At 32.9% G+C, this 72,089-nt stretch overlaps 2 protein-coding genes across 2 annotated transcripts in view; both read left to right on the forward strand.

Moving 5' to 3' along the window:
- Positions 1-988: 988 nt before the first annotated feature.
- Positions 989-41,872, forward strand: LOC145307081 (octopamine receptor beta-2R-like). Its single transcript, XM_080149418.1, has 17 exons — positions 989-1,036; positions 4,419-4,496; positions 6,449-6,519; positions 8,178-8,236; positions 9,641-9,713; positions 10,989-11,075; positions 16,107-16,199; positions 23,653-23,701; positions 24,957-25,009; positions 25,781-25,850; positions 26,605-26,660; positions 28,010-28,076; positions 28,695-28,755; positions 29,631-29,709; positions 31,421-31,532; positions 33,942-34,037; positions 41,691-41,872. Exons 1-17 carry the CDS (start codon positions 995-997, stop codon positions 41,760-41,762), a joined length of 1,218 nt encoding a protein of 405 aa, XP_080005544.1. The 5' UTR covers positions 989-994; the 3' UTR covers positions 41,763-41,872.
- Positions 41,873-64,420: 22,548 nt separating this feature from the next.
- The window catches only part of Asator (tau-tubulin kinase asator), a 36,480-nt gene continuing 28,811 nt past the window's right edge, over positions 64,421-72,089 (forward strand). Inside the window, exons 1-7 of the mRNA XM_080150051.1 lie at positions 64,421-64,514; positions 65,824-65,887; positions 66,959-67,058; positions 67,621-67,681; positions 69,163-69,238; positions 70,410-70,499; positions 71,053-71,145. Coding sequence (XP_080006177.1) covers positions 65,834-65,887; positions 66,959-67,058; positions 67,621-67,681; positions 69,163-69,238; positions 70,410-70,499; positions 71,053-71,145 — 474 coding nt within the window. The 5' untranslated portion in view covers positions 64,421-64,514; positions 65,824-65,833. The remainder of the gene's footprint in view (positions 64,515-65,823; positions 65,888-66,958; positions 67,059-67,620; positions 67,682-69,162; positions 69,239-70,409; positions 70,500-71,052; positions 71,146-72,089) is intronic.

Raw genomic sequence — 72,089 nt, forward strand, 5'->3', positions numbered from 1 at the left:
GGAATGTACGGAAGGACGGATCTAACCTAAATATAGAAAAGCTGAGCTTTTAAAAAATAATTAAAGAACAACTAACTTTAAATGAGGACAAAGCGCCCAAATTGTGTCAAAAAACATCCCTGTGACGTCATAAAAATGAGGGATTATTTAGGTGTTTTCTTTCCCACTTCTCCTCTCATCTCCCTCATTTTTATGGCGTCACATGGATCATTTTTGACAAAATTTGTGTTGAAAAAGTTAAAAATCAACATGTTTAAAATGGACGCACGGACATTCTGGTTGCTACGTTTTCTAAATCGTACCTAACTACTACAGGAATCACCATGCAAAGTTTGAAATCGATAGGACATTCCTAAATTAACAAAAAAGCTAAGTAGCAGACGAAAAAGATCATTGGAAAAGGGGGAAGGTACTTACTAACACATATACTATAGAACTGTTAGAATTTTTTGTATGGATGTTGTCATCTTTGTTTTTTAACAAAATAAACAAAACTCTTGAATTTGAACTACTGGGATATTGTATTTCCTCAGAGAGAGAGAGAGAGAGAGAGAGAGAGAGAGAGAGAGAGAGAGGACAATAGACTGATTTTTGCACTAGTCCCCAAAGTTTTACAATAACGTTTTCTTATTCGCTGGCTTAACAGCTTTGGGACTTTTGGGACTGAATTTTCATTGGTTGATGAGTAAGTTGAGTGTGTTCAAGCGTTTGAACCACTAATACTAATCTACAGAATGGGTAGTTTTGTGCATCATCTTTGGGGATGTTCATCAATTTATCGGCCATTGTCTTATCCCTTTAGATCCCTGCCTTAAAATTTTGATTGGATGGTTTATTTTGTTGAGTGTCCAAATGTTTCAACCACTTATTGTAATATATATAAGGATTAATTTGGTGTTTCTTCAATGGGGGTGTACATCAATTTATCGGCCATTGTCCTATCCTTTAAGATCTGTGATGTTTTCATCTTGTCTATTGTTTCAGATTTTATAAAATGTTGGAAATCGAGAAAAATAAATCTTCAATAATGCCAGAGGTTAGAAGAAAAAACAAGGATGACAACATCCATAAAAGCGAAGCTCTTAAAATTAACAAACGAACATTAACACTTATGTAGTGTCAGAACTGAATAAACTTAATATTAATGCATATGTCTATACAAAATTGTAAGTAAATTTGTTGCAAAACTGATTAAATACTGACGTTTTTAGGACTTGGTTATAGTGATGCTTCGCTTATAACACTTTACCTTGTTGTAATAGGAATCAGTATTAAAAAAATCAGATGAATAGGATAATTTTAACATTAAAAGATATGTTGTCAAGAAAGTAAAAAATCGGCAAGTTTTAAATGTACTTACGGACATTCTGGTAACGATTATATAGTTGTTGCGCTTTCTAAGTCGACCTAACTGTTATAGGAATCAGCATACAAAGTTTGAAATCGATAGGACAATTTTAATCTGTTTAAATTAGAAGAGCTAACTGTAACGGACGTACGTACGGACGGACCGACCGTAATTATAGAAATGCTTCGCTTTTTAAAAAGTACGTGAAAAAAGTCGTTCAACAAGTCAGCCATGTGACGTCATTAAAATGAGGGACTATACATCTCTTTTTTGGGGATTTCTTTTTCCACTCCTCCTCTTCTCATTCCTCATTTTTATGACGACAGACTTTTTTGAGCGACTTTCTTACAGTACGGGGAAAAAAAAACAAGGATGACAACATCCATAAAAGCGATGCTCAACCGTTTAGAAAGTCTTAAAAAACGACATACGTAGGATAACGGCAATAGTTTTATATTAAAGTAACAGGATGTTTACGAGTCTGTCTGTTTGTATCAAAGGATCTCGGTAATCGCTGAACCGATTTGATTCTACTCTTCAGGGAATAAACATACTTTGGTGGTTTTATAATATTTTCTTGGGAGATGGGACATCCCCAACCCCAACCCCCCCAAAAATAATCTATTTTCTTGGTAGGTAACAATTTTTTTTCCTGTACCATTTTTAAAAAATTTCCCTCTTGGGCAAAGCAACTAGAGGCAAGGGGCGAAGCCGCTAGTAATCTTATATAAAAGTAACAGTCTGTCTGTCCCAAAGGATCTTACTAACAGCTGAATTAATATGGCTTCCTTTACAGTGCAGTGTAGCTTATTATAGGAGCACGACCACTAGTTAATTAGAGTCCCAAACGTCGGAGTGGACAAACCATAGAGTTTTAAATATTAATTTAATTAAGTATTTCTATACGGGTAAGGTTAGGTTAAGGTATGATTATTCAAATAAACCCCCACATGGGTGAACCATTAAAAAACCCATAAGATAGTTTGAAATAGGTTAGGTTAGGTTAAGTTTCCACTTCGACGTTTGGGACTCCTGCGTTTGTCCTAGGACCTATATGATTATATATTTCAAAAATTAAATTAAATAATGATTTATAAAAGATATAAATTTAACTTTTTAATAGCAGTGATTCTACTTCAGGATTCAATTTGTCTGTCTGTCTGTGCTTCCGTCCATATGTCATCATTGGGGATGTACATCAATTTATCGGCCATTGTCTTATCCCTTTATGTTCCTGAATATATAGCATAGATTAATTTTTCTTTCATTGCAGTATGTTATAACTCTAGAAAAAAAGTTCTTAAAAACTTTTTTGAAACACTTAAATGTATTGCTTTTTAAATCAGGATAATCATTTCCATTATGAGCGTTGATGGGATATTAAATATTACGCCCCTAGAGGCTCTTATAAAAACTTGAAGAGGGGGGAGTTGATTCCCAAAACCCATTTTTTTAATTTAGACTTTTAGAAAAATTACTTTTTTTGAGAGGGATGGGGGGTAATTTTTTTCTTGAAGAGATTGGGTTAGTGGTTGTACCCACTCAAAAATAGTTAAAAAACATTGATGGACCTATAAGAAGCTTCACTGTAAAGGAGAAACACATCAATACAGCGGTTAGCGAAATCTTTCGCTACAGACAAAAAAAGCATACTACTTTATATAATAGGATACTAGCGGCTTCGCCTCGAGGGGCTATGCCCATCGAGGTAATTTAAAATTTTTTAAAGCCGAAGGCTCCACAAAAAAATTAGGGGGATATTTTTTTAGGGGGGTTGGGGGTTTCCCAACCCCCAATAAAATAGCCTAAAACCACCACAGGACCAGTAGGTATATTCCCTGAAGAGTAGAATCTGATCAGTTCAGTGGTACCGAGATCTTAAGGGACAGACGGACGGACAGACATAATTCTACTTTGTATTATGGATAAGATACAATACATTGAACATACAAAATATCATAATTCTAGAGTAGCGGTATTATAAGTAACTCAGTTTCTTTAAAACATATTTTTAAAGTTTTACTTGAACATTTAAAAAAATTGTGCAGCACAAAAATCTATTAAACAGTATATATTTAATGGAGAATCAATCTATTAATCTATTAATGTATTAATCTATCTATATATCTATCTATCTATCTATCTATCTATCTATCAATCTATCTATCAATCTATTTATCAATCTATCAATCTTTTAATCTAACAATTTATCTATCAATCTATCTATCAATCTATCAATCTATCTATCAATCTATCTATCAATCTATCTATCAATCTATCTATCAATCTATCTATCAATCTATCTATCAATCTTTCTATCAAGCTATCTATCAAGCTATCTATCAATCTATCTATCAATCTATCTATAAATCTATCTATCAATCTATCTATCAATTTATCTATCAATTTATCTATCAATCTATCTATCAATCTATCTATCAATCTATCTATCAATATATCTATCAATCTATCTATCAATCTATATATCAATCTATCTATCAATCTATCTATCAATCTATCAATCTATCAATCTATCAATCTATCAATCTATCAATCTATCAATCTATCAATCTATCAATCTATCAATCTATCTATCTATCTATCTATCTATAAATCTATCTATCTATCTATCTATCTATCTATCTATCTATCTATCTATCTATCTATCTATCTATCTAACAATCTATCTATCTATCAATCTGTCTATCAATCTATCTATCAATCTATCTATCAATCTATCTATCAATCTATCTATCAATCTATCTATCAATCTATCTATCAATCTATCTATCAATCTATCTATCAATCTATCTATCAATCTATCTATCAATCTATCTATCAATCTATCTATCAATCTATCTATCAATCTATCTATCAATCTATCTATCAATCTATCTATCAATCTATCTATCAATCTATCTATCAATCTATCTATCAATCTATCTATCAATCTATCTATCAATCTATCTATCAATCTATCTATCAATCTATCTATCAATCTATCTATCAATCTATCTATTAATCTATCTATCAATCTAAATATATTTATCAATCTATTTAACTTGTTTAGAATGTGAGTGAAGAGATAATGAATTGTAACAAGAGTTTAACTTCCTTGGATCATGTTTCTACGTCAAGTGTTATTCAGGTTGGTAAACTTACAGACCTCCTTAAGGACAAACATCCTAATGCGACTGCTATGAACTCTACTTTCTGGGAATGTAAGAACGGTTCCTGTGCTATGTATAGTTAAGGAGCTAGGTGGTAAAATGTCACAACTGACTTAAAACTTGATATAAATCGAGATTTTAGATTAATATGGGTACACCGACAAAGCGCCTAATGCAACAAACGTCCTAATGCGATAAACCTCCTAAAGGACAAACTTCCTAAAGGACAAACCTCCTAAAAGACAAACCTCCTTAAGGACAAACATCCCAATGCAACAAACGTCCTAAAGGACAAACCTCCTAAAGGACAAACATCCTAAAGGACAAACCTCCTAAAGGACAAACCTCCTAAAGGACAAATATCCTAATGCAACAAGCGTCCTAATACGACATCTCTTAAGTAAACGTGAAGTCACATTTATTAAATGTGAGGTAAGGGTCGATTTTTTTATTGCAAGGTTGTATCGGGTTCGAAACCATGCCGTTGGGTAGCCAACACAGACTTTGGACAAACTGTCGGACGGATTTTTAAATTTCACCCTGTGGACAAAGTTATACAAGAAACAAATTTCGGTTTTGAATTCTGTTCCTGTGTGTTTTATCGCCATATTGGATTGGATTTTACATTGTTTCGCTGTTAGTACATAAATTTTTGAAGATTTAAATAAAGTTTGGAAGATATTTAAAATTTTTTGGAAGATTTTAAAAATTTTTTTTGGAAGATTTAAAAATTAGATTTTTTAGGAGGTTGTATTAGGACGTTTGTTCTTTAGTAGGTTTGTCTATTAATCTAAAATCTCTATTTATATTCAAGTTTTAAGTCAGATGGGACATTTTACCACGTAGCTCCCTAACTGTAAGTAGCACAGGAACCGTTCTTATATTTACAAAAAGTAGAGTTCAAAGCGGTTCTAACGGTATGCGTAATATTTTTTTTACTATTAATATAAGCCGCGCAATATGAATTTTAAAAATGTCCGCATTTTTTTGCACACCCTTTAGCTATCAATTTTTTTATTTTGATAAATCCAGCCTTCTTAGAAATAATATGATAACATATTTACCAGAGAGAAAGAGAGAGGGGACAATGGGCTGTTTATTACACTAATCCCCAAAGTTTTATAATAACGCTTTTGTGTTTGGTGAATTTTGATTGATTGAGCGTCCAAACGTTTCAACCACCAATTTTAATCCATAGAAAGGGTAATTTTATGTATTATCATTGGGGATGTAATTTATCTGCCATTGTCTTATCCCTTTAGATCCCTGCATATTTGCTTACTTGAAAAAAGAAAATTATTTCCTTGAATAATCAACTTAAAGTAATTGATAAAAATTCAACAAAATCATATTTTCTATCTATCTATCTATCTATCTATCTATCTATCTATCTATCTATCTATCTATCTATCTATCTATCTATCTATCTATCTATCTGTCTATCTATCTATCTATCTATCTATCTATCTATCTATCTATCTATCTATCTATCTATCTATCTATCTGTCTATCTATCTATCTATCTATCTATCTATCTATCTATCTCTCTATCTATCTCTCTATCTCTCTATCTATCTATCTATCTATCTATCTATCTATCTATCTATCTATCTATCTATCTATCTATCTATCTATCTATCTATCTATCTATCTATCTATCTATCTATCTATCTATCTATCTATCTATCTATCTATCTATCTATCTATCTATCTATCTATCTATCTATCTATCTATCTATCTATCTATCTATCTATCTATCTATCTATCTATCTATCTATCTATATATCTATCTATCTATCTATCTATCTATCTATCTATCTATCTATCTTCTATCTATCTATCTATCTATCTATCTATCTATCTATCTATCTATCTATCTATCTATCTATCTATCTATCTATCTATCTATCTAACTATCTATCTATCTAGGGAGCTATATTTGGCTGTATAATAATGTTTGCCTTCCTGGGAAACCTGCTCGTTATTGTGTCAGTTGTCAGGTTAGTTAGTTATTTTTACCACAGAAGACGACTTATGACTCTTTATAATTGTACGCGGCAATTATGAACACATAACACATTTTTCAATCAGCTGATCTTACATCATTACCATTGCCTCGTTAGGGCGGCATTTTCCTTCGATTTAATTGATCATCTAGAGAATTCAGAGCATCATCCGCATATAATGGGATGCGATACTCAAACTTCCAAGGATATTAGGTTAAGTAACATCCATCAGTCAACCAACCCTTTGATTGCACGACCTTTGTCTGGGAAGTCCTAACTGTGCATAGTAATGAGTTGTGCCTGTTTATTGGCCAAAGCATTCCCCCAACTCTTACTATTTATGTTGCACAACTGACACAGCAGCAGTAGGAACCAATTTTAACGTCTTTAGTTTCGATATTCGAACCCGGCGACGTGTTGACCCACAGTCGTGGGTTGGTTAGGTAGTTATACACATTTGGACGTTAATCCCTAATGACTAATTTCGTAGAGAAGCTTCGCTTCGAACCAATAACAAAGTAGTACTTTAATCTAGGTATATCCCCTTTCGTGGCAACGCCTCTTAAGGGGCGATTTGTCATATTTTCACATTACCCTTTGATAGTTTATTTGAGGTTAGGTTAGGTGATTGCCCTGCAGGGTTAGAGCCCCCCGCATGGGCTAGAAATAGGAGAAAAGCTACTGTTAACACACGACGAAACGCTTAATAAGATGCGTTGCCACGAAAGGGACTATACCCCTTTATTTTATTCAAACACAAATAATACCATAAACATTAATATGCATAATGCAAGAGTTAGGTTAGGTTAAAAGGGGTAAACACTGGTTTTAATCTTATGATTGTACATTTTTATTTTCATAGAAAACTGGATATAATACGATTTTTATTTATTTTTTTATGCGATTTTGGAGGATTTTTCACAAATTTTTTGAGCGAGCCTCACTAATTTTAGTGAGGCAGTGAGCCAAAAAGTTTTTTTTAAGAATCCACCTTAGCATTGATAAAAAAAACAGACTATAGCTTCAGAAAGGTGTCGGGTTCGAGTCTGTACTATTTTGTGTCATAATAGAGAGGTTACAATGTTATCTATTATCTATTAGATACGTAATGGGAATGCATTGGCCCATAAACAGGCGCAACTCATTATAATGTACAGTTAAAACTTCTAGTCAAAGGTCGGACAATCAAAGGGTTGGTTTTACAAAAGGGATAATTGACAATTGACGATAAATTGATGTACTTCCCCAATTATAATAAACAAAATTATCCCTAATTATGTAAAAATTGAACAATCCAATCGCAATTTAATGAAAGTACCCCAAGTTTTTAGACTATTAAATGAGAAATCATGATTTTAAAACTTTGGGTACCAGTATAATTTACATTCCAATGTCCCCTCCATCCCTGCTTGGTCATTATCTCAGGCAGGGAAAGGACAATTGGCTGTTTATTACACTAGTCAGTCCCCAAAGTTTTATAATAACGTTGGCTTAAAAACTTTGGGTACTTAATTTTTTTTTTGATTGGTTTAGTAACTACTAATTTAACTACAGAAGGGATTGTATTGTGTATCATCATTGGGGAAGAATATAAATTTATCATCCATTGTCTTATCCCTTTAGATCCCTGACATGTTTGTTATTATTTTTAGGACCAAGACTTTGAGAAGAAAATATGCTTACTACTTTGTTGTCAGTCTTGCGTTAGCAGGTAAAACTTTGGGTACCAATTTTTAAAACATTGGGTACCATTTTATAAAACTTTGGGTACCAGTTTAAAACTTTGAGTTCCAATTTATAATATTTTGGGCACCAATTTATAAAACTGTGTTAACCAAGAGAAATTGCCCCTAGAACAAAATCAACCCTTTAAAAATTTTTTTTCTTTTAAAATCTAAATATTTTTTTTCTTTTAAATCTAAAATAAAAATTGGTTAGTCGAAATTCCCACCCACAAGAGCCCCTATATGGATATATTGTTAAAAAAATATTTTAATTTGATTCTTTTATTAAAAAAATCCTCAAAAGTTTTTTTGTAAAAATCTTTGAAACTTGTAATTTTATTGTTATCATCGAAATGTAATCTGAAGAGTTAACTGGAGGGGAGGGGATGGAGTAAAGGTGAATTGTATCGTTGTTTTAGCCAGCTGCAAGTATCAATTTATCAGAGTATATGAAAATCCTCATAATAAAGTAACAGGATGTATTCTGTTTGTCTGTGTGTTTGTTTGTTTGTACCGAAGGATCTCGCTAACCGCTGAACCTATCGGGTTTTCCTTAACAGGGTAGCTTCTCATAGGTCCTGGTGAGGTTTATAACTATTTCGGGGGAGAGTACCACCACCCTCTCAAGAGAAATTGCCCCTAGAAAAAAATTAATCCCCCCCCCCAAAAAAAAAATAAATTATTTTTTACTTTTTCTTTTAAAACCTAAAATAATAAATTGGGTTATCAAATTCGACTCTCCCCTCCTCAAGTGCCCCTAGAGGCTTCTAGGGGGCGTAGCCGCTAGTTACATATAGATTGTACTGAAGATCCATTAGTCTCAATAAAGTTCTATTCATGTAGTTTCTTTTGCATGTAGAATCTTAATTTTCATTCATCTTTTTAGTAGCGAAGCTACTCTATAATTAGGATCGGTCCGTCCGTCCGTACGTCCGTAACGGATCGTTTTTTGCGTTAATTTAGACATGTTATAAATGTCCTATTGTTTTCAAATTTTGCATACTGATTCCTATAACAGTTGGGTACGACTTAGAAGGCGTAGCAGCTCTATAATCGTTACAAGAAAGTCCGTACGTTAATTTTAAACAAGTTGATTTTTTACTTTTTTATGTGATATAATTATAATCTTATTTTTGGAGTATTGATTCCTATTACAATAAGGTACAATATTATAAGCGAAGCATCTCTATAATAAAGTCCTAAAAGTGCCAGTATGTCCTTAAACAGTATTCTGTATTTAAGCAGTTTAGCAACAAATTTACGTATAGATTGATAGATAGATTGATATAAAAATAGATAGATAGATTGATATAAAAATAGATAGATTGATTGATTGCTCGACTGACACTTTTTGGGAAAGAACCAATATATATATATCTTTATTTTTACAGATTTGTTGGTTTCTGTGGGGGCAATGGTTTTCAGCGCTATCAAACAAATATACGATGGATACTGGTTCTTTGGGTAAGATTTTCTTCCCTCAAAATCAGCTGGTTCAGTGGGTCACATGATCATGTCAGCTGATTTATTTTTTGGCGCCAAATCCTTATAATAAAGTAATGTCTGTTTGCCTGTCTGTACCGAAGGATCTAGCTAACTGCTTAACAGGTTAGCTTCTCATAGTTCCCAGAAAGGTTTATAACTATTTTGGGGGAAGGTACCAACACTCTCCCAAGAGAAATCACAAAAAATATATAAAAAAATTTCAAATTTTGCTTCTGCCTAGAGACTTCAACGCAACATAGACATAAGTATCTGAAATAACTGAAATAAAAAAAGCAAAAACATTTGAAGTGTCAGTAGAGCACAAACAGACATTGCTATCTTAAGGGATAAGACAACGGCAATTAATTGATGCACATCCCCAATGATCATATACAAACTTAACCCTTCTGTAAATTACGATTAGTGGGAAAACGTTTAATGAATGAAGCGTTATTATAAAACTTTGGGACGAGGGTAAAAAACTACAAAATTGGTGAAACGTGATTTTTTCGGCTCCTTTTCAAGATAGACAGCTGAAATGTTTAGTGAAGATTCCTATGACATATGCCCATCTAATCTATATACTTTGAATTGTCCATCTGTCTTGTTTTTTGGGGTGCTAGATCGATTCCAAGATTTTCGTGTTTTTCTCAACTTCTTTTTAAGATAGAGGGCTGAAATTTTCAGGGATTAATTAATAGTTTTGATAAGATTTGTTTATTAATTGGGGTGCTAGATCAAATCCTAGATCTTTAGGTTTTCCTGATTTTCTATATTCCTATATAGGATTGACGACTGAAATTATCAGGGATTAAATAAGCTCATATTCTACATATTTCCATCATTTTCATTAAGATTTTTCTATTAATTGGGGTGCTAGATCAATTCCTAGAGTTTAAAGGTTGCGTGATTTTACATGTTTCGTTATTTCTCAATTTTCTAAAGTTTAATGTTTATTGTATCTAATCTAATTAATTTTTTTCCTGATATCGATTCATAATTATTATCTCTCTCTCTCTCTCTCTCTCTCTCTCTCTCTCTCTCTCTCTCTCCTCTCTCTCTCTCTCTCTCTCTCTCTCTCTCTCTCTCTCTTTCTCTCTCTCTCCTCTCTTTCTCTCTCTCTCTCTCTCTCTCTCTCTCTCCTCTCTCTCTCTCTCCTCTCTCTCTCTCTCTTTCTCTCTCTCTCTCTCTCTCTCTCTCTCTCTCTCATTCTTCGCTACTTACTGATGTTTTCATTTTTGTTTTTTTGTTTAGAATTGTTGTTTGCGATATTTTTAACGCGATGGATGTCGTCTTTTCTACTTCATCTATTCTACATCTATTCTGTATCTCTCTTTATAGGTAAATAGATAGATATATAGATAGATAGATAGATAGATAGATAGATAGATAGATAGATAGATAAAAAGATAGATAGATAGATAGATAGATAGATAGATAGATAGATAGATAGATAGATAGATAGATAGATAGATAGATAGATAGATAGATAGATAGATAGATAGATAGATAGATAGATAGATAGATAGATAGATAGATAGATAGATAGATAGATAGATAGATAGATAGATAGATAGATAGATAGATAGATAGATAGATAGATAGATAGATAGATAGATAGATAGATAGATAGATAGATAGATAGATAGATAGATAGATAGATAGATAGATAGATAGATAGATAGATAGATAGATAGATAGATAGATAGATAGATAGATAGATAGATAGATAGATAGATAGATAGATAGATAGATAGATAGATAGATAGATAGATAGATAGATAGATAGATAGATAGATAGATAGATAGATAGATAGATATAGATAGATAGATATATAGATAAAATGATGTATGAACAAGCTAAGAAAACAACAAAGAGTTAAAAGTTACTAAAATGTTGTTCATTCAAAAAAACAAAAATATTTTTTTCAGCCATCTAGAGGCCTTCTATAATATAAAGTAATAAGGTTTTCTTTATCTGAAGCTAAAAATCTCGGAAATTGCTGGTCCAACTGGATTAAGGTTTTTAAGGAAGCTTTTTTGATGACTTGGGGAGGTTTTAAGCTATTTTCTTTACATCCACTTTCCTACCCTTGAGGCTAGGGTTAAAGCAACCAGTATTACTTAAGTATTTAATTTTTTTTTGTCTGAAGCTAAAGAACTAAACTTGAGTTCTCCTTTTAGGGAAGGTTCATATAGGTCCCTTGATTATATTAGGCTAATTTATTTGTAGATTTATGTACAGGAATAGTTTTAGGCTATTTTTTTTCAACCACAGAGTCCCTTAATAATAGTTCTATTATAGAGAAATACTAAAGTAACAGGATGTTGTTTGTCTGTTTGTTTTGTGTCTGTACCGAAGGATCTTGCTAACCGCTGAACCGATCGGGTTCTCCTTAACAGGGTAGCTTCTTATAGGTCCCGGGAAGGTTTATAACTATTTTCTTGGGGGTGGGACACCCCCAACCCCCCCCAAAAATGAAAAAAAACAAGAATTATTTTTTATAATTTTTTAAACTAAAATTAAAAATCTAAAATAAGAAATTGGGTTATCAAATTTGCCACCCCCCTCCTGAAGTGCCCCTAGAGGCCTCTATGGGACGAAGCCGCTAGTAGAGAAATAAAGTAGATAGGTTTTCTTGTCTGAAGCTTAAGATTTCAATAACCACTGAACTGGTTGAGTTCTTCATTTTATGAAAGCTTCACATAGGTCCCTAGATGGCTTTAGGCTATTTTAGATTTCAACTGAAACCTTGGGAAGGTTTAAGGCTGTTTTTCTAGTTTTTGTTTGTTTGTTTACCATGATAGAGAAAATAGATACAGGTCTTGGGATGGTTTTGTGCTATTTTGCTTTAGAATTTTTAGCTTTTGGGATGTTTTAGGCAATTTTGTAAAGCTACAGAGGGCGTAATTTTGTGTAGCATATTTGGGTAAATGTATCACTTAATCAGCCATTGTCCTATCCCTTTATAAAAAACTTTTTTTTTTTGGGGGGGGGGGTTGGAGGTGTTCTAACCCCCAAGAAAATAGTTATAAACCTTCCCGGACCTATGAGAAGCTACCCTGTAAAGGAGAACCCGATCGGTTCAGCGGTTAGCGAGATCCTTCGGTACAAATAAACGCACAAACACACAAACAGACATCCTGTTACTTTAGTATAAGGAAAAAACCTTTACTTTGTTGTGAGAACGCTTATAAAGTTAGACAATAGACTTTTTTTTACTTGAGTAGCTTCTCTATAGTTGTGTAGCCCTTACTGTACAGGGATCTAAAGGAAAAGACAATGGCCGATATATTGATGTACATCCACAATGATGAAACACAAAATAACCCCTTCTGTAGATTAAAATTAGTGGTTAAAACGTTTAAATGAACCAACCAAGAAAAAATTCAATAATAGTTATTTCTCGCATCGTATTATAAAGATTTCCGCGGTTATAGAATGTACAATTATGAGATTAAAACTATGTTTTTAGCCCCGAGGTGCCGAAGTCACGGGCTAAAAAAACTGGTTTTAATCTTTTGATTGTACATTTTTATATTCGTAGAAAGCTGGATATAATATGATGCTAGACTTAGTTTTTTCGCATGGATGAGAACCGGCTTCTATCCACCGGATTCGAATGAATGCAAGAAAGATTTTAACAAACGAATAAGTAAAAATTACTGTAAAACTTTGGGGACTAGTGTAATAAACAGGAAATTGATCGTCAAACGGACAATCATTATATAAGCAACAGGATGTTTGTCTGTCTTGTTTATCCTTATATAAAAGTAACAGGATATGTGTTTGTCTGTTTTGATTTACTGAAGGTTCTTGCTTACCGCTGAACCGATATTGTTCTCCTTTACAATGTAGCTTCTCATAGGACCCGGGAGGATTTATAGCTAGATTGGGGGAGAGTACACCCACCCAAGAGGAAAAATTAAAGTTTTGGATGGGGTGTTGGGTACGATTCCCTTCACCCCAAGTGCCCCTATATGCTAATAGAGCCACTTGAGTGTCATATATGTAGTACCAGACATAGCAGCAGTAGATACCATTCTTGTCTTTAGTATAACGCGGTGTGGACCAAACTCGAACTTGACACCACCCTGACAGTAAGCAGGCACGTTATCATTTTCGCTTATATGAACATAGTACTTGTACTTGTTAAGAGCGAAGCTTTTCTATATTTAGGGTAGGTCCGTCCATACGTCCGGAACGGATAGATTTTTTGTGTGTTAATTTTGGCATTTCAACCTTTGCATGTAGTTAGCTACGATTTAAAAAAGCATAGCAATTCTATAATCGTTACCAGAATGTCCGAACGTCCATTTTAAACTTTTAGCAACAAACTTTTATGTGATATAATTATCCCATTGATCGGATTTTTAGATAAATCATTCCTAGAACAACAAAATATGTACAATTTTATAAGCAAGGCATGTTTATAATTAAGTCCTAAAAATGTAAGCATGTCCTTAAACATTATCCTGTATTTAAGCAGTTTTTCAACAAATTTACCCACAATTTTGTTTTGACTTTTATACATTAATATTCTGACAATAAAGTTCTGGCACTCGTGCTAATGTTCGTTTGTCCTACCGTTTTTGCAGAGCTTTGATTTTATGGATGTTGTCATCCTTGTTTTTTATATAAAGTTAGACAAAAGACTTCTTTATATATATTATTAACTACTAAAAGTATTATCATCTGTAAGGGAGGGAACATTGGCCTGTTTATTACACTAGTCCCCAAAGTTTTATAATAACGCTTTTTATTTGTTGGCTTCACAACTTTGGGGACATTTTATTGGTTGGATCATTACCAAACGTTTCAAACACTAAATTTAATCTACAGAAGGGGTAATTTTGTGTATTGTCATTTTGGATGTACACTAACTTATTGACCATTGTCAAATCATTCTATTTAACTATCTACTGTATTGTTCGCCCCTAAGAGGGCAAGGGAAGTCAGTAAAATAGCATAAAAACACCTCAAGACATATTTGCTTTAGACAAAAAATAATTAAAAACTTTATTTAAATGCTAGCGGCTGTGCACCTAGCATCTTTGGGCTCTGTATTCAAAGGGGCTAGTAGTAAAATAGCTTAAAACAATCCAAAGACTTTATTCTGATTATGAAATTCTGTGTAGATTAACTAAAATGGAGAACTGAATCAGTTTTGTAGATCTTTGACTACAGCTAAAATAACCTTACTACTTTATATAATAGGATAGGATTTTTGCTATTAGATATATGTATATACTAGCGGCTTCGCCCCTAGCCTCTAGGGGCTTTGCCCCAAGAGGTATAATTACATCTTCTATTACTTACCCAGCAGAGCGGATCGCAAATTTTCGCACCTTCCCAGCAGGAAAACATTTTCTCGATTAAATAACGAATTTGCAAAATTCGTAAAAAAATAGTCTAATGTGTTCTCAAGAAAATTACTACTGGTGCTGCTCATAGTCTAATGTGTTCTGCAGAAAATAATTTTTTTTTTTTGGGGGGGGTAAATTTTCATTTTTGGGGGGGTTGGGGGTGTCCCACCCCCCAAGAAAATAGCTAAAAACCACCACAGGACCGATAGGTATATACCCTGAAGAGTAGAATCCAATTGGTTCAGTGGTTACTGAGATCTTAAGCTTCAGACGGACGGACAGACAGACATCATTCTACTTTGTATTATAGATAAATATGTATTAGGGCGGGTTCATATCGGAATTAGATGGTTCCAGATAGTTAGATGCCCAGAGAATTATCATCTGTACTTCACCAAGATAGCTGTCATATGTATCTATCAATCTATCTAACTACCTATCAATCTATTAATCTACTAATTAATCAATGAATTCTTTAGATGGTTCCAGATAGTTAGATGCCCTGAGAATTATCATCTGTATACTTCACCAAGATGACCGTCATATGTATCTATCAATCTATCTATCTAGCAATCAATCAATCAATCAATCAATCAATCTATCTATCTATCAATCAATCAATCTATCTATTAATATATTTATCAATCAATTAATCAATCAATTAATCAATAAATCTTTCAATCTATCAATAAAAATATCTATCAATCAATCTATCAATCTATCGTTCACACAATTAATGAATTAATTAATTGTCTAGATGGTTCCAGATAGTTAGATGTCCTGAGAATTATCATCTGTACTTCACCAAGATGGCTGTCATATGTATCTATCAATCTATCAATCAATCTATCAATCTATTTATCAATCAATGAATACTCTAGATGGTTCCAGATAGTTAGATGCCCTGAGAATTATCATCTGTACTTCACCAAGATGGCCGTCATATGTATCTATCAATCTATCAATCAATCTATCAATCTATTTATCAATCAATGAATACTCTAGATGGTTCCAGATAGTTAGATGCCCTGAGAATTACCATCTGTACTTCACCAAGATGGCTGTCATATGTATCATCCTTAGCTGCTGGATTATCAGGTAACTAGCGGTCATTCTTCTTTCCTAGGGGCAATTTCTCATAGGGAGGGGGGGGGGTGGGGGGGTTGGGGGGAGTTTACCCCAAGACTTTAAATTGTAGTTTTAACAAGTAAACGTTTTGTACAAAGGAAAGTCCAGTAAGTCATACAGTAGCGGACCTTTTTATCTAGGGGCGATTTCTCGGGAGGGTGGGGGGGGGGGGAGTTGTGATGGGCGAAGTCGACTCCCCCACTTAAAATTGTAGTTTTAAAAAGGAAAAGTTTTGGCATACTTGTATGAAGGGAAGTCCAGTAAGTCATATAGTCTAGGGGCTATTTCTTTTGGGAGGTTGGTGGTACCTGCCCTCCCCCAAAATATTTATAAACTTCCTTTGAACTGTAAAAAGCTACATTGTAAAGGGGGGCCATATCGGTTTAGAGGTTGGTGAGATTCTTTAGTACAGACAGACAAACACACAAGCAGAAAAACTTCCTGTAACTTCCACCTTCCACATTGATTGTACGACCTTTGTCTTGATGTCTAAACTAAGAATAGCTGTTTTTGGTCAATAAAAATGTTCTATCCCTCCCCGGTTAAATTTATAAGCCAAGAGTATTCATTATTAACTGCGCAAATATTCAGGGAGGGAGGGGACATTGAGCTGTTTATTACACTAGTCCCCAAAGTTTTATATCGTTTTCATATTTGTTGGCTTAACAACTTCGGCGACTTTTCATTGAATTTTCATCGGTTGGATCATTTAGTTGAGTGTGCAAAAGTTTCCACCACCAAATGTAATCTACAGAAGGCATAATTTTGTGTATCATCACTGGGAATGTACATCAAATTATCGGCCATTGTCTTATCCCTTTAGATCCCTGGCCAATAACAAGTTGGAGAAGCTTTTTATAGTGCCTATACAAAATGACATCATATTAGAATAGTCCATTATTCTAATATGACGTCATTCGGAACTTTTTGGGCAAAAGTTTTAATTTTAGTGCTTAAAAATGAGGGTATACATTAATAATCCCGAATTACATCATATTAGAAAAATAGACTATTCTAATATGACGTCATTTTTTATAGGCATTATAAAGAGCTTTCTAGATTACATCACTAAGAAAAATTTGTTTTAATTTTATGTTTATTATTAATTATGTTTTATAAAAAAGTATAATAAGCAGGGATCTAAAGGGATACGACAATGGCCAACAAATAGATGTATGTCCCTAATCAGGCAATTCTACAAAAAATCACGAAACCTTTGGAAGTAAGGTGAGGGGGGTATATCTTGTTTTTTTTTTAATGTAACAGAAGAGGGGTGGGTAACAAAGGGGGAGGAAAAGGGGAAGGGGGTTGTGGGGAAATTTTCCTTTAGAGTTGTTTGTCAGAATATCATTCCCTTTTCTTAATGATTATACAAAATTTACAATTAGTGGTCGAAACCTTTGAACACTCAATTTAATAAGAGAATAAGAAAATGTTATTATAAAATGTTGGGGACTAGTGTAATTTTTAATATTATTTTGTTTAGCTGTAAGTGACAGTTTTTATGGTTATAGGGTCTGCTCTCGACTTTTTATATCTAGAAACACATCGTTAGACTATGAACTTTATACAATTAGAAGGCCATAGTGTAATTGAGGGCACATTGAATTTTGATTAGTTGTTACATTAAATTGAGTGTCCAAACGTTTTTACCACTAATTATAATCTACAGAAGGGGTATTTATGTGAATCATCATTAGGGATATACATAATTTATTTATCAGCCAATGTCTTATACCTCTAGATCCATGCCTGTGTTTTAATTAAATTTATTTTTCTTGAGTTTTAAACCTTATAATTTATAATCTCAAATAAACTTTGGATACCAAATGACCATAGTGTAATTGATTTAAATTTGTTTTCCTTGAGTTTTATAACCTTATATAAATAAATTATTTACAACTCTGCAGTATCTTATAAAGCAGGAATATAAAGGGATAGAATGTTGATTTCCTTATCCATATGTCGCGGGTTCGAGGCTCTCCGAGAGGGGCAGGGATTTTGTTGTTGTTCAAAATTAGGAGTTTTTGTGTAGTAAAAATGTCACAAATATAGGTATTAAATAAGACAATGGTCGATAGATTGATATACATCCCTAATGATGATACACAAAACTACCCTTTTTTTAGATTACAATTTGGGGTTGACACGTTTAGACGCTTAAATTAATGACCCAACCAATTAAAATTCAATAAAAGTATCGAAAGTTTTTATGCTACGAAAAGGATGACACAGTTATAAAACTTTGAGTACTTTGGTGTAATAAACAGTCCAATATCCTATTCCTCCCTGCTTAAGAGTCACACGGACTAAAAATGAACCCTGTAAACAAACAATGGTTTCGGAATTTTGAGCACTGACCCAATTGTGCACAAAAAAAAGTTTTGCGTTTGTTTATATATTACTTTAGATAGTGTTAGGTTAGGTTGAATTGTGTGCCGGGTGACCCTGAGGGGTTTGGAATAGGGAATAAATACTAATACACACCATCTCATTTAAAGATTTTATTGAAATATAAAAAGAGGTAGTTCAATTCAGGGGGGGGAGGTTACAATGTTAGTCAAAATATTATAAGATTAATATTATATCAATAACCGTTGCTGAACAGGCAGCGCATCCGCTCGCCGTTGAGGAGTTGGTAGTTTCGAATCTCACCGCAAATGGTTCCAACTGCTGCTATGTTAGATGCATGACATAAATAGTTAGAGTAGGGGAAATGGCTTGGCTCATAAACAGGCGCAACTCACTACCATGCAAAGTTAGAACATCTCAGATAAATCAATGGTGTAATCAAAGGGTTTTTGTGGGGTTTTTAGATATTTTTGGTGTAAAAATTGCCTAATGAGGGGGCCGGGAAGGGGATACTCTTTATCAAACAGAGTTAGAACTTTCAGACAAAGGTCTTAAAATCAACATGTTTGTTGTCTTTAGAGGGTTATTTATCCCTAGACACCTGTGGAACTAAATTTATTTCCTATTAACAAATCCCTTAATACATGAGTATAACTTTTTAGCACTGCAGATACTATATAATTATGTCTGTCTGTATGTCTGTCTGTTTGTCAATATGTCTGTATGTCTGTATGTCTGAATGTATATTTGTTTGTACTTCTACTTATCGCTTTGTCGGCCTGTCTGTATGTTGGTCTTTTTGTCTGTTTGTTTGTCTGTAAGAATGTCTATTTTGTTACAATGTCTGTCTGTCTGTCTGTTTGTTTTTCTGTATGTCTGTTTGTTTGTCTGTCTGTCTGTTTTTTTTTCATATCTGATGGTTTGTCTGAATGTTTGTTCATCTGTATGTCTGTTTATATGCCTGTTTGTTTATCTGTTTGTTTGTCTGTCTGTATGTCTGTCTGTATGTCTGTTAGTTTATTTGTATGTCTGTTTTTTATATCTGATGGTTTGTCTAAATGTTTGTTCATTTATATGTCTGTATGTCTATTTGTATGTCTCTATGTCTGTCTGTTTGTTTGTATGTCTGTTAGTTTATTTGTATGTCTGTTTTTTTCATATCTGATGGTTTGTCTGAATGTTTGTTCATCTGTATGTCTGTTTATATGCCTGTTTGTTTATCTGTTTGTTTGTTTGTATGTCTGTCTGTTTGTATGTTTGTTAGTTTATTTGTATGTCTGTTTTTTCATATCTGATGGTTTGTCTGAATGTTTGTTCATCTGTATGTCTGTTTATATGCCTGTTTGTTTATCTGTTTGTTTGATGTCTGTCTGTCTGTCTGTATGTCTGTTAGTTTATTTGTATGTCTGGTTTTTCATGTCTGATGGTTTTTCTGTATGTTTGTTCATCTGTCTGCATGTTTGTATGTCTCTATGTTTGTCTATTTTTATGTTTTTTTGTCTGTTAGAATGTCTATTTTGTTACAATGTCTGTCTGTATGTCTGTTTGTTTGTCTGTCTGTTTGTTTGTATGTCTGTTAGTTTATTTGGTTGTCTGTTTTTTCTTATGTCTGATGGTTTGTCTGAATGTTTGTTCATCTATATGTCTGTTTGTCAGCCTGTCTGTATGTTTGTATGTCTCTATGTTTGTCTATTTGTATGTTTATTGTCTGTAAGAATGTCTATTTTGTTACAATGTCTGTCTATATGTATGTTTGTTTGTTTGTTTTATGTCTGTTTGTTTGTCTGTATGTCTGTTTGTTTGTTTTATGCCTGTCTGTTTGTCTGTCTGTCTGTTAGTTTATAAGTATGTCTGTTTTTTTCATGTCTGATGGATTGTCTGTATGTTTGTTTATCTGTATGTTTGTTTGTCTGTCTGCTTGTCTGTTTGTTTGTCTGCCTTTTTGTTTGTATGTCTGTTTTTTTATTTGTTTGTTTGTCTTTATGTCTATTTTGTTACAATGTCTGTCTGTCTGTCTGTTAGTTTATTCATATGTCTGTTTTTATGTCTGATGGTTTGTCTGTATGTTTGTTCATCTGTTTGTAGGTCTCTATGTCTGTCTGTTTGTATGCTTTTATGTCTGTTAGAATATCTACATATTTATATGTATATGAATTTATAAATTTAAGTAATAAAAATAATAAAAAAAACGTGGACTGCGGATATTTTGGTAATTAGCTAAAAACATAACTAACCTTATCTAGCGGCGAAAAAAATATTTTTAATAAACAGCTGATTTTAAACATTTCACGTGCCCCTAGATGCCTCTAGGGGCTTGTGCAATATAATTTTTTTGTATAGTCTCTATCGTGGCAACGCCTTTTAAGGGGCGTTTCGTCGTATTTTCACAGTAACTTTTCTCTTATTTCTAGCACCTCTTATAGGGGGGCTCTAACCCTGCGAGGCAATCACCTAACTTAACCTAACCCAACCTAGAATAACCTATTAAAAGCTACTGTAAAAATACGACGAAGATTGCCACGGAAATTCCCTAATTTTTTTTATCATCAATGACGCCATGGTTATAGTTTGCCACATTAAAACATGTTTATTAAGATATATAAGTTGGTGGAATTTAAATATTAGAGGGAGATTTCAAATCTGCATCAAATTTTAAGGATTTTTTTTTATAAAATTCGTTTTTTGTATAATTCTTTATCTAAAAGCGGAAATACAATTTAAGTTCATAAATTTTGACCAATATGATAGGTCGATTGGAAACTACCTGCGCTCTAATTGGTTGAATGATGTGCGACACTTAAGCTTCTCCAATCAGAGCGCAGATAATTTTCAATCCACCAATCACAGATGTCAAAATTAATTAACTTAAATTGTATTTTCGCTTAAATCATACAAAAAACGAATTATTTAAAAAATCCTTAAAATTTGATGCAGATTTCAAATCTCCCTCTAACATTTAAATTCTTTCCAACTTAGATATCTTAATGTTTATCCTTGTTTAACTCAGGGATCTAAAGGGATAAGACAATGGCCGATAAAATAAAGCACATGACCCATGATGATACAAAAAATTACCCCTTCTGTAGATTTTAATTAATTGTTTTGATGTTTGGACACTCACATAATGAACCAATAACAGTACCCAAAGTTTTATATGCTAACGAATAGGATGGCGTAGTTAAAAACTTTGGGGACTAGTGTAATAAACAGTCCAATGTCCCCTCCCTCCCTGCTATAACTATTTCCCCGAAGGTTTAACTTAGAATTCGAAACTTCTTTAGAACTTAAAAACTTTCTAGAGATTAAAAAGACAACATAATTCATTTTTTATCTATCTATCTATATATCTATCTATCTATCTATCTATCTATCTATCTATCTATCTATCTATCTATCTATCTATCTATCTATCTATCTAACTATCTATCTATCTATCTATCTATCTATCTATCTATCTATCTATCTATCTATCTATCTATCTATCTATCTATCTATCTATCTATCTATCTATCTATCTATCTATCTATCTATCTATCTATCTATCTATCTATCTATCTATCTATCTATCTATCTATCTATCTATCTATCTATCTATCTATCTATCTAACTATCTATCTATCTATCTATCTATCTATCTATCTATCTATCTATCTATCTATCTATCTATCTATCTATCTATCTATCTATCTATCTATCTATCTATCTATCTATCTATCTATCTATCTATCTATCTATCTATCTATCTATCTATCTATCTATCTATCTAACTATCTATCTATCTATCTATCTATCTATCTATCTATCTATCTATCTATCTATCTATCTAACTATGTATCTATCTATCTATCTATCTATCTATCTCTCTATCTATCTATCTATCTATCTATCTATCTATCTATCTATCTATCTATCTATCTATCTATCTATCTATCTATCTATCTATCTATCTATCTATCTATCTATCTATCTATCTATCTATCTATCTATCTATCTATCTATCTATCTATCTATCTATCTATCTATCTATCTATCTATCTATCTATCTATCTATCTATCTATCTATCTATCTATCTATCTATCTATCTATCTATCTATCTATCTATCTATCTATCTATCTATCTATCTATCTATCTATCTATCTATCTATCTATCTATCTATAGAGACATCTACCTCATTTTCAAACCTATCCATTTCCATTTATCTATCTGTAAATGATTATCTAAAATTCTAATTTTCCAATCGTAGCGAAGCTACTTTATAATTCACATTGTCTGTCCGTCAGTCCATCTTTCCGCAATGCTAGAGGGGGGGGGGGGTGCGATTTTCTTGGCTGCTGTTAAAGATTAATCAGTTGAAATTTTGGGTATTGATTTCTGAAAATATTTATTATAAAGTTCTGACAATCTACAACATGTTCGTTTGTTCTACCGTTTGTTTTTAGAACTTTGCTTTTATGGATGTTGTTTTATAAATAAAAGAAGTATACAAAAATTGCCATTGTAACATTTTTTTAAAGATATGTATTTTAAAAGGATGACAACATCCATAAAAGCGAAGCTCTGAAACGGTAGGACAAACGGACATTAATACTTGTAGAGTGTTAAAACTGAATTATCAGTATATAAATGTATACAAGTCGAAACAAAATTGTAAGTAAATTTATTGAAAAACTGCTTAAATAGAGGACAATGTTGAAGGACATGCTTACAGTGTCAGGACTTGATTATAGAGATGCTTCGCTTAAAACCTTTTACCTTGTTGTCCTAGGAATTATTATTTCAAAAATCAGATGAATATGATAATTAAAAAAAATTGTTGTTAAAAAAGATAAAATCGACATGTTTAAAATGGACGTTCTGGTAACAATTATAGAGTTGCTACGCTTCCTTAATCGTACCTAATTGTTAGAGGAATCATCATGCAAAGTTTTAAATCCATATTACAATTCTAACCTATTTAAATCAACGAAAAGAGCTAACATTCCCTGACAGACGGACGGACGGACGGAACGACCCTAACAAAAAAACAATTCTTGTTATAAACTGGAATTTAAACTAAACTTTATTTCAGTATGATAATCGCTGTGGTACCGATATATACAAATATCTACACAACACAGGTGAATGCCGTTTAATATCTGCTGGATTAGAACCGGTTCTCAACCATACTATCTGCTTAATGGCCGCGGATAGCTGTCTATTAAACGATGCATAAATATACAACCAAGGGATCTAAAGAGATAAGACAATGGCCGATAAATTGATGTAAATCTCCGATGATGATACACAAAATTACCCTTTCAGTAAATTAAAATTAGTGGTTGAAACGTTTAAACACTCAACTTAATGATCGAATTAATCAAAATTCTCAAAAGTCCCCATAGTTGTTAGGCCAACGAATAGGATGATGTTACTATAAAACTTTGGGGATTAGTTTAATCAACAGCCCATTGTCCCTTCTCTCTCTGAGTTTTAAATAGTTAAAAACCTTCTCTATCTATAATACAAAGTAGAACGATGTCTGTCCGTCTGAAGCTTAAGATCTCGGTAACCGCTGAACCAAATGGGCTCTACTCTTCAGGGAATATACCTACTGGTCCTGTGGTGGTTTTAAGATATTTTCTTGGGGGGTGGGACACCCCCAACCCCCCCAAAAACAAAAAAATCCCCCCCATTTTTTTTTTTTTTTTGCAGGAGATTTTCTTGGATCTTTTACGAATTTCACCTTAATTTTTTTTGATAACCTCTTGGGGCAAAGCCCCTAGAGGCTAGGGGCGAAGCCGCTAGTATATATATAAAGCCTCACTGTTAAAGAAAACCATATCGGTTCAGCGGTTAGTAGGATCCTAATGTAGAGACAAACATCCTGTTACTTTTATATAAGGATTGTACAATTACATCCTATTATATAAAGTAGTAAGGTTTTTTGTCTGAAGCTTAAGATTTCAGTAACTACAGAACTATTTTAGTTTTTCACTTTAGAGAAGCTTTAAATAGGTCCCAGGGTGGTTTTAGGCTATAGATTGAGCCTTAAGATGGTTTTAGGCTATTTTTCTGAACCTTTTCAAGCCAGAGTCCCTATGCTAGGGGCGCATTTACTTGTTTATATTAAAGTAAAGCGTAGCAACTCTATATTCATTACCAGAAAATCAGTACGTCCTTTTAAAACATGCTTTGTGTGTTTCTCGACTGCTATTGAAGATAGACAGCTGAAATTTTTAGTGAAGATTCCTATTATATATATACATATACTCTATACATTATTTTGTCCGTCTGTCTGTCTGTCTGTCTGTCAGTAATGCTTAAAAAGGAAAAAACCTTATAATTTCATTTTAAAAAGTCGTCAATTTTCATGAAAACTATTATTCTTTTTAGGAGTTTTTGGAAACGCGATTAAGTTGTCAATGCGACTTTATAGTCAATAGGAGGTATACTTTTTTTCAGGGATCTAAAGGGATAAGACTGTAGCCTATAAATTGATGTACATACCCAATGATGATACACTAAATCACCTCTTCTGTAATTAAAAATTAGTAGTTGAAATGGATTGAACTTAACTTAATGATTCAACTAATCAAACTTCACTAAAGTCCCCAAAGTTGTTTAGCCAACAAATAAGAAAACATTATTATAAAACTTTGGGAACTAGTGTAATAAAAAGCCCATTGTCCCCTCTCTCTCTACTTTTTTAAAGTATCAAAGCTACTCTACTGGTTTTTCTGTCTGTCTGTCTTTTAGAAAAATTTTTTAGTATGGCTTTAAAACCTATCAATATCTGGTGGATTAGAAGTGTATTGTAATATATCCAGTGTTTTACGAATGTAAAAATGTACAATCATAATATTAAAACCAGTTTTATTAGCCCGTGCCTTCGGCATCTCGGGGCTAACTCTTAATCTCTTAATTATACATTTTTACATCCGCAGAAAGCTGTTTATAATACATAACGATCTTAAGGGATCTTAAGGGATGAGACAATGGCCTATATATGGATGTACATCCCCAATGATAATAAGTAATCTTACCCCTATTGTTTTGAAACAATCAAAATTTAATATTTAGTACCCAAAGTTTTAAAGCAAACAAATAAGATAACCTGCTTTGAAATTTTTAGGTGTTTGTTTGATAAAGTAGCCTTGGGTAAAAGATGGATCAATAGCTTTTAAAAATAAAAAAGATTTACTTTTAAAATATTTTAGTTATGCCGTTGTTTCAAGCAGTATTTCATTTTGGATTCCAACCGCTGGGATTATCTATTTTTATTACCAGGTATCTATCTATCTATCTATCTACCTTTGTCTATTAATCATTTTTAGTAGCGGCGCTACTCTATAATTCGAAATGTCCGTCCGTCTGTCCGTCCGTCATATGCTCATATTCTACATTTTTTTATCAAGTTTCATTAAGATTTGTCTCTAAATTGATTAGATCGATTCCTAGATTTTTATCTTTTCATGATTTTTAAGATAGCGTGATTTTAAAAGTTTAAAATTTTTTCTAAGAAATCAGTTGTATATCCTTTATCCGGTATCTGGCCAAATATGTACCATGCCCAACAAACAATGCACTGGGTGTGTTAAATAATGTATACTCTAAGACAATAGTAAGTGATATTGTCCCAAGATTTTCAAATTTTTTCTAAGAAATCAGCCATATATAAGCTTTATCTGGTATCTGGCCAAATATGTACCATGCCCAAAAAACAATGCACTGGGTGTGTCAAACAATTTCTATTCTAAGACAATAGGAAGTGATATTGTTCCAAGATTTTCAAATTTTTTCTATATACCGGGATCAACAAACAATGCACTGGGTGTGTCAAACAATTTCTATTCTAAGACAATAGGAAGTGATACTGTCCCTAGAATTTTTATTTTTTTCTAAGAAATCAGCCATGTATCCACTATACAGTATCTGGCCAGTACCGGGCCCAACAAACAATGCACTGGGTGTGTCAAACAATGTCTATTCTAAGACAATACAAAGTGATATTGTCCCAAGATTTTCTATAATTTTTGTTTAGATTACAATGTGTGCCATAGAGAAGCACAGAGCAGATATTAAGCATAATATTAGAAGGTAAGGATAATCATTATTACAGACAACCAACCCTTTGATTGTCTAAACTTTGTTTGGAAGTTCTATTATGTTTAACAAAGGCCATTGCATTGCATTTTCTATAATACGATATGATACATAAATTTCCATATGGCAAAGAACCAGTTCTAATCCAGCGTATATTAAGCTGATTCAAAACCATACTGGGAGAAAGACTAAACTACATAACTTTTGTGTCACTTTTGAGGAAGACGATTCCTATATGACGTCATTTAAAGGGAAAAGAAAAGGGAAGGGGAAAAAATCTCTTCAAAAGAGATGGGAGAAAAGGGAATCGTCTTCCTCAAAAGTGACACAAAAGTTATGTAGTTTAGTCTTTCTCCCATACTGGTATAGTTATTTATCGCATCGTATTAAAGACAGCTTACCACAGATATTGAAATAAACAATTATAATATTAAAACCAGTTATGTTAGCCCGAGGAGCAGAATGCCCGGGCTAACATAACTGGTGTAAATTTTATGATAATATTTCAATATTTAATCTATCAAGGGGATGGGTATTTAAAATACATTTCATCTGAGTGTGTAACTCTTTTTAAAAAGTAAACTTGTCACACCCCACCCGAAGTCATGTTAGGTTAGAAAAAAACCCCGCAGAAACGGTTTACACAGGATGTACTGGGACCTTATGGTGAGTTCAGAACATGCTTTCCCTAAATTGAGTTAGTACCTTCCCATAGTAGAAAATTTTAAAATTACTTTTGGTGATCAAATTTTACTTTTATTTTTAGACCACCTTCACCTAACCTGCTTTATTGTCTTATTTTGACTTTCATGTTTATCATGCAAATTCGCTCACATTACAGTTGAAATGACAGATATTGGAGCTTTCTAAAAAGGTCTCTAACATTTTTCTAGCTTTAATACTTTTTGAGATATCTTATTTCAAAGTATTGTTGTTAAAACATCTTTTACACAGCAAAAAGTTGAAATAAAAAATTAGTTATTTTAGAGAAAATTTCAAGTATCTTCATGTAAATCTCTCTAATATTGCTCCAAATTGACCAAATTGGACAGTTAAGGTGCCTAAAACTATCTACATTCAATGGACAATCCAAATCCACTTTTTAAGACTATGTATAGTTAGGGAGCTAAGTGGTAAAATGTTCCAACTGACTTAAAACTTGACTTGCCAGTAAATTTTTTGGACATTTTACCACCTTGATCCTAAATTTTTTGTAACACAGGAACAGTATATGCTATAAACTATTCTCCGTACTATACTCTGTTTCTCTGTCAGTCATGCTTAAAAAGACAAAAAGTCCTCAGTTTTCATGAAAACTGTTCTTGTTTATATTTGTATTGAAGGTTGACCTTCTCAGCTGGAAGCGTGGCCACCCAGATATCTGCTGGAAATTATTCTAGCGGCTCTCAGGTATTCCTTTTAATTTGCTATGTGAAGGATGAAAAAGCTAGATATAGCAAGATTTTGCTAGGTAAAGGACAGAAAATCTAGATTTTGCTATGTGAAGGACAGAAAAGCTACATTAGCAAGATTTTGCTAGGTAAAGGACAGAAAATCTAGATTTTGCTATGTGAAGGACATAAAAGCTAGATTTAACAAGATTTTGCTAGTTAAAGGACAGAAAAGTTAGATTTAGCAAGATTTTGCTAGGTAAAGGACAAAAAAGCTAAATTTTGCTATGTGAAGGACAGAAAAGCTAGATTTAGCAAGATTTTGCAAGATTAAGAACAGAAAAGCTGGATTTTGCTATGTTTACTTTTTTAATGAACATTTTTTATGTGATATAATCATCTGATTGCTCAGATTTTTGTAGTATTGATTCCAATTACAATAAGGTACAATATATTAAGCGAAGAATCAAGTTCTAAAAATGCCAATATTCTCTATTTAAGAAGTTTTGCAACAAATTACGTATAATTTTGTCTAAACTTGTATATTTATATTTTGTATATTCAGTTCTGACACTCTACAAGAGTTAATGTTCGTCTGTCATACCGTTTCAGGGCTTCTTCCTTGTTTTTCTTTTAGTTGATGGTTGAGAGTTTAGCTGCAGAGGAGAATAGTCTTCAGTTAAAGGAATCACCTTCAGGTTTAGATAGATAGATAGATAGTTGGATAGGTATATAAAAGTAACTGTATGCTGTCTGTTTGTACAAAAGGATCTCGCTAACAGCTGAACCGATATGGTTCTCCCTTACAATTTAGCTTCTTGTAGAAGATTTATGACCTTTTTGGTGGAAGGTGGGATTGGGGGTGGGGGGGGGGGAGGTCTTATTCACCCAAAAAAAATTTTCTACATTTAATAAAAACTAAAATTTAAAATGTTGGGGGTGGGAGGCCTTGTATATAATGTATGAACGATAAGATAAATCAAGAATCTTAACCTTAAAAAATCGAGGGAGGGGGAGGGAGGGATGAAAACGCCTACCCCTTCTATATCAAATCCTATGATTTCCAGGGGACAAAAATAGCTTTGTGGTATCTTTTCATTGTTCCATGAATATATTCTTATTATAAGACAAAGTAATTATTTATCCAAAGTATCCCAAATGATGTCATATTAGAATAGTCCTTTATTCTAATATGACGTCATTTGGGATTTTTCGGCCAAAAGTTATTAGATTTATCCCCTTTTTTATGGGCAATACCAAACGTTTTTTTTTTTTGGGGGGGGGGGGGGAGTTTAATACCCCCTATGGACGTTCTAGTCCTGAGGTGGATTTAAAAAAATTATGGTCACTCCCAAAAGTAATTTTCATGAAAAATCCTCCAAAATCACACAAAAAAATCTATTAAAATTAAATAGAGTCATAGAAGGGTTATTTTTATAAGATTTTATTTAATTTTTTTGATTTTTCACAAAAAAACCATTTTGGGAGAGGTGGCGATGCTGCGACCCAATTTTTCAAAAGAATCCAAAGAAACTACCTCTGAATACCTTTATTTAGCAACCTTTGTTTGTAGGTCTCTCCGACACATCAAACAACCGGCAGACCAACATCATCAGAGATAATAGAGAGGGGCAGAGAGCGAATACTATGAGGTAATACTTTGGGTACCAGTATAAAACTTTGGTTACCAGTATAAAACTTTGGGTACCAGAATAAAACTTTGGGTGCCAGTATATAACTCTGGGTACCAGTAAAAAACTTAAGTACTAGTATAAAACTTTGGGTACTAGTATAAAAGTTTGGGTACCAGTATAAAACTTTGGGTACCAGTATAAAACTTTGGTTACCAGTATAAAACTTTGGGTACCAGTATAAAACTTTGAGTACCAGTATAAAACTTTGGGTACCAGTATAAAACTTTGGGTGCCAGTATAAAACTTTGGGAAGCAGTGTATAAAACTTTGGGTACCAGTAAAAAACTTAAGTACTAGTATAAAACTTTGGGTACTAGTATAAAAGTTTGGGTACCAGTATAAAACTTTGGGTACCAGTATAAAACTTTAAGTAACAGTATAAAACTTTGGGTACCAGTATAAAACTTTGGGTAACAGTATAAAACTTTGGATACCAGTATAAAACTTTGGGAACAACTATAAATTTTTTGGTAAATACCATCTACAGGTAAAGATCCGATGGATTAGAACCGGTTCTCAACCATATATAATGTCCGCGGAAAGCTGTCTATTATACAATGGCCGATAAATTGATGTATACACAAAATTATCCCTTTTGTAGATAAAAATTTGTGGTTGAACCATTCAAAAGGTCCCCAAAGTTGTAAAGTCAAAGAATAAGAAAATGTTATTTTAAAACTTTGGGGACTAGTGTAATAAAAAATCCCCCATTTTCTCTGGTGGTTAGTAGTCCATTCGCTTCAAAAAGGAATTTACCGTTTTATTAGCTTTATAAATCCAGGGAGGGAGGGAACATTGGGCTGTTTATTACACTAGTTCCCAAAGTTTTCTTATGTGTTGGCTTAAAAACTTTGGGGAATTTTATTGAATTTTGATTTACACCATTTTAAGGCCTACAAATAATATGGAATAGCCAAGATCCAATGATGCACAGGAAAAGCTTCACTGAAGAAAAAACGCGTAAAATAGGTCTTATTTGCGCATTTCTCTGCACTGCAAGATAATTGTGGATAATAGATTTATGGCTATTTCAGATTATTTGTAAGCCTTCTTATGCCGCTTAAAACAATGTGCGGGCATGATCTGTACGTTCATCCGTTTGGCAGCTAGCAGCATTTAAAATTTATAGATTTTTATAAATATTCGTTACCAGGAATATTTTACCGTGAACTGCAGTTGATCCCTATACTTTTGTGTATCGTTATTGGTGGTGTACTTAAATTTTATCGACCATTGTCTTATCCCTGTAGATCCCTGAGAATTTGCAAGTGACAAGCTGACAGTTTTATTTAATAAAAGAAAACAAATAACAATCTGGAATAGAGATAAAAGTACCCAAATTTTTTGATTTGAAGTTTTGAAGCGGAAATACAATTTAAGTTAATTAATTTTGACCCATGGGATAGGTAGATTGGAAACTACTGGCGCTCTAATTGGTTGAATGATGTACGGCACTTAAGCTTCTTTAATCAGAGCAAAGATAGTTTTCCATCCACCAATCACAGATGTCAAAATAAATTAACTTAAATTGTATTTCCGCTTTTAGATAAAGAATTATACAAAAAACAAATTTTATAAAAATCCTTAAAATTTGATGCAGATTTCAAATCTCCATCTAACATTAAAATTCCTTCCAACTTATATATCTTAATATATATACAATTTCCAGAAATGATTTGAGAGAGAATATCAACGCTGCCAAGACTATGTTGGTTATTCTCATTGTCTACATTGTCTGCTGGGCACCATTCTTTATCACATACCTCTGCGATGTTTTCATGGTATGTTGAAACATGGATAGATAGATAGATTGATAAACCAATAAATACAATGATAGATACATCGATACAAACATTAATATATACATTGATAGATACATTGATAAATACATTGATAGATACATTGATAGATACATCGATAGATACATCGATAGATACATTGATAGATACATTGATAGATACATTGATAGATACATCAATAGATACATTGATAGATACATCGATACAAACATTAATATATACTTTGATGGATACATCAATAAATACATTGATGGATACATTGATAGATACATCGATAGATACATCAATAGATACATTGATAGTTACATCAATAGTTACATCAATAGATACATCGATTGATAGATTGATTGATAGATTGCTAGATACATCAATAATACATCGATAGATACATTGATACAAACATTGATAGATACATTGATAAATACTTTAATGGATACATCAATTGATACATCGATTGATAGATTGATTGATAGACCATGTTGGTTATTCTCATTGTCTGCTGGGCACCATTCTTTATCACATACCTCTGCGATGTTTTCATGGTATGTTGACACATGGATAGATAGATAGATTGATAAACCAATAAATACAATGATAGATACATCGATACAAACATTAATATGTACATTGATAGATACATTGATAGATACATTGATAGATACATTGATAAATACATTGATAGATACATTGATAGATACATCGATAGATACATCGATAGATACATTGATAGATACATTGATAGATACATTGATAGATACATCAATAGATACATTGATAGATACATCGATACAAACATTAATATATACTTTGATGGATACATCAATAAATACATTGATGGATACATTGATAGATACATTGATAGATACATTGATAGATACATCGATAGATACATCAATAGATACATTGATAGTTACATCAATAGTTACATCAATAGATACATCGATTGATAGATTGATTGATAGATTGCTAGATACATCAATAATACATCGATAGATACATTGATACAAACATTGATAGATACATTGATAAATACTTTAATGGATACATCAATTGATACATCGATTGATAGATTGATTGATAGACCATGTTGGTTATTCTCATTGTCTACATTGTCTGCTGGGCACCATTCTTTATCACATACCTCTGCGATGTTTTCATGGTATGTTGACACATGGATAGATAGATAGATTGATAAACCAATAAATACAATGATAGATACATCGATACAAACATTAATATATACATTGATAGATACATTGATAAATACATTGATAGATACATTGATAGATACATCAATAGATACATCGATAGATACATTGATAGATACATCGATAGATACATCGATAGATACATTGATAGATACATTGATAGATACATTGATAGATACATTGATAGATACATTGATAGATACATTGATAGATACATTGATAGATACATTGATAGATACATTGATAGATACATTGATAGATACATTGATAGATACATCAATAGATACATTGATAGATACATCGATACAAACATTAATATATACTTTGATGGATACATCAATAGATACATTGATGGATACATTGATAGATACATTGATAGATACATTGATAGATACATTGATAGATACATCAATAGATACATTGATAGATACATTGATAGTTACATCAATAGTTACATCAATAGATACATCGATTGATAGATTGATTGATAGATTGCTAGATACATCAATAATACATCGATAGATACATTGATACAAACATTGATAGATACATTGATAAATACTTTGATGGATACATCAATTGATACATCGATTGATAGATTGATTGATAGACCATGTTGGTTATTCTCATTGTCTACATTGTCTGCTGGGCACCATTCTTTATCACATACCTCTGCGATGTTTTCATAATATGTTGATACATAGATAGATAGATACAAAACAAGCCCAAGCATTTAAAAGGTAACACCCAAATTTGCCCTTTTTATCAATTTTCCTTGAAATATGAAGATTTCTCAAAACTGATTGATGGGGCTTGTAAAGGAACTATTTGAACACTTTAGGTCGAAAAAGGTATATTTTGTAAGCATTCTTGACTGAGTTGTGGCAAAATAATGATGAACCATATAAAAAAGTAACACACTTTATAGATAGTTTGATACATCAATAGATGGGTAAATGGATGGATCTATAGATAGTTCGATTGATATGTTTAGAATGATTGATAGATTAGAAGATAGATATTTATTTTTTTGTTGTTAGATTATTAGGTAGATTAATAGATAATTAAGATTTTGAAAAGATTGATAGATATCTCAAAAGGAAGATAAATTGATAGATTAACAATAAATATATTATTTTCACTGTATTAGAGTTTATTGTTATGTTAACTATTTTGTATGTAGGAGAACACAGTTTCTGGTGACTGGATCACTTTTGTATTCTGGCTGGGTTATCTCAATTCTGCCATCAATCCATTCATATATGCTGTTAAATTTAAGGTATTATATTTAAGACAGACAAATAGACTGAAATTGGCCGACAAACTGAAATAAAAGATAGAAGTATAAATGGACGACGGAGAGAGAGACATACAAATAGACAGACAGAAAAACAGGGTAACAAATAGACATATGAGCACTTCTTACTTCTTTATACAAAAAAATCACGCATGAACGGAAAAAGCCTAAAAACTATCCTTAATTATAAAAAATACATTAAGAAATGATGGTGTGTTGAAAAAAAATATTTTTTCCAACAATTGAAAGAGATTTTTATATTTTTCTTATCGTCTATGGTGAAGCCATGGCTGCCAACACAAAAATGTTAAAACCGTATTTTTGTTCTCATTTCAACAATTTCCAGAGTTGACATGAGTTTCATACCTTAAACTTTTCCTTTAAACTTGCTTGAAAATCGAAAACCTTTAAATCAACACATTTATTAATGTGTAGGAGTACAGCTCTTCACAAGTCATTTATACCTGGAGGTCGTTTGTGGAAAAACCCCTGCCTAATATCAAATTTTTTTTTCATAAATGGAATAGTCTATACTTGGGTAAAATATGGTATCAATTCTAGATTGGAGACGTTATTCTAACTAGTTCTATAACTGAATAATCTTTTTCTAAAAATCTAGCTTCCTTTCTTTGAACTTCTTTGTACTTTTTTTTCTTGTCAAAATGATAAAATGATTTAACAAATAGCTGTTCCTAAACGAAGATCCAATGATTGTGATGAATATAAGCATCCATGATATGCTTCACAGCTCAATATGTATAAGGTATAGTAAATATTACAAATCTTAAATGGCAACCATGATTTTACATCAATTTCTTTTTAATCTTAAGGGCTTTGCTTAAATGGATATTGTCATCCTTTTAACTTTTAACAGTCGTGCCCCTTGCCGTACCTTAATTGGTCGGGGGGGGGGGGGGCGTTGAACGCCCCCCCTATTATCTCAGTTCCTATTAGTGTTAGAGGGGTAATTTTTGTTGTGCAAGTCCCCTGTTTGATAATGAATTTTCGACCTTTTATAAGTCAAAGTCAATTTTAGCTTCCTTCACCCTTTTATATAACAACCTTTATTTTTAGGTCCTTTTTTACTTAAAAATTTCAAACGGCTGTAATTTTCTTATTTTTGAAGCCAGAAGAACATTTTTTTCTAGAAAATGTTTTTCTTTATGTAAAATTTTATATTAGAAATATCAAAATATAAATTTCAGCGGTCGCAGCTGTATTTTGCAGCTGCCAGCAGCTGCAGTCGGCGGTCGGCGGAAACGGTGGCGGATCTTTATGAAATTTTAATACGTTAGACATGTAAGAAAAGCCTAAGTTTAAAATTTGACGTCTCTAAGTCAAAAATTGCGGCCACAGGAGTTTTTTTTAAAGATTTATGGAGACCTGGAGGATCAGAGCCTGCAGGATCATACCGTTCAACCAACGCCCCCCCCCCCCCCAACCGTTAAGGGTTAAATAAAAATTAACAATGTATTATTTTTTTAGTAGCAATGTCTGTCCGTCTTTTAGAGACAAAAAGGGGGAAACATCATTTTCTCAGCTCCTATAAAAGATAGAGGGCTGAAACTTCTCGTAAACATTCAATCAATATGGAGCATAATTAATTATAAAACATCCATAGCAGTCGGACTGCTGTTAAGCCGCTTATATTTTTCACAACTAATTTTCTCAATGTATTATTTCTTTTAGTAGCAAAGCTGCTCTAAAATTTGAAATGTCCATCTGTTAGTCCGTCTGTTAGAGACAAAACGGGGGTGGGGGGGGGGGGGTGAAATCGTGATTTTTCAGCTCCTGTAAAAGATAGAAGACTGAAAATTCTTGTAGCTATTCACATAAATATGGAGCATAATTAAGTAGAACACATCCGTAGCGGTCAGACTGCTCTTTCTTTTCTTTCTTGTGATAACAGATAATCAGCTCTATAACTCACTTTGTCCGTTTGTCTATTTCACAATAGATTTTGTGCTTCACTATTTATGGATGTTGTGAACCTTGTTTTTTCATTTAACAATATAGTGTCAAAATTCAGTATTTGTAAGTGGATTTGTAATTTAAAACATTTAGAATGACTTTTAGTCTTTATCAAACTTAAAAAAGGGAAAGGGGGTTGTACACTTTCACAGTAACAGTGCGCTCTGAGGCCCATATTCAAGATAGAGCTCTGAATTATAATACTATGGGTCAGTCTATAAATATTCTGCAAAACTTTTAATTTGGCGGTTTGGCGGCTGACCACTGGTGCAATTATTCAGCTAAACTTGTAAAATTGAACATGCAATCTTGTTTTTTGGGGGGGTTTGTTTTGGTTAATTATGAGAAAATATATCAACAGTAACAAAAAACTGTTGAGCTTCAAACTACCAGCCGCTGGCTGTGGCTATTAATAAATATTACAACAATTTTGCAGCTCAGCAGTTTTTCGTTACTGTTGATATATTTTCTCATAATTAACCAAAACACACCCTATGGTTTAAACAAAATTAATTTTAAAGTAGCTTCGCTACTGTAAAGTTGTTTTCATGCATAATGTATTTTTTTGTGTCCCATTTATGTAGGTTTAACAGGAAGGGATAGTTCATCTGCCAAAAGGTAATAAGGGAAGATTTAGCCAAACTCCCTGGATATCCTTTTCTATTTATATTACCTCATATATTTAAGACTATTTGTTAAAACATTTTATCATTTTGAAAAGAAAAAAAGTACAAAGAAGTGCAAAGAAAGAAAGCTAAATTTTTGGAAACAGATTAATCAGTTATAGAACTAGTTTGAATAACTTCTCCAATCTAGAATTGATACCATATTTTACCCGAGTATAGACTATTCCATTTATGAAAAAAAAATTTGATATTAGGCAGGGGTTTTTCCACAATCGACCTCCAGGTAAAAATGACTTGTGAAGAGCTGTACTCTTACACATTAATAAATGTGTTGATTTAAAGGTTTTCGATTTTCAAGCAAGTTTAAAGGAAGATATTAAGGTATTACTCATGTTTTAACTCTGAAAATTGTGCGTTTTAGAACAAAATTAGTATCTCCTCTTCAATGTGTTAAAATTGATGGCATTGCTAAAGTCAAAACGAAAAAAAAATAATTTTGTATTATTTAATGACTAAATGAATTTTTTTTTGAAAGACTATCAATTGTTTATGTATGTTGAACAATTTTGGATGGTTTTTAGGCATTAAAAAATATTTCGTGAGTTCTATAATATTCCAGTCAATTTTGTCTCATATAGAATATAGACCGATAGAAAATTGACAGAAAGACAGACATACAGCCAAACAAACAGACAGATAAACAGATAGAAGGATGGACTCACAGACAGACAAACCAGACAGATAGTTAGACAGAGAGACAAACAGACAGACAAACAGACAGAGAGATTAGAAATATATGGACAGACAGAAATACAGGTAGACTTTTAGACAAACAGACAGAAAGACAGACAAACAGATAGAGATCTACAATTGATGGACGGACAGACAGACAGACAGAAATGAGGCAGACTGTCTAACAGAAAGACAGATCGCTATACATAGAGGCAGGCGAAAAGACAGACAGACAGACAGACAAACAGACAGACAAACAGATAGACATTATATTCATAAAAAGGACGCGCACCAACTATTCTATTCCCCAACAAGGATAAAAATCAACACATCAGGCACCGAAATTTTTCGTTTATTGGCATAAACATCATCAGGGTCTAAAAAAATATTAAATTTTTTCACAAAAAAGTATAAGAAATGGTTATATACACAATAACATAACAAATCATTTTAGCAAAATGGTCAAAATTTAAAGAAACAAGGACAATTATATCAACAAAAAGCGTAGTAACAACAGGACTATGTAAATTTAAAATATGTAATAAAAAATTCCATAAAATAAAACAACTTACATGGTTATTTATATACATTTTTTCACATAAAATTTAGCAGTATCTTCGTGCATTGTCAAGAATAGAATGAGTTTTTTTGGGGGGAAATTAGTTTGATAACAATACAGGCGGTCAAAATGGTCAAAATTTGGGTGGTTGTTGAAAATCATCTGTTTAAAGGGTTAAATAACTATTACAAAAATGTTATATATAATAAAGACAAAAAAAGGAGGTACAAGAAAAAAAATTTTAGGTTGCAACTGGCAATTAATAATTTCTGTTTAATCCAAAGATTACAGTATTTTTTTCCAAAATCCAATATTTTTCACGAACATCTAATAAAGTTTTATCTTTTTTATTTAATTTTTCAAAAGGTGTAAAAATCATATCTGAATGAGAGTGGTTTCTACTGTTAAAATGCTTTGGTACAGGTTTCTCATTCTTTTTATTTATGATATCCCATGAGTGGCTGTTAAAGCGTCTACACACAGGTGTCGTAGTTTGGCCTACATATTGCATATCACATTTTTTACATTGAATTGAATAAATAATATAACTATCAGAGCATTTAATTTTAGATTTTATAGGATATTTCTTTTTTGAATGACTAGCAACATGTTCTGTTATGTTTTGACTATGGTTACACAAATCACAACCAATATCTCGTTTACTACATTTAAAGAAACCATTTCTATTTCTCATTTCATACCTATGGATGGGATACAATTTAGCACGGATCAAGTGATCGCCTAAATTGCGTGCTCTTTTGTACCCAACCATAGGCATTTTCGGAAAAGATATTTTAAAACTGGGATCCTTATTTGCAATAACATAGTGCTTTTTTATACTATCATTTACATTTATAATTCTTGGGTCATAAGTTAAAGAAAACATTACTCTATTATTTTGTTTTGGATGAATTACTTTTTCTAAAGTTTTACTGCGTGGAATATTTTTGAGTTTGTCAAAGGCATTTACAATAATTTTGGCATTGTAACCACGGCTTAATAAATTTATTTTGAGTTCATTTAATCTTAACAGAAAATTTTCATTTGAAGTACAAATTCTTTTTAATCTGTATGCTAAAGAGTAAGGTATATTGCGACAAATAAAACTGGGGTGACAACTTTGAGGCATTAAATAAGTTATTCTGTCTGTATCTTTTGTAAATAAATCACATTCAAATTTACAAAGATCATTAATCCAAATTGTACAATCAAGAAAATCAATTGACCTAGGTCTTACATTTCCAATTGGTAATCTATTAACATCAAGGTTGCCATTTTTCCATTTGGTTTTAACGATAACATCATTTAATCTATATTCACATGTAAATTTAATAGTAGGATGATAAGAACTAATAAAAGTCAAAAATTTTAACAAATCATTTTCATTTCCAACAAATAGACATATAATATCATCAATTTAACGTTTCCAAAAGGCCGGAAGCGTTCCTTTAAACTTTTTAAGCATTTCGGTTTCTAGTTTATTCATAAAAATATTTGCATAAGTTGGGGCTACTTTTGTACCTATACTGGTACCCCACTCTTGAAGGTAAAATTTTTCATTAAAAATGAAGCTGTTAAATTGTAACACATATTGCAAAAGTGTTATTATAAAATTTATACACATACTTGATTGGCCATATTTAGGTTCATGCATGGCTTCTCTAAAAGCATCTATTCCCTCATCTTGAGGGATGTTAGGATAGAGTCCTACTACATCAATTGAGACTAAAATTGCATTGCTTGGAATATCTGGGCCTTTATTTGCTTCCTCCAGAAACCTTAAAAGATCAGGTGTGTCTTGAATAAAAGAATCAGTTTGCTCTGGAATATGTTTAGAATAATGATTTACAAAGTGGGAAATATTCTCTGTATTGGATGCACACCCACTAATAACTAGGCGTGTTGGGGGTAGTTTTTCTCCATCAGCAACAGGTTTATGTGCTTTAGGCATCGCGTACGCGCGTGCCTCAGATGGTTGGTCCGGCAAAAGTTGCGCGGCTAACTCATTGTTTATCAATCCCCTATTTTCTGCTTGTTCAACAGTTTCTTTAATTTTACAATAATGTACTTTAACCATGCTTGGATCAATGCGTCGATAGACTGGTAGGCAGGTACCATCTTGAGTGGTAATTTTAGAATTTAAATGTTCCGTTTCTACTTTATTTATGTAATCATTGCGATCCATAATGGCCAATGCCCCTCCCTTATCCGCCTTTTGAATCACGATATTACCCTCTTTTTGCTCAGCAACTAGAGATTGGAGGGCTTGTTTTTCACTTTCTTTTAAGTTAGAATAGACTTTTTTACTTTTTAGAATAGATAAATCACTTTCTACTCCATATAAAAAATTTCCAAGGGGCGCAGAGGGGACATTAGAAGGCAAACCGAATTTTTTAACATTGAATATTTTCTCAGGACATGCTGTTGAATCTAAATCTGCATTTTTCTCCCTCCATCTCATACTACGCGAAAACCGTTTAAAATCATAAGACAATTGAGTTAAATTCACTTTATCTGGCAATGGAACAAATGACGTATGTTTGTTCATTAAATTAATTTGATCATTGGTTAAAATATTAGAGCTGTAATTAATCACAAGATTTTGCACTGGTTTGCGGCTTAGCTGTTTAAGTTTACGTCTATATTTGTTACGTTTAATAAACCTGCGTGACTTTCTACTCGGCTCTGTTCTCTGGGCATCTCTCTCTCTCACTGTGTTGGCTCTCACTGGCTTATTAATTTGTAACCTCAACAACTTATTTTTATATTTATGTGTTTCACTCTGAATATATTTGTTTAATCTTATATCAAATTCTTTGGTAATAGTTTGAATTTCCGAATTTATTAAATGTAACAATAAGTCATTTTTTAATCTTAAGAAAGTTTGAAATAATTCTGGCTCTTTACTTTGCAATTCTTTGATGCATATTTTAAGATTTTCAATTTGCAGATTTTTCAATTGATTATTGAATTTGTTACGGCTACTTTCAGAAAAATTTGGGTTAATATCATATTTTATGATAAAGGTTTTTGGTACAACTTTTTTACAAATGCAATCTTTTAAAAACGTGATTAGACATTTATTTCTGGCAAAAGATTTTAACTGATCGGTAGTTTTGTGAAACTTTTTCTTTAAGTTGTTGTCTGAATATGACCAAAATTGTTCAAAATCCTTGTTTATGTTGTTGGTATGATGGGAGGGGGGTTGCTGTGGCTGAGACCTGGTGGTCTGCGAAGGTTGGTCACCTGGGGGATTAGGTTGGGTGGCTGGCATTGTAAAGGCGACACTAAAGCTACAGCAGTCAGGGAGCTTGGAATAGGATCACAGCGGTGATTCACAGGAACGCGACAGGTTCAAAGCAGTATATTCATAAAAAGGACGCGCACCAACTATTCTATTCCCCAACAAGGATAAAAATCAACACATCAGGCACCGAAATTTTTCGTTTATTGGCATAAACATCATCAGGGTCTAAAAAAATATCAAATTTTTTCACAAAAAAGTATAAGAAATGGTTATATACACAATAACATAACAAATCATTTTAGCAAAATGGTCAAACAGATAGACAAACAGATAGACAAACAGATAGACAAACAGACAGACAAACAGACAGACAAATAGACAGACAAACAGACAGACAAACAGACAGACAAACAGACAGACAAACAGACAGACAAACAGACAGACAAATAGACAGACATACAGACAGACAGACATTCTTGAATAAATGTATCTATTTTTAGGAGTTCCGACCCGCATTTTTGGACACCCTCACATGTTTGGGAAGAGCATTCAAATCTTCAAGAATTTCTTAAATTGGAACACCCTAATCAATTCAAGAATTTCTTAAATTGGAACACCCTAATGATTAATCAATTCATAATTTTGAAATAACTTTTTATTCTCAATATATTTTATGCCTTTTCGATCGAGAAAACGACTTGTAATTTTAATTTTTCCAGCTTAATGTGTCTATTAAAAGAATGACAATGCAAATGACCAATGATAGGCCAGTATACAATTTAATTGACCATTAGTAAAATGCATATGGGCCTATCATTGGTCATTTGTATAGTATGAAGATATTTTATTGGCATTATAAGCTGGTTAAAAAAACTGTTTGTAAGCCAACACATGTCCAAAAGTGTTTAAACTTAAAAATTTATTGTCCAATGGCACCTCCCTCCCTTTTATTTATGAATTTGATGTGATTTTCATTTTTTTGAGTAAAAATTTAAAATGAAAAATAATAGTTATTATAAACAGCTTTCCGCGGATATAAAATGTACATTTTTATATTCGTAGAAAACTGGATTTAATAAGAGGATAGAAATTATTTTTCAGTATGGCTGAGAACCGATTCTAATTCACCGGATATTAACCCTTAACGGTCGGGGGGGGGGGGGATGAGGGGCGTTCAACGCCCCCACTCCGGTTTTTTCTATCTCATTTTCTGTGTGTGGAAGTTAAAGAGCCCAAACTGCGTGACTTTTTAAGTATGGGTATTACACATGACTGAGAGTTGGAATTTTTTGAATATCTCCATCCTGGGGAACAGAGGATGCCAGCAAACCTGGCAGGTTCATCCAGGTAAAGAGCAAAAATATTTTTTTTGACTTAAACAAAGCATTTTATCTTACCAAAATACTAAAATATCCTCTAGTAGTGCATCCTCATATTAAATACAGGTGTTCAAGTCAATTTTAGGTTCCAGGTATGATCCTGCAGGTCCTGATCCTCCAGGTCTCCAGAAATCTTTAAAAGGCTACTGTTGCCGCAATTTTTGACTTTGAGACTTCAAATTTTAAACTTAAGCTTTTCTTACATATCTACATAACGTATTAAAATTTCATAAAGATCCGCTGCCGTTTTCCCGCCGACCGCTGCGTGAGGCGGCTGGCAGCTGCCAAGTACAGCTGCGGCCGCTGAAATTCATATTTTGATATGAAAGGACCTATAAGCAAAGGTTGTTAAATAAAAGGGTGAAGGAAGCGAAAATTGACTTTGACTTACCTGAGGTCGGAAAGTCATTATCATACAGGGGACTTGCACAAAATTTTTTAGCCCTCTAGCTCTAATAGGAACTGAGATGATAGGGTTGAGGGCGTTCAACTCCCATCCCCCCCCCCCCCCGACCGATTAAGGTGCGGCAAGGGGCCCGACTGTTAAGGGTTAATCGGTTCAAAGCGATACGGGAAAAATTTAAATTATTGCATTGTATAAGGGGATTGTACAGCCCTCCATTTCTAATATTGTATAATATACTATAAGAAATGGAAAAAAATGACGCAAAACTTATAAGATTTCATGATTTTTCAAAATCATTAGGTATTTTTATTTCAGTTTATTTTTAAACAAATTGCGATGCGAAAAACAAATTTTTGAAGAAAATTTATTTAATAAAAACATTTTTTAATTGTTCAATGCTTATTTGGCAACATTTTACAATTGTATATTACAAATAAATATATTATATATTGTTATCATTTTAAATAACAAAATAGTTTTTATACTTGTTTTTTTTTAATAGCGATGCTTTTCTATTATTATGGTCAGTCAGTCCGTCCGTAACGGATAGCTTTTTTTGTTAATTTAAGCATGTTAGAATTGTCCTATCGATTTTAATTTTGTTTCTTTACTTTTTTTTAACAACAATTTTTTATGTGATAACATCATCCGATTGATCTGATTTTTGGATTACTGATTCCAATTACATTAAGGTACAATATTATGAGCGAAGCATCTATATAATCAAGTCCTAAAAATGTCAGTATGTCCTTAAACAGAATTCTGTATTTAAGAAGTTTTTCAACATACTTACGTATATTCTTATTTTGTATATTCAGTTCTGACTCTCTACAAGGGTTAATGTCGTCTGTCATACCGTTTCAGAGCTTCGCTTTTGTGGATGTTGTCATCCTTGTTTTTAATAGCAAATAGCTTCTATAATTATTGTCAGTTTGTCCGTACGTCCGTACGTCCGATAGCCTTGAGTATTACACCTAAATCGTGGGGGGGGGGGGGGTTGTATTCGAAACATTATGGCAGGTGGGTATAAATTCGTGGTTAGGGGGGTGAAAAATCCCTAAAACCAAATCTAGGGTAGTTTAATTTTATGGTGACGGGTTGTTAGCCTTGAAGTGTTTTGATTGTTAGCCCAAATGAGAAAAATGCTACCTCCCAACCCCCCCTCAAAAAAAAAATCCCCCCAAAATTATTTTTGTCCATTTTTGTAAATATTGACAGTTTCGTTGTTGTAAAAGATGTATAAATACTAATTAAATACTACGCAGAATATAACACAGAACAAAAATAGAGGGGTTCGACTTCTCATCGCGTCTTTGGGCGAATTCCCTAGAGGCTGGGGACGAAGTAAAAGGATACCATATCGGTCCTGTTACTTTTATAAAAGGATTATTAGATTGTAGAATTAGATAACACTTAATATCGTCTTAATCTATAATACAAAGTAGAACGATGTCTGTCTGTCTGTCCGTCTGTCTGTCCGTCTGAAGCTTAAGATCTCAGTAACCACTGAACCGATTGGGCTCTACTCTTCAGGGAATATACCTACTGGTCCTGTGATGGTTTTAAGCTATTTTCTTGGGGGGTGGGACACCCCCAACCCCCCCAAAAAATGAAAAATAACCCCCCCCCCAAAAAAAAAAAAATTTTTACTTTTTCTTTTTCAATCTAAAATACTAAAAATTAGGTTGATCAAACCTCTTGGGGCAAAGCCCCTAGAGGCTAGGGGCGAAGCCGCTAGTATAATAAATTCTTATAATAAATTATAAGAATGTTTGTTGGTTTGTTTGTCTGTTTGTCCGTACCGAAGAATCTCGCTAACCGCTGAACCGATGTGGTGCTCCCCTACAGTATAGCTTCTCATAGGTCCTGGGAAGGTTTATAGCTATTTTAGGGGAGGTCACCACCAACTTTCGAAGTGAAAACGCCAAAAAAATATATTTATAGTAAGCTAAAAAGAATATTTATGGTAAACAGCTGATTTTAACATAGATTGAAAAGAAACAATTTTACGTGTCTGACAATTTTCTGACCATTTAAGTATATGTAATAAGCTATAAAAATTGGAAAGAATTTTAATGAATATAATAGATTTGAAATCTGCATAAAATTTTAAGGAATTTTTATAAAATTCGTTTTTTGTATAATTCTTTATCTATAAGTGCAAATACAAATTAAGTTAAATAATTTTGACATCTGTGATTGGTGGATTGAAAACTATCTGCGACCTGATTGGAGAAGCTTAAGTGACGTACATCATTTAACCAATTAGAGCGCAGGTAGTTTCCAATCCACCTATTCTATTGGTCAAAATTTATTAACTTAAATTGGATTTGCGCTTTCAAATAATGAATTATATAAAAAACGAATTTTATAAAAAATCCTTAAAATTTTATGCAGATTTCAAATCTATTATATTTATTAAAATTCTTTCCAATTTTTATAGCTTAATATGTAATCCATAATACAAAGTAGAACGATGACTGTCTGCCTGTCTGAAGCTTAAGGTATCAGTAACCGCTGAACCGATTGGGTTCTACTCTCTTTAGGGAATGTAGTAACTGATTCTGTGGTGGTTTTAAGCTATTTTCTTGGGGGTTGCTTGCTACATCTCCGAAAAGAAGAAAAAATGACTCCATTAATTTTTTTGATAATCTCTCTCTCTCTCTTTCTATCTATCTCTCGCTAAATCTCTCTCTCTCTCTCTTTCTTTTTTTCTCTCTCTCTCCCTCTCTCTAATTTAATTTGTTTTTCGTTTTTTATGCTGTTATTGTAATTAATATAAGGAGCAATATTTCTTTTAATTTTGATTGGTGGAGAATTTTGTACATTATTATTTTTAATACTGACCCAGCCCTAAGCGGCCTCAGACACACAAAAATACATAAATACACACACACACACACGCATATACACACACACACACATACACACACACAAAAATACATAAATACACACACACACACACACATACACAGAATAGTAAATGCAGATTTTGAGCGATTAGAATCATTTAATGATTGATTTTTAAAAACCTGATTGGGTTGTACAAACTAGCAGTGTCCTAAATTTTCAACCAATATTAATACAAGGGTAAGTTTTGATCATCATCATTCGGGATGCACATGAATTTGTCGTCCTTTGTCTTATCCCTTTATGACTTTACTAGCGGCATCGCCCCAAGCCTCTTGGGGCTGTGCCCCAAGAGGTAATTAACAAAAAGAATTGGAGAAGCAACATAATAAAAACAAACAAACATATTTTGGTGCTGCAAACCATAATTTTATGGGTTATCCATAAAGCTTTCTTTTAAATCTTTTAATAAATTTTTTTGGAGGGGGGTGGTCAGGGGTGTCCCACCCCCCAAGAAAATAGATTAAAACCACCACAGGATCACTAACTACATTCCCTGAAGAGTAGAGCCTATTCGGTTCAGCGGTTACCGAGATCTTAAGCCTTCAGACGGACAGACAGACATCGTTCTACTTTGTATTATAGATTAGATCTTTTCATGAAAATACACTTTTTCGAATTTTAGTCTTCTGCTAACCTAAAAAGTTACTTTAGGAGCCTATAAATACATGTACAAAATTTCAGCTCTCTATCTCTACTGGCGACCTAGCGCCAGGCATGTAAAAAATCAACAGATAACGGTAGCACGGCGGTTTTAACAATATCTCAGCAATGTGCAGGTTTTAAGCTCTTCTGCATATTTCAATTTAAACACATAAGAACAAAGGTATATTATCCCAAAAATCTTTTGTCAAAGTCTACTCTACACCTAGCGCCAGTCAGTTTTCTAAAATCATGCATTTTATACCTGTGAAAATAGAAATCGCCAGCGCTAGGTGTAGAGTAGACTTTGACAAAAGATTTTTTGGATATTATATCTTTGGCCTTATGTGTTTAAATTGAAATATGCAGAACACCTAAATTCATCTTCCAAGCTATTCTCTAAGCATTTTATTTTTTTTATGAAATAACGGGATTTCAAAACTGCCCTTTGAAAAGGCCTAAAAAATATCTTTTTTTGTCACTTTTTTCACTGCTTATAGTTACAACTTATTAAGATATTATGCTCAGTTAAAAAAAATCAGCGCCTCCAGCACCAAAACCGGAAAAAACTGGCAGTTAAACTTCTGTGCCCCTACTTGCCCCCCTCTTCGGCAAAGAGTAGTTATCTCAAGAAGTAAAAGAGATATCAAACAGAAAGAAAACTTTTTAAATAAAACTGAACTAAGTAACCATTACAGATTTCATTTTGGGACTTTCCTTCTAGGGGCTTGTGGAGCAAAAGACCTCCCAAAACACTAAGATTATGAGTTCTGAGCTTATTTTTAAAGATATCAACCTGATTTTTTTTTTGAAAACTTTGTTAACATAATGGAACTCAGTATAATTTACAGATTTCATTTTGGGACTTTCCTTCTAGGGGCTTGTTTGGCAAAAGACCCCCAAAAACTAAAAATATGAGTTCTGGATCTATTTTTAAAGATATCAAACTAATTTTTTTCGAGAAAACTTTTTTCACATAACCAAACTCAGCAACCTATACAGATTTCATTTTGGGACGTTCCTTCCAGGAGCTATTTGAGCAAAAGACCCCCCAAAACACAAAAAATATGAGTTCTGAGCTTATTTTTAAAGATATCAACCTGATTTTTTAAAAGAAAACTTTTTAAATAAAACTGAACTCCTTAATGTTTACACATTTTATTTTGGGATTTTGCTTTGATTGGCTTGTGGAGCAAAAGACCCACAAAAACACAAAAATATGAGTTCTGAGCTGATATATAAAGATATCAACCTGACTTTTTTAAAGAAAACTTTTTTAACATAACCAAACTCAGTAATGTTTACAGATTTCATTTTAGGACTTTCCTTCTAGGGGCTAGTTGGGCAAAATACCCCCAAAACTAAAAAAATGAGTTCTGAGCTTATTTTTAAAGATATCAACCTGATTTTTTTGTTGAAAACTTTGTTAACATAACCTACCTCAGTAACATTTACAGATTTAATTTTGGGACTTTCCTTCTAGGGGCTTGTGGAGCAAAAGACCCCCCCAACACTTTTATTCCTTACGGTGGCATGTGGGACAAAAGACCACCAAAATAATAAAAATATGAGTTCTGAGCTTATTTTTAGAGATATTGAGCTGATTTTGTTATGAAATCTTTTTGAACATAACTGTACTAAGTACCCATTACATATTTTATTTTGGGACTTTCCTTCTAGGGGCTTGTAGAGCAAAAGACCCTCCAAAACACTAAAATATGTGTTGTTTTTTGCTCCACAATAATCTGTTCGGTTATGTTAAAAAAGTTTTCTTAAAAAAAATCAGGTTGATATTTTTAAATATAAGCTCAGAACTCATATTTTTTGTGTCTTGGGGGTCTTTTGCTCCACAAGCCCCTCAAAGGAAAGTCCAAAATGAAATGTGTAATGGTTACTTAGTTTAGTTTTATTTTAAAAGTTTCTTTAAAATAAATCAGGAATAAAAGTGTTGGGGTGGGGTTTTGCTCCACAAGCCCCTAGAAGGAAAGTTTAAAAATTAAATCTGTAATGGTTACTGAGTTCAGTTTTGTCCCAAAAAATATTTGAATTTGAATTTGAGTTATGTTAACAAAGTTTTCAACAAAAAAAATCAGGTTGAAATCTTTAAAAATAAGCTCAGAACTCATATTTTTAGTTTTGGGGGTCTTTTGCCCAACTAGCCCCTAGAAGGAAAGTCCCAAAATGAAATCTGCATAGGTTGCTGAGTTTGGTTATGTAAAAAAAAAATTTTCTCAAAAAAATTAGGTTGATATCTTTAGAATTAAGCTCATATTTTTTGTGTTTTGGGGGGTCTTTTGCTCCACTAGCTCCTGGAAGGAAAGTCCCAAAATGAAATTTGTAATGGTTACTTAGTTTAGTTTTATTTTAAAAGTTTCTTTAAAATAAATCAGGAATAAAAGTTTTCTTTAAAAAAATCAGGTTGATATTTTTAAATATAAGCTCAGAACTCATATTTTTTGTGTCTTGGGGGTCTTTTGCTCCACAAGCCCCTCAAAGGAAAGTCCAAAATGAAATGTGTAATGGTTACTTAGTTTAGTTTTATTTTAAAAGTTTCTTTAAAATAAATCAGGAATAAAAGTGTTGGGGTGGGGTTTTGCTCCACAAGCCCCTAGAAGGAAAGTTTAAAAATTAAATCTGTAATGGTTACTGAGTTCAGTTTTGTCCCAAAAAATATTTGAATTTGAATTTGAGTTATGTTAACAAAGTTTTCAACAAAAAAAATCAAGTTGAAATCTTTAAAAATAAGCTCAGAACTCATATTTTTAGTTTTGGGGGTCTTTTGCCCAACTAGCCCCTAGAAGGAAAGTCCCAAAATGAAATCTGTATAGGTTGCTGAGTTTGGTTATGTAAAAAAAAAATTTTTCTCAAAAAAATTAGGTTGATATCTTTAGAATTAAGCTCATATTTTTTGTGTTTTGGGGGGTCTTTTGCTCCACTAGCTCCTGGAAGGAATGTCCCAAAATGAAATTTGTATAGGTTGCTGAGTTTGGTTATGTGAAAAAAGTTATCTCCAAAAAAAATTAGGTTGATATCTTAAAAAATAAGCTCAGAACTCATATTCTTAGTGTTTTGGGGAGTCTTTTGTTCCACAAGCCCCTAGAAGGAAAGTCCCAAAATTAAATCTGTAATGGTTACTTATTTCAGTTTTATTTAAAAAGTTTTCTTTCTGTGTGTTGATATCTCTTTTACTTCTTGAGATAACTACTGTTAGCCGAAGAGGGGGGCAAGTAGGGGTACAGAAGTTTAACTGCCAGTTTTTGCCAGTTTTGGTGCTGAAGGCGCCGATTTTTTTTAACTGAGCATAATATCTTTTGCTCCACAAGCCCCTCAAAGGAAAGTCCAGAATGAAATGTGTAATGGTTCCTTAATTTAGTTTTATTTTAAAAGTTTCCTTAAAATAAATCAGGAAGCTCCGAACTCATATTTTTTATGTTTTGGGGGGTCTTTAGCTCTACTAGCTCCTAGAAGGAAAGTCCCAAAATGAAATCTGTAAAGGTTACTGAGTTCGGTTACGTGAAAAAAATTTTCTACAAAAAAATTAGGTTGGTATTTTTAAAGATAATTCTAGAACTCATATTTTTTATTTTTTTGGGATCTTTTGCCCAACTAGTCCCTAGAAGGAAAGTCCTAAAATGAAATCTGTAAACATTACTGAGTTCAGTTTTATTTAAAAAGGTTTCTTTTAAAAAAATCAGGTTGATTTCTTTAAATATCATCTCAGAACTCATATTTTTTTGTGTTTTTGGGGGTCTTTTGCTCCACAAGCCCCTAAAAGCAAAGTCCCAAAATGAAATGTTTAAACATTACTGAGTTCAGTTATATTTTAAAAGTTTTCTTTAAAAAAATCAGGTTGATATCTTTAAAGATAAGCTCAGAACTCATTTTTTTTTGTGTTTTGGGGGATCTTTTGCTCCACTAGCACCTGGAAGGAAAGCCCCAAAATGAAATGGTTATGTTAAAAAAGTTTTCTTTAAAAAAATAAGGTTGATATCTTTAAATATCAGCTCAGAACTCATATTTTTTTGTGTTTTTGGGGGTCTTTTGCTTCACAAGCCCCTCAAAGCAAGTCCCAAAATGAAATGTGTAAACATTATTGAGTTCAGTTTTATTTAAAAAGTTTTCTTTAAAAAAATCAGGTTGATATCTTTAAAGATAAGCTTAGAACTCATATTTTATTGTGTTTTGGGGGGTCTTTTGTTCCACTAGCACCTGGAAGGAAAGCCCCAAAACTGAAATCTGTATAGGTTGCTGAGTTTGGTTATGTAAAAAAAAGTTTTCTCAAAAAAAGTTAGGTTGATATCTTTAAAAATAAGTCCAGAACTCATATTTTTTAGTTTTTGGGGGTCTTTTGCCAAACAAGCCGCTAGAAGGAAAGTCCCAAAATGAAATCTGTACTTGTTACTGAGTTCCATTATGTTAACAAAGTTTTCAAAAAAAATCTGGTTGATATCTTTAAAAATAAGCTCAGAACTCATATTTTTAGTGTTATGGGGGGTCTTTTTGCTCCACAGGCCCCTAAAAGGAAAGTCCCAAAATGAAATCTGTTATGGTTACTTAGTTCAGTTTTATTTAAAAAGTTTTCTTTCTGTGTGATATCTCTTTTACTTCTTGAGATAACTACTGTTGGCCGAAGAGGGGGGCAAGTAGGGGCACAGAAGTTTAACTGCCAGTTTTTTCCGGTTTTGGTGCTGGAGGCGCTGATTTTTTTAAATTGAGCATAATATCTTAATAAGTTGTAACTATAAGCAGTGAAAAAAGTGACAAAAAAAGATATTTTTAGGCCTTTTCAAAGGGCAGTTTTGAAATCCCGTTATTTCATAAAAAAAAATAAAATGTTAGAGAATGGCTTGGAAGATGAATTTAGGTGTTCTGCATATTTCAATTTAAACACATAAGGCCAAAGATATAATATCCAAAAAATCTTTTGTCAAAGTCTACTCTATACCTAGCGCTGGCGATTTCTATTTTTCACAGGTATAAAATGCATGATTTTAGAAAACTGACTGGCGCTAGGTGTAGAGTAGACTTTGACAAAAGATTTTTGGGATAATATAACTTTGTTCTTATGGGTTTAAATTGAAATATGCAGAAGAGCTTAAAACCTGCACATTGCTGAGATATTGTTAAAACCGCCGTGCTACCGTTATCTGTTGATTTTTTACATGCCTGGCGCTAGGTCGCCAGTAGAGATAGAGAGCTGAAATTTTGTACATGTATTTATAGGCTCCTAAAGTAACTTTTTAGGTTAGCAGAAGACTAAAATTCGAAAAAGTGTATTTTCATGAAAAGATCTATTATAGATGCTTATTCTATTAAATAAAACTAGCGGCTTCGCCCCTGGCCTCTAGGGGCTGTGTCTCAAGAGGTTTAATCAACCTATTTTAAATTTAAAAAGAAAAGAAAATTGTGGTGGGGGGGATTTATTTGAATTTTGATTTTTAAAAACAAAAAAAAAATTTTAAAGGGTGGGGGTATTTTTCATTTTTTTGGGGGGGGTGTGTGTTACCCCCCCCCCCCCCCCCCCAAGAAAATAGCTTAAAACCATCACAGGACCAGTAGGTATATTCCCTGAAGAGTAGAGCCCAATCGGTTCAGTGGTTACTAAGATCTTAAGCTTCAGACAGACAGACAGACAGACGGACAGACAGAAAGACAAACAGACAGATCGTACTACTTTGTATTATAGATAGTACTTTTAAAGGGTTTCTCTATATTATATCTAGGATGTAATGGTTTAATGCTATTTTTCAAAACTCTTCCTTTCCATTTTGATGCCTTTTCATGATATTTAATATTAGAGTAAAACACTAGAGAGGGAAAGGGTTAAATAACTTTATCTCCCCATCGCACTGTCCTTGTGCCGACTCTCAATTGGGTCATCAACCAATCAACCAATGATTTAGTGTGTATTAACACAGCCAAGTAGCAGGAAATGATTTGGTAGCAGACGAATACGGTCATTGAAAAATGAAGGGAGGTAGTTATATGTACATACATCTATACTATAGATCTGCTATTCAATGTTCTTTTAATTTTAGTATTATAATGATAGAAAGATTCATATAGAATTGCTACGCTTTCCATGTATTGTACAAAATCATATGAGGAGTCCCCATGCAAAGTTTGAAATGCATAGGATGATTCCTACAACTCGCACATCCGTCTATTTTATTGGATTTTAAGTTAAGAAACATCAAGCCTTTGATTGTACGACCTTTGTAAAGAAGTCCTAACTGTGTATTTTATTTAGTTGCGCCTGTTTAAAGGCCAAGGAATTTCCTCTACTTTCCCATAGATAAGAGTTAAGACTCTAGGGGGCTAGGTGTCGCTTCGGGTACTAGACCTATATCTCCACGCACCTTGGAACATACTTGCAATTGCAATGATTGCGGTGTAAAGCGTCCATTCACCCATCAGACAACCAACTCTCTGAGATGCACGACCTTTGTCTGAGAAGTCCCAACTGTGCACGGTAGCGAGTTGCGCCTGTTTTGGGCCAAGGCATTCCCCCCACTCTAACTATTTACGTCGCGCATCTGACATAGTAGCAGTGGGAACAATTTTTAACGTCTTTAGTTATGACGCGGTGTCGGACCGAGATTCGAACCTATCACCTTCCCGACGACGATAACTTACCCAGTAAGGGCGGGATTCTTCTTTAATTTTAAAGTGATCATTTAGAGAATCCAGAGCACCATCCGCTTGTAATGGGATGCGATACTCTAACACCCAAGGATATTAAGAAATATCCAACAGACTACCAACCTTTTGATTGTACAACATTGAGCTGTTTATTAAACTTACCCCAAAGTTTTTTTTTCGTTGTCTTATTAACAACTTTTAGGACTTTAATCTAATTTTTATTGGTTGGTTCTTTCAGTTGGGTGTCCAAACATTTCAACCACTATTTGGGATCAACAGATGGGGGTTAGTTTTTGGGATGTATATTAATTTAACAGCCATTGTCTTATCCCTTCAGATCCATGGATTGAAACCCATTACAACTAGCGGACACAAAATAATTAAAAGCGAAGCTTTTCTATAATTAGGGTCGGTCCGTACGTCGCGGCATTGGTCAGGGATTAGGGGATTAGACAATAGCCGATAAATTAATGTACATTCTTATTGATGTCACATAAAATTAGCCCTTTGGTACATCAAAATTAGTGGTTGAAACGTTTGAACACTCAACTTGAAAAAAACAACTAATCAAAATTCAGTAAAAGTCCTCAAAGTTGTTGAGCCAACGAATAAGAAAAGGTTATTGTAAAACTTTGGGGACCAGTGTAATAAACCAACCCTTTCTCTCTCTGGTAATTGGAAACGTGTCAAGGAGGAGTCGTGTCGTGTTTAACCAAATAATAAAGACTCAAATATAAGTCCCCAAAGTTTTTAAGCCAAAGAAGAAGAAAAAATACCCCCAAATAATTAAAATATTTTGTTTAAAAGTTTGAAAGTTCAATAAAAATACCCAAGGTTTCAGCTAAGAAATAAAATGATTTACATAAGTGGTTATGATACTTTGGGAACCAGTGAAATTTATAATGCAATGTGCCCTCCCTCCTTCCAGAAAGAGAGAGAGAGGACAATGGGCTGTTTATTACACTAGTCCCCAATGTAATAACGTTGTCTTATTCGTTAACTTAACATCTTTGGGGACGTAAGTAAATTTTGATTGGTTAATTGTTAATTTTAATCTACAGAAGGGGTAATTTTGCGAATCATCATTGGGGATATATGTACAGCAATGTATCGGCCATTGTCTTATCCCTTAAGATCCCTGTATTATACCATATTCTAAAAGTTTGGTAATGAATGTTCTTTGGATTTGGTAACTTAGAGATTTTGCGGCCTCTAAACACACACACACACACACAGACACACATACACAGACACACACACACATACACACACACTATAACTTCAGGCCCAGCCATCACACACACACACACAACCACACACACACACACAGACACACACACACACACACCGAAGGAAAGTAGGATAAAAGAAAGCCTCTAAATTACCCCCAGACAGCTGCGAGGGAGGGGTGGGGGGGGGGGGGAGGGGCGAAATAACCTCTTTGGCTGTTTGTGGAAATAGGGAAGGGGGGAGGGGGAGGTAAAATAGGGTAAATTAGGGGGAGGACAAAACGGGAATTTTCACGCTGTGCTAGAAAGCAAAATATATTGAAAGTATTTTTTTTTCTCGTATTCATTCGAATCCGGTGGATTAGAACCGGTTCTCATCAATACGAAAAAACTATGTCTAGCATCGTATTATATCCAGTTTTCTACGAATATAAAAATGTACAATCATAAGATTAAAACCCCGAGGTGCCGAAGGCAAGGTCTTAAAAACTGGTTTTAGTCTTATAATTGTACAATTTTATATCCGCGGAAAGCTGTTTATAATACGATACGAGAAATAACTATTCTGTCTTATTTTATGTATCTTAATTTGAACTGATGATCTATTTAACTTAGTAAAAAATTTATTCCATATATAAAATGATAAAAAAATAAACTTCTGTATATAACATGCATTTTTTAGTGTAGTTTTCATAGAAATGGCTTTTAATACAATTAAGATTGTTCCTTAGGTCGAAAGGAATTGCTTAAAAGTTAAAAATAGTTATTTCCTGCATTGTATTATAAACAGCTTTCCGCTAATTTAAAAATGTACAATCATAAGATTAAAACCAGTTTTTTTAGCCCCGAAATGTCGAAAGTTCTCAGCTATACTTAAAAATGATTTTAATCTTATAATTGTACATTTTTATATCCGCGTAAAGCTGTTTATAATACGATGCGATAAATAACTATTATCCTTTATCTCAAGGATCTAAAGTGATAAGACAATGGCTGGATGTACAACACCAATTATGATACACAAAATTTCCTCTTTCTTACAATTATCAGTTGAAACGTTTGGACACTTAACTTAATGAGTCAACCAATCAAAATTCATTAGTTGTAAGCCAACAAATAAGAAAATGTCATTAAAAACATTGTGGACTAGTGTAATAAACAGACCGCTGTTCTTTTCTGTTAACCCTGAACTTATTTAGTTTTGAACGCAGTGTGATTTGAGAAAGGATGAGGGGGGAGGGAGAGGGGGGGGTTCTTGTGGAAGGCGATAATTGGGGGTGAGGAGGGAGATTGTAAAGGGGGGGGGGTTCTTATGGGAGTGGAAAACCTCCCTTCTTGTGCAGTTTTAGTCTAAATTAAAGTTAAATCTAGAAAATTTATTAATTTTCTTTTCAGTGATAATTATTTAGATATTGTGAAAATTTTAGGGCAGTTTTGTAATCAAAAAAAGCACAGTAATAACATTATAAAATATTTTATGTTAAAAAGAACAGTTTTGTAGAATACAAATTTTTAAAGGGTAAAAATTAGTTAAAATAGGTCGATTTTAAAAGGTAAAGCTAAAAGCAAATGAGGCAACATTTTATTTTTGCCAGAAAGTGTCAGTTAATCACTGGAAATGACTAGAATGTTTCGATTGAAATAAAAACGGTTTAGAGTTTATTCTTATAATAGAGGGGTAGGTTTCTGGTAGAATCCGTAAAGGTGTGTGTTTTAAGGCTTAAAAATAGTAGTAGAACGATAATATTCACTAAATATGTGTATTTCTTATTGAAAAGAACTATAGACAAAATTTTTTTTATAGTTAACTTTTATTGATTTACTACTGTTTTTAACTTATAACACATAACCTTTACGGATTCTACCAGAAACCTACCCCTCTCTTTTTGCGTAAATACAGTGATTTTATATTTATATTCTGCCAGGGTTCTTAAGGGTTAAGACAATGGGAGATAAATTGAATTGATAAACGTTCCCAAAGTCATCGAGTGAAAAACTTTGGGAACAAGTATAGTTTACAGACCAATGTCCCCACCCTTTATATGTTTGTCTGTATGTGTGTCTGTCTGTCTGTCTGTTTGTCTGTCTGTCTGTCTGTCTGTCTGTCTGTCTGTTTGTATGTCTGTCTGTCTGTATGTGAGTGTGTCTCTCTGTCCTTAGCGAACGATCACCTCAACCGCCGAACCGATATGGTTCTCCTTTACAATGAATCTGCTTATAGGTCCAGGGCAGGTTTATAACTATCTTTTTAGCTTTTCTAGTAGAAGGTCGGCATCCCTCCCCCAAAAGGCCCAATAAAGCAAAGCTATCAGTTGGACAAACGGACATTATCAATTATAGAGTGACATACCCAGGAAGGGAGGGGACATTGGGCTGTTGTTTATTACACTAGTCCCCACCGTCTCAAAATAACTTTGTCTTATTCGTTGTCCTAACAACCATGGGGACTTTTATTAAATTTTAATTGGTTGGTTTATTTAATTGAGTGTCTAAACGTTTCAACCACTAATTATAATCTACAAAAGGGATAATTTTGTGTATCATCATTGGGGATATTTATTAATTTATCAGCCATTGTCTTATCCCTTTAGATTCCTGGGCATCTCTTTTAATAATTAACACGGGGGGTGTTATTTACTTGTCAGGGGGGTAGATACACCCCCCTAGATGTTAACACCCCCAACCCCCGAAATCATAACCCACATAATTAAAATTAAAAATCGTCCTGTAACTATAGTAAAATGAAAATTTTCGGTGTGACTTTATTAGCTTAACACCCCCTATGTCTGTTTAAATTTTGCTAGGGGATGAATACACCCCCTACTCGCCTCTGAATTGAAATATGAACAAAAAATTAAAGAAAATCTGTTGTAAATTTGCTTAACATAAACTTAATTGTTCAATATTCATAGATATAAAATATTTAACAAGTTTTTAAAATTGACGGTCTATCTGTAAATTATACCTTTCTGTCACAGGATTAATCATACAAAGTTTGAAATTAATAGCAATCACTGCAAAGGAGAACCATATTAGTCAAACAGACACATATACAACATCCTGATACAATGAAATAATTTTTGAGAAAGATAGATATTTAGATAGATATTTGTAAAGATAGATAGATAGATATTTTGATAAAAAGGTAGATAATTAGATAGATAGATAGATATATATTTAGATAGATAGATAGCTATTTAGATAGAGAGGTAGATATATAGGTTGATAAATATATATATATAGATAGATAGATAGATAGATAGATATATGGATGATTAGATAGATAGATAGATATTTGGATACATGTATATAAATATCTATCTATCTATATCTAGATATATAGATGGATAAATATATAGATAGATAGATTTATATTTAGATTCATATATATTTAGGTTAATATATATTTAGATATTCAGATAGTTAGTAAGATAGATAGATGGATATATAGATAGATAGTCACATAGAAAGATAGATATATAGATAGATGGATGAACAATACTTACAGTATAACAGACAGACAGACAAATAATTTATAGCATCATCGCGTTACTTCAAATAAAAACAATGATTTTCGCAAAATTTGGATCTAGAGCAGTTTAGCTTATAAACCTCAAATTTATACTATGGGACCAAATACGAAATATTAGAAAAGCTTTTCTCGTATTCATTCGAATCCGGTGGATAGAAACCGGTTCTCATCCATACGAAAAAACTATGTCTAGCATGGTATAATATCCATCTTTCTACGAATATAAAAATGTAAAACCAGTTTTTTAGCCCCGCGGAAAGCTGTTTATAATACGATGCGAGAAATAACTATTCCTGTATCTCTTCAAACCGATTAATATCTGTTGGATTAGAACTTGTTCTCAGCCATACTGAAAAGTTATGTCTAGCATCGTATTAAATCCAGTTTTCTACGAATAAAAAAATGTACAATCATAAGATTAATATATGTCTATAGCCTGTGCCTTTGGCATCTTGGGGCCAAAAAAACTGGTTTTATCTTACATTTTTTTGCGGAAGGCTGTTTATAATACAATGGAAGCTTGTTATTGGTCCCTGGATGGTTTTAGGCTATTTAATTCTTATTTTCATGTTTAGTTTTAGGCTATTTTCCTACCTTCCTTACTCATTAAAATACATAGCTCATAGATGCTAGAAGCTCAGACTCTAGTTGTTATACATAATTTATTTGGGCATTGTAATACTCGCAGCTGGCTATAATAATGATACTCTCCATCACCTTTACCATAGTTCCTGCTACTTGATGAACAAACTGACCAATAAATAACATATATATTTATATATCTGAGAGAGAGGGGACAATTGACTGTCTATTACACTAGTCCCCAAAGTTTTATAATACCATTTTCTTTGAGGACTTTAGTGAATTTTGATCGGTTGATTCATGCAGTTAGTAAAGCATTTCAATCACTAATTTAAATCTACAAGAGGGATAATTTTGTGTATAATCATTGGGGATGTAAATCAATTTATCGGCCATTGTCTTATCCCTTTAGATCCCTTTATATACATATACAGATACAAAATAAGTCTCACAAGCCAAACTGAAATATTTTTACCTAATTAATTTCATTCTGATAAAGCAGTCTTGCGCTCAGGGATCTTAGGGGATAAGACATTGAAGGATATATTAAACAATTAGGTTAAACAAAAGTAACCCTTATGTGTGTAAAAATCATTGGTGGAAACGTATAGACAAAATTTTAAGGCAGGGATCTAAAGGGATAAGACAATGACCGATAAATTGAAGCACATTTCCAATGATGATAAACAAAATTATTCCTTTTCAAGATCACAATTCTTTGTAGAAACGTTTGGAAACGTATGAACCAACCAATCTAAATTAAATAAAAGTGTCCAAGGTTGTTCAGGCGACGAATAAGAAAACGTAATTATAAAACTTTGGGGACTAGTGTAATAAACAGTCCAATGTCCCCTCTCTCCCTGAGGCAGTCGTATGTTTTCTTTATATAGTGAAAAATAGAAAGTAGGATGCCTATCTATCTGTCTTTTACTCTGTCTGTAGGACGCTTAAGATCTCATCAACGGATAAAATAACTTTTAATTTTAGAGCTGCTATTAGGCAGAGAGAGAGAGGGGACAATGTGCTGTTTATTACACTAGTCCCCAAAGCCTTATATTAACATTTTCTTATTCATTGGCTTAACAACTTTTGGGACTTTATTCATGAAGTTTAGTGTTCAAACCACCCTTCACCTTTCCCCTATAAACCTTTCTAGGACCTATGAGAAGCTTCACCGTAAAGGAAAACCATATAGGTTCAGCACAGAGATCCTTTTAATTATATATAAGAGAACATAAAGTGTGTATATTTGGGGAGGGAGGGACATTCGACTGCAATTTATACTGTTATCCTTATCTCAAAACTTTGAGTACTTTTATTGAAATTAGATTGGCTAGCTACAAATATTTCAACCAATGACTTCAGTTGACAAAAGGGGTAATGTTGGTTATCATCAAGAGAGATGTATTTCTGATAGGTCAAGAAATTGTTTTTTTTGCGAGGGATGTTAAATTGAAATCGCCTATGGAATCCATCTCCCTACCCCCCGGCCCCCCCCCCAAAAAAATAGTTTTGAAACTGAAATTAACTATTTTACATTTACAGTTTTGCTGGCCCCACGGGGCTGTAGGCTCGGAACAACAAATCTTGTATTGTATTGATGATTTTCATTTTGTTATTCGTGGAAAACTTTCTATAATACGATAGATAATTTTTCAGTATGGCTCAGAACCGTTTGTAATCCGTTTGTAATATTAGTTGGTTTTCAAGCCATAAATTTAATTTACTATCCGCGAAAAGCTGTCTTTAATACGATGCGATAAAGAGTTTTACATATTTATAGATACAGTGGCAGGTTTTAATAATTTAAGACGATTCCTTTCATTAATAAGAACTTTTATGTTAATTTATTGATATTTTAAATATTCTGTTTTTCGCTACGTTCATAGATGTTGTCATCCTTTTTAAAAGCGAAGCTTTTCTATAATTAGGGTCGGTCCGTCCATCCGTCAGGAACGGATAGCTTTTTTCGTGAATTGTTCTATCCATTTCAAACTTTGCATGGTGATTGCTGGAGTAGTTTGGTACCATTTAGAAAGCGTAACTACTCCATAATCGTTACCAGAATGTCCGTACGTCCATTTTAAACATTTTGCTTTTTTTAACTTTTGTATCGTCTTTTATACATTTATATTCTGACTAGCGGCTTCGACCCTAGCCTCTAGGGGCTTTGCCCCAAGGGGTATAATTACATCTTTTATTACCTGGCGAGCTCCCACTCCACCACTATTTTCAAAAATTAAAAAAAAAAATGGTGGGGGAGTTTTTAGTTTTTTAGGGGGTTGAGGTGTCCCACCAAAAAATAGCCTAAAACCACAACAGGACCAGTAGTTATTTTCCCTGAAGAGTAGAATTCGATCGGTTCAGTGGTTGCCGAGATCTTAAGGGACAGACGGACAGACTGACGGACAAACAGACGGACAGACAGACGGACAGACAGACGGACAGACAGACAGACAGACAGACAGACATACGGACAGACAGACGGACAGACAGACCGACAGACTGACGGACAGACTGACGGACAGACTGACGGAGAGACAGACGGACAGACAGACGGACAGACATCATTCTACTTTGTATTATAGATTATTTATTTCTGACACTCTACTGTTTCAGAGCTTCGCTTTTATGGATGTTGTCATCCTTTGTTTTAGGAGGGAGGGAACATTGGACTAAAAATTATACCGGTTTTCGTTGGGTACTATTGAATATTGATTGATTGGTATAAACTATTTTATCAATATGTTTAATCTACATATCAGTATAATTTTGATTATATAAATTTATCATCCATTGTCTTATCCCTTAAGATCCCTGAGGGGAAGGGGGGGGAGCATTGGTGTTTTAAATGGGAAAGTGCCGGAGAAAGGCGATAAAAAAGGGGAGGGGATTATAAATGGGGGTAAGGGGTGATAAATAAGGAAAAATTTAAAAGGGGGGGGGGGGAGGGGGATATTTATTTCTAAAAGAAAGCACTATAATCTATTAAGGGACAAAAATCTGTTATAAATATCAAAATTATATATAAACCATAAAACTTTCTTTTATCATAATAGCTTTATATTCTAGCCTATAGGGCCCTTGGATCTAAAGGGATAAGACAGTGGCAAATAAATTGATGTACATCTCCATTAATGATTATACACAAAACTACCCCTTCTGTAGATTACAATTAGTGTTTGAACTCCCAACTTATTGAACCAGCTAATCAAAATTCACCAATTAAAAGTCACCAAAGTTGTTGAGCCAACGAATAAAAAAACTTTATTATAAAACTTTGTGACTAGTGTAATAAACTGCCCAATGTCCCCACCCTCCTTGTATTTTATAAATAGCCTAAAACCATTTCAAATGTATGCAAAGCTATCTTAATTGGAAAACCCAATCGGTTCAATGATTAGTGAGATCTTAAAAAAGAAATTAAAACTTAACATTATTATTAAAATTAACTTTATATAATTGAATATTCTTTAATTTGGTGAAATTACGAAAATTGCGATAGGATAAATTACCTTTAAATTAACAAAAAAAATAAAAAAATTGCTGAAATACAGGACATACTTACTTTTTAAGACTTAATTAAAGGGTTGCTTCGATTATAATATTGCATTTTGTTGTCCTAGGAATCAGTGTTCGAAAAAATCAGATGAATAGGATAAGTATTTTACAAAAAAGTTTAAAATTATAGACATTTTTATATAGAGTTACTACGTATTCTAAATTGTACCTAACTATTATAGAAATCACCATGCCAAGTTTGAAAATGATAGGACAATTCAAACATGCCTAAATTAAGGGGTATCAGTTGCAATCGCTTTTAATATTTTTCACATTTTAGCCAATTTGAACTCATTGTGAAGTAAAGGGGGAAAAATTGGATTTTTTCCAAAGTCAAACAAACATTTTTTTAATTCCAAAAATTCGATGTTTAGTTATTAAATTTACAAGTTATTCAAACAGACAGTGAAATAGAGAGATAGAGTGTAAGATAGACATTTAGTTAGTTGGATAGATAATGAGATAGATAGTAAGATGGAAAGATAGTTAAATGAAAAGATAGATAGTTAGATGAATGGATAGTGAAATAGATAGATAGTGAAATGGAAAGATAGATAGATAATGAGATGGAAAGATAGTGAGATAGATAGAAAATGAGATTGATATATAGGGAGTAAGATATATAGTTAGTAAGTTGGATAGATAATGAAATAGATAATAAGATGGATAGATAGTGAAATGGAAAGATAGAAAGTTAGATAGTTGGATAGAGATTTTGATAGATAGTGAGATGGATAGATAGTAATATAGATAAATAGATAGATAGATAGAAAATGAGAGAGAAAGATAGTGTGATCGACAGATAGTGATTTAGATAGATAGTGATATAAATATTAAGATAGAAAGTAAGATAGATAGATAGATAGGTAGCGAGATAGATAGATAGATAGATATGTAGATATAAAGTTAGATAGATAGATAGTTAGATGGATAGATAGTTAACAAGGATGACAACATCCATAAAAGCGAAGCACTGAAACGGTAGGACAAACGGACATTAACACTTGTATAGTATCTGAACTGAAAAATCGGAACATAAATGTATAAATGTCGAATCAAAATTGTAGGTAAATTTGTTGAAAAACTGCTTAAAAACAAGATAATGTTTATGGACATACTTACATTTTTGGACTTGATTATAGAGTTGCTTCGCTTATAATATTGTTCTTTGTTGTCCCAGGAATCAATATACGAAAAATCAGATCAAACGGATAATTAAAACACTTGAAAATTTGTTGTTAAAAAAGTAGAAAAATCAACATGTTTAAAATGGACGTACGGACATTCTGGTAATGATTATAGAGTTGCTACGCTTTCTAAATCGTACCCAACTACTACAGGAATCATCATGCAAAGTTTGAAATCGATAGGACAATTCAAACATGCCTAAATTAACGAATTAAAGCTATCTATCTCGGACGGACGGATTAAAGATAATTATACAAAAAACAAGGATGACAACATCCATAAAAGTGAGGCTCTGAAATCAAACTGTAAAACAAACGAACATGAACACTTATAGAGTGTCAAAACAGAATATTAAGATACTGTAAAATTGCGTAAATAAAGAATTCTGTTTAAGGACACACTTACATTTTTAGGACTTGATTTAAGAGATGCTTTGGTTGAAATATTGTACCTTGTAGTCATGGGAATCAATGTATGCACAAAAAATAAGACGAATAAAAGATGTTTTCAGCATGTTTTAAATTCATCCAAAGTTTGAAATCGATAGAGCACTTTTAACATGCCTAACTTAACAAAAAGAGCTAACCGTTACGTATGGACGTAAAGACGTACGCATGCACGGACATACAGACCCTAATTATAGAAAAGCTTCGCTATTAATAAAAAGACATTATTTTAAATATAAGCTTCCTTATAAAGGAAACCAAATCGGTTCAGCGGTTCAAAAGATCTTCCATATGTCCCAGGGTGAGAGGGGAAATTGGGCTGTTTATAACACTAGTCCCCAAAGTCTTATAATACAGTTTTTTTTATTTGTTTGTCTAACAACCTTGATTCATTGAGTGTTCAAACGTTTCAACAACTAATTGTAATCTACATAATCGGTAATTTTGTGTACCATCATTGGGGATGTACATCAAATTTATCGGCCATTGTCTTATCCCTTTAGTTCGCTGGGCTTTAATATTGTATTGGTAGATTGATTTTCTTCTATAAAATTTTGTTTCATATAGTTGAGTGTTCAAACGTTTCAACATCTAATTGTAATCTGATAATTTAGTTCTGACATTCTACAAGTGTTAATACCCTTCTGTCCTACCGTTTCAGAGCTTCGCTTTTATGGATGTTGTCATCCTTGTTAATATAATTTTAAAATTTCAGAAAAAATGATTTGATGACTCTCCAAGAGTATAGTTAATCTATCACAAATATATATGTAGATATATTTAATTCTAGTCAATATAATAACTAAGGTATAGAATATAATTCTTTCTGTCTATCTATCTGTCAGTCTGTCTATCTATCTATCTATCTACCTATCTATCAATGAAGATCCTAAACTACAAATAGCACAAAAATGATAGTTATATTTCCAAAACTAGAGTTTATAATGGTTCTATATATATCTATCTATGTATCTATCTATCGATTTATCTATCTATCTATAAATCTATCTATCAATCTATCTATCAATCTATCTGTCTGTCTGTCTGTCTGTCTGTCTGTCTGTCTATCTATCTATCTATCTATCTATCACAAATATATATGTAGATATATTTAATTCTAGTCAATATAATAACTAAGGTATGTTATATCATTATACTTTGCTACTCTATAATTTGAAAAGTCCGTCTGTCTGAAACGTAATTTTCTCAGCTCCTATTAAAGATAGAAGGCCGAAACTTTTTGACATCATTCCCATCATTAAAGAGCATAATCAACTATAAATCACCCATGGTGGTCGGACTGCTTTTTAGCAGGTTTTTAGCTATTTTTATATTTTTCACACTTTTCCTCATACCTTTGGTGTTTATGGTCCAATTTCAAGGTTTTTTTAATAAAACATCCATGGCGGTTTTACTGCCTCCTGTTAGTTGGGTTTGAATTTATTGTCCATTGTCTTATCCCTTGAGATCCCTGCTTACTATCTAATTATCTATCTTATATACTATCTGTCTTATGACTATCTATCTCTAACGACTATCTCACTAACTATCTATCTCACCCGCGACCGTGGCTCGTCGTCGGGAAGGGGATAGGTTCGAATCTCGTACCAACACCGCGTCATAACTAAAGACATTAAAAATGGTTCCCACTGCTACTATGTCAGATGCGCGACATAAATAGTTAGAGTGGGGGGAATGCCTTGGCCCAAAACAGGCGCAACTCATTACTATGCACAGTTGGGACTTGTCAGACAAAGTTCGTGCAAATCAGAGAGTTGGTTGTCTGATGGATGAATGAACGCTTTACACCGCAATCATAAGTATTATATGTATGTTCCAAGGTGCGTGGAAAGAGGTCTAGTACCCGAAGCGACACCAAGCCCCTTAGAGTCTTAACTCATAACTATCTATCTATGTATCTTTCTATCTATGTATCTATCTATCTATCTATCTATCTATCTATCTATCTATCTATCTATCTATCTATCTATCTATCTATCTATCTATCTATCTATCTATCTATCTATCTATCTATCTATCTATCTATCTATCTATCTATCTATCTATCTATCTATCTATCTATCTATCTATCTAACTATCTATCTATCTATCCTAGGCTGTGAGAGATGAATAGTCATCAATCCTCCGAGGACTTGCTGCAGCCAGGTCACATTGTCAAGGTGGGTCACGTATATAGGGTTGGCCCGGATATTAGGCCGGATATCCGGTCATTTTCAATATCCGACCGGATACCTCCCAGATATTAAATTTATCCAGATACTGGATATCCGGTCATTTTCAATATCCGAACGGATACCTACCAGATATTAAATTTATCCGGATACAGGATGTCCGGCTGTTTTTTAATGCCAGATATCCGGTTATCCGGCTTGATATTCGGTAACTTGCCGTAAATCCGGCATTAGAAATCAGCCGGTTATCCGGTATCCGGCCAATAAAGTATTGTAACTCATATTTTGGTCCCCAAAGTGGGCTAGAATCTGCTAAATCCTTCACTAACTCAAAGTCCCCAAAGTCTTTGACCCCTAAAATATTGAATATTGGATCCTTTGTCCTAGATCCGAACATAGTAAAAGTGTCTGACTCTGATTATGACGTAAAAAAATAGCCAATGAGAGGCCACTATAAATTTTACCATTGGTCAATAACAGTGTATACTGGCCTATCCTTGGCTAATTTTTTTACGTCATAATCAGAGTCAGACACTAGGTTTTAGATCCCTGTAAATAATCTATTAGCTTATTCAAAGGTTGTACAATCAAAGGGTTGGTTGTCTGAAGGGTTGTTTGAACGTATAATCATGAACTTTATTAATGTTCAGAGATACAACAAAATAAGTATTTTGAAACGGTTAGATCTTTTTAAAAGCGGAGTTTTTCTATAATTAGGATCGGTCCGTACGTAACGGTTAGCTCTTTTTGTTTATTTGGACATATTAGAATTGTCCTAACGACTTCAAACTTTGCATGCTGATTCCTCTAACAGTCATGTACGATTTAGAAAGTGAACCTACTCTATGATTGTTACCAAAATGTCCGTACGTCCATTTCAAACATACTGATTTTTAACTTTTGACAACATTTTTTGTATGATATATTTATACAATTCATTTGATTTTTTGAATAATGGTTCTTAGGACAACAAAGCACAATATTATAAGCGAGGCATCTCTATAAGTATCCAATAGAAATGAAAGTATGTCCTTTAACTGAATCTATCTATCTATTTAGGAGCGATGGAAGGTGACCCGAAAAATTGGAGGCGGCGGTTTCGGAGAAATTTACGAGGGCATAGATCTGGTTACAAAGGAGCAAGTTGCTCTGAAATTAGGTAATTTTGTTTATAATAATTGGTACAAAGCCCAAATTGTATTAAAATTGTGTCAAAAATCATTCATGTGATGTAATAAAGATGAGGGATTATCCATCTCTTTTTTAGGGGTTTTCTTTCCCATTCCCTCATTTTATTTCGTCACATTGATCGTTTGGGCTTTGTCATAATTGGGCGTGTGTTTTAATTAAACAACCTCTCTGACATGTTGTTAATAAATCACGGTTTATGACAAGTTATATATTCCAGTATGGCTTTGTAACCGATTAATATCCTTGGGATTAGAACCGGTTCTTAGCCTTACTGAAAAAATCATGTATAGCCTTGAATTACAGACAGTTTTCAACGAATGATCAATTAAAAGATTATTAACAGTTTTATTAGTCCGGGCTTCTGGTTTTAATCTTATATTTTTTCATATCAATATCCGCGGAAAGTTGTCTATACTACGATGCGATAAATAACTATTATATTTATGTATATCTATCTACATATCTATCTATCTATCTATCTATCTATCTATCTATATCTATCTATCTATCTATCTATCTATCTATTTTAGAATCCGCCAAACAGACGAAACAAGTTTTAAAAATGGAAGTTGCAGTCTTAAAGAAACTACAAGGAAAATTTTCATCTGTCCATCAGTCTATCTTTCAATATGTATATATGTATATTTGTCTATCTGTCCTTCTGTCTATCTGTCTATATATCTATCTTTCTATATGTCTATCTGTCGTCCATCTGTCTATCTGTCCATGAGTCTATATGTTTATCTGTCCATCTGTCTATTTGTCTTACTGTCTTTCTGTCTATAAGTCCATCTGTCCATCTGTCAATATGTCTATCTGTCTATCTGTCTATATGTCTATTTGTCTATCTGTCTATCTGTTTATATGTCTATCTGTATATTTGTCTATCTGTCTATGAGTCTATCTGTCTATATGTCTATTTGTCTATATGTCTATTTGTCTATATGTCTATATGTCTATATGTCTATTTGTATATCTGTCTATTTGTCTATCTGTCTATTTGTATATCTGTCTATTTGTCTATCTGTCTATTTGTCTATATGTCTATTTGTCTATCTGTCTATTTGTATATCTGTTTATGTGTCTATATGTCATTTTGTCTATTTGTCTATTTGTCTATATGTCTATATGTCTATCTGTCTATCTGTCTATCTGTCTATCTGTCTATCTGTCTATCTGTCTATCTGTCTATTTGTCTATATGTCTATTTGTCTATCTGTCTATTTGTATATCTGTTTATTTGTCTATATGTCATTTTGTCTATTTGTCTATTTGTCTATCTGTCTATCTGTCTATCTGTCTATTTGTCTATATGTCTATTTGTCTATCTGTCTATTTGTCTATCTGTCTATTTGTCTATATGTCTATTTGTCTATATGTCATTTTGTCTATTTGTCTATTTGTCTATATGTCATTGTCTATACGTCTATCTGTCTATTTGTCTATATGTCTATTTGTCTATCTGTCTATTTGTCTATCTGTCTATTTGTCTATTTGTCTATCTGTCATTTGTCTATCTGTCTATTTGTCTATCTGCTTACCGTTCTATCTGTATGTCTAATTGTCAATCTGTCTAAAAGTTTATCTGTCTATCTGTCTGAAAGTTTTCTGTCTATATTTCTATCTGCCCATCTATCAATCTTTCCATTTGTTAATCTATCCATCTCTAATTTGTTTATAAGTATGTCTATTTGATATTTGTCTATAAGTCTATTTGTCTATGTATATGTCCAGTCCATCTAACTATAAGTCTATATGTCTATCTATCTATAAGTCTATTGTTTTAATATAATTTGTCTATCTATTTTTTATATGTCTATCGATCTATGTGTCTTTCTGTCTTTCTTTATTTCTGTCTACAAGTCTTTCTGGATATTTTTGACTCAGTCAGTCTTTTAATCTTTCAGTTTGTCTATCTGTCTATCAATTCATTTATCGATCCACCCGTCTTGTTTGTTAATATGTCCATTCTAAATATATGTCCATCTGTTTATCATTTTTATCTACAAATCTTCCGGCTTATATTATAAATGTTCATCTGTCAATCGAATGAAAATTGTTTGTAACTGTCCAGGACGGGATCATGTCTGTAGGTTTATCGGTTGTGGCAGAAACGATAGATTTAATTATGTCGTCATGCAGCTTCAGGTTTGGATGGACAGATAGACATTCATACAGATATATGGACAGATAGACATTTAGGTAGATAGACAAGCATATATACATTCATATAGATATATAGACAGATATACATTTATATAGATATATGGACAGATAGACATTCATATAGATATATGGACGGATAGACATTCATATAGAAATGTGTACAGATAGACATTCATATAGATATATGGACAGATAGACATTCATATAGATATATGGACTGATAGACATTCCTATAGATATATGGACAGATAGACATTTATACAGATATATGGACAGATAGACATGCACAATAAACAAACAGGTAGATAAATAGATAGACAGACAGATATGTAGATACATATATAGACAGAAAGACATACTAAATAGATAGAAATGTAGATAGATAGTTAGATAGACAAATACATACAGATAGAAATGTAGATAGATAGATATGTAGAAATATAGACAGATAGACATACTATATAGATAGAAATAGATATTATACTATATACAGATATTTAGATATATAGACAAATAGACATTCTATATACTGATAGAAATTTAGATAGATAGACAGATATACAATTCATAAAGATAGACATTTAGATAGATAGACATACAGATTTAATTAATAGACAGATAGACATATGAATAAAATTTAAATGATGGGTCGATTTTCATAAAACATTCCTTTTTTTAAAACAAGTTTTACGTTTTTCTTTCCTTTTTTTATTTTAAATCTTTAAAAAATGTTCTAATTAATAAAAACAAAATCTGTCAATTTTAGTTCGAAGGTTTTTTAAAATTTATTTTATTTAATTTGCAGAAAAAAATCTTCTAACTTAATTTAATCAAAATCCAAGATGGCGTCAATACATGTAAAATAACAATTTTAAAACAAAAAAATTAAAGAAATGTAAACTTTTTTTTTAGTAGGGCTTTCAAACTGATTAATATCTGCTGGATTATAACCGGTTCTCAGCCATACTGAAGAATCATGTATTAAAACGTATTACAGACAATTTTCCTCTAATATTAAAACCATAATTTAAGCCCAGGCCTTAGGCCCTTACGGTCTAACAAAACTGGTTTTAATCTTATAATTTTTCATCGTAATAACCATGGAAAGCTGTCTATAATAAACATATACTATAAAAAAACTATCTATGTTTAGGCAAAAAATCTGGCCGAGTTGAGGAGGGCCCAACCCCGCGGGGCGTTCTCTCTTTCCACCACCCTTAGATTGGGATTTCAAATACTCAAGGTGAGATAGATAGATAGTTACAGGGTCATTCAAGAGAAATGATTAAAAAAAACTTAATTATGCATAGAAAATAAAACAATTATGTAAAATGCTTTACATATTTGGAAAACCTATTATGTGACATTTACGTTTCAAATATTTGAAAATGATTATTTCAACAAATTATGGCCTAAAAATCGGGTTTTCCAAAGTTTTTTTTAGAAGATTTATTGATTTAAAGGTTGTAAAAAATGCGCACCTTTTTGAAATTCTAATTGCGCAGCTTGTGTTAAAGGTAGAAAAATCTTATGCATGTCGTAATAAGCTCTGTTTTATCAATATATAAAAACCATTCCTGTGCTAAGTATAGTAAAGGAGCTACGAGGTAAAATGTTCCAATTACTTAAAACTTTTCAACATTTTTCTCACATTTTTCAACGTAGCTCCTTAACAACAAATAGCACAAAAATATATAATTATTATATATAATTTATATTTTATATTTTCAAAAACTAGAGCTTATGACGATTCCAACGGTATTTGGCACCAAATCAACCGTTTTTTTTTATTACAGGGTATCGAAGCCATCCACGATGTAGGATTTCTCCATAGAGATGTGAAACCGTCAAATTTTGCCGTTGGTAGACTACCACAAACCAAAAGAAAGGTAATCCAAACCGATTGATATCCGCTAGACTAGAACTGGGACAAACCCCAGTTTTGAGCAAGACGAGTCCTGTGACGTCATATAAAAAGGGAAGGCGGGAAGAAAATCTCTTCCCTTTTCTCCCATCTCTTTTGAAGAGATTTTCTTCCCCCCTTCCCTTTTTCTTTCCCGAAACGTATATGACGTCACTGAATCGCTCAAACTGGGACAGTTTGGGGTTTGTCTAGAACCAGTTCTCAGCCATAATTAATAATCATGTATATCATCTTATAACAGACAATTTTCCACGAATATTAAAATAAAAAAACATATTTTGTGAGCCCGGGCGTTCGCCAACTCGAGGCTTAGAAGACTGGCTTTAATCTTATAATTTTCCCTTTTAATATCCGCGGAAAGTTGTCTATAATACAAAGCATGACTGAGAGACCGACGGACCAAATACATTATATACTGTATGCTCAATGGTTCGAAGAATCATGACCTAAAATTTCAGACGTCTATCTTATATGGCAGACAAAAAAATAATATTTCTTCCATAGCTTTATAAACTCTCGGACAGAGTGAATTATAGAGTATCGTCGCTTCTAAAAAAGGAGCGAAAGTGTTATTAAACGCTATAAAAGTACCAGTGGTTACGCCCCTAGAGGCCTCTAGGGGTTCTGTAGGGTGGAGTTTGATGGGGAAGTTCACCCTCCTCCCATCCCATTTTAGTTTTAAAAGAAGGAAGGGTAATTTCTCTTGGAATGGTGTTGGTACCCTTCCCCAAAAATAGTTATAACCTTCCCAGGACCTACGAGAAGCTACACTGTAAAAGTGAACCATATCGGTTGAGCGGTAAGCGAGATCCTTCCTAAGACACACACATACAGACAGACAAACAGACAGATACCCTGTTACTTTTTATTTATAAATATAACCTAAACTGTCCGTATGTCCGTCAAAAT

This window comes from Acartia tonsa, chromosome 15 (genome assembly GCF_053477335.1).
Source record: "Acartia tonsa isolate MP-2025a chromosome 15, ASM5347733v1, whole genome shotgun sequence".
Taxonomy (NCBI): Eukaryota; Metazoa; Arthropoda; class Copepoda; order Calanoida; family Acartiidae; genus Acartia; species Acartia tonsa.

What these genes read in the sequence shown, in the direction of transcription:
- LOC145307081 (XM_080149418.1), top strand. Translation starts at nt 995, where the DNA reads ATGTTGGAAATCGAGAAAAATAAATCTTCAATAATGCCAGAG. An exon ending in ATTAAGCATAATATTAGAAG is followed by an intron (nt 26,661 to 28,009) that starts GTAAGGATAATC and finishes TTTGTATTGAAG; the next exon opens with GTTGACCTTCTCAGCTGGAA. An exon ending in CAGAGAGCGAATACTATGAG is followed by an intron (nt 29,710 to 31,420) that starts GTAATACTTTGG and finishes TACAATTTCCAG; the next exon opens with AAATGATTTGAGAGAGAATA.